General features: G+C 51.6%; 2 protein-coding genes across 2 annotated transcripts; one reads left to right on the forward strand and one right to left on the reverse strand.

Annotated features, from left to right (window-relative positions):
• Window positions 1-1925: 1925 nt before the first annotated feature.
• On the reverse strand, window positions 1926-25298 carry NOD2 (nucleotide binding oligomerization domain containing 2; the record flags this gene model as incomplete). The annotated part of the gene is made up of 11 exons (XM_082862403.1): window positions 1926-2062; window positions 3548-3631; window positions 6767-6850; window positions 8526-8609; window positions 9128-9211; window positions 11103-11186; window positions 13458-13541; window positions 13773-13856; window positions 17708-19523; window positions 22885-22990; window positions 24840-25298. The coding sequence occupies 11 exons, from the start codon at window positions 25296-25298 to the stop codon at window positions 1990-1992; spliced, it is 3042 nt and encodes a 1013-aa protein (XP_082718529.1). The 3' UTR covers window positions 1926-1989.
• Window positions 25299-38970: 13672 nt separating this feature from the next.
• SNX20 (sorting nexin 20) lies at window positions 38971-46231 on the forward strand. Its single transcript, XM_082862697.1, has 4 exons — window positions 38971-39013; window positions 42156-42294; window positions 43758-43909; window positions 45176-46231. The coding sequence occupies exons 2-4, from the start codon at window positions 42165-42167 to the stop codon at window positions 45842-45844; spliced, it is 951 nt and encodes a 316-aa protein (XP_082718823.1). The 5' UTR covers window positions 38971-39013; window positions 42156-42164; the 3' UTR covers window positions 45845-46231.
• The last annotated feature ends 20481 nt before the right edge of the window (window positions 46232-66712 follow it).

The raw sequence follows: 66712 nt of genomic DNA on the forward strand, positions 1-66712 counted from the left end.
AAAGAAAAAAGAAACAGACATAGAGACTTGTGGTTGCCAAGGGGGAGGGGTGGTGGGGCAGGGATGGAGTGGGAGGTTGGGGTGAGCAGACATAAGATCTATAGAATGGATAAGCAACAAGGTCCTACTGTACAGCACAAGGAACTATTTCAATATCCTGTGATAAACCATAATGCAAAAGAATATGTACATATATATGTAACTGAATCATTTTGCTATATAGCAGAAATTAACACAACATTGTAAATCAACTATGCATCAGTAAAATAAACTAAAACGAACAAACAAAGAGAACCCACACACATGCTCTCCCTGGGCAAGGGCCCAGGGAGATGTCACAACATTTAACCAACCAGACACACACGAAACCATTCAAGGAAGCAGATTTCACCTTGATGAGCGGCCACGTGAGTCCTTGCTAATTAAATGCAGCTAAGAATTATTTCGCCAAGGCCCACTCAGGAGGCTGCTTGCCGAGGAGAACTGTTCTCAAATCTTCTCCTGTTAGAGACTCCCGGAGCCACTTGGAGAGAATGGAGGGAGGCCCAGGGGTCCTTCTCGCATTTCTCACATTTGCCGCAGCCTAAAGTTCATGCTGGATTAGACTTTTCTAAACCAAAGCCAAATGTGTTTTGATTGCAAGCCTATTTCTAAAACCTGCTTGTGCCTTAAGCAATCAACTATCTGGTTGAAACATCATGTTTCCCCCCTTCAAGTAGAAAATTGTGCTTTAATATTTGATGATGTTCAGGAATATTTTTAAATGTTTGGTCTCAACAAAGATAGCTTCGGTGACTCCATAGTTTTCTCCTCTGTGATTATGTGCGGCATAAAATTCATGGCCCTATTTTTTTTATAAAAACATAAACTTGGGAGAAAGAAACCAAGTGGTTTATAAATATTAACCAGTTTTTCACAGATAACAGTGTTTAAAATAATAACACTTGCACAGCACCTGACAGTTTAGAAAAGCTTCAACATGCATCATTTTGAAAAATTCAGAATAAACATTTGCTTTATAAGGAAGGGCCGTTGATTTTGCCCTGTAAACTTTTGATCCGTAACTTTATATCCTAAAGCATTCTGGCACATATAAAACTGAACGGTCCCTTATGAATATATTTTGGAAGTCTGCTGTCAGAGTTCAGTTCACAGGCATCAGAGTGGGGCTGTTCAAACTTCTGGCCCAGATTAATTTTAAAAAGCTGCATTTGGATGGGGAGTGGTTTCCAAAGGTTTAACTGAAGAGTAATTGATTTCACTGGAAATAAAGGTCCAGGTGTGATACCAGCTGTAGTGTGGTCATATTTTTCTTGAAAATCTAGAAGGTCTTGAAGAACACATGGCTGTCATGTGTCCCCTCTCAAAAATGTCTTAAGTACCAGAAGGAGAGCAGGGTAAATTGAAGTCCTTCCCATCCAGGATGTGTGGGGCGTTGAGCGGAATGGGAGGGCGGGAGGAGGGCTGGGGTGTAACGGAAGGAGCAAAGATGAGAACGCCAGTATTCTGAATCCTCAACCACAGAGCAAGTGGCATGTACAGGGGTCCAGGATGAGTGGAGGAACCAGACACAGAGAACAACCTAATGGGTGACCATGAGTTGAAACACAGCAGAAAGTTGCTTCCTGAATACCCCTCCTCACGTGGAGCTCTCTGCACCAATAAGCACGCAGTGGCATCCGTGGCTCCTCTGACCTGTGTCAGGATAGCCCAAGACCAGCCCCATCATGTAGAGGGGGGCTGCCCCTCTTCTACATCCCAGGATTGAATCTTGGGAAGAACTTGACAGGAAAAATAGGCTTTGGGAAAGTCTGCTCTGCGGGGCACTGTTGCGCCTTCCTCTGCCAGGACAAAGGTGACCTATTGGGCTGGCCCTGGGCAGGACCAGGTTCCATCTGAGTGGACTGCTGTCAGATGTCATCCCGTTTCTGGGATCCAAACCCACAGCCTGCTCCCAAACAAACTGAGATGAACGTTGACCTGGAGACATCAAAGCAAGAGTCTGGTGTCCCTGTGGCTGAGCTTCTCAGTTTCCTCCGGAGAGAAAGTGTTTCCTCGGAGCCTGAAGGGGATAAAGCAAAGAGAGGTTTGAATAAGACCAGGACCAGAGCAGTGTTTTCAACCGGGAAGCTGCCGCTTTATGAACTCATGCCTGGATGGCCTGGCCCTCCGGCCCAGCTGCAGCTCTCCTGGGAGAGAAGTCTATGCAGGTTTTATCTTCTGTCAGCCAGGATGGTTCATGAATCACTGTGCACGATTTAACAAGCCTTCATGGCCCTGCAGAGTCCACACTGGGCCCAGCCAGCCCTGACTCCCAAGGCTGGCCATTCTTTTTAAGGCAACAGCAGAATCTGTCAAGAATGCAATGAGCAAATCCCAATGTCCTCCCAAGCTCTGCCAATAACACCAGAACCCTTAAAATATCAACCTGATGCTAGCTTGCTCCCCCCGGACACAGAATGTGACATTTCTCAGAACTGTGCAATGGTTTAAGAAAAAAATAAAGCCCACGCTCTACCCAGGACCCGAGGACCTCACAGGCTACAGGGATTACACAATCGCACAGAAAGGAAAAATCTCTCCATCGTAGGACAGATTTTTACAAGTCTTTATTTTTAACTTCATCATTTGATAGCTACAGTTGCTACTGCCTTGATGTGCTTTTTGAGGGAGGGACAAATCTGCATATGTAAAGCAGGGTTCACGAGCTTTCAGGAATGAGGCATGTAATATACAGCAGCCGAAGGGGCCTGGCCCAAGCCAATCGGCATGGTGGGTTTTCGGGTCAGCCTGAGCCGGTCTGCCCAGCTGAGTGGGGTCAGCCTGTCCTCTACTCTGCTTAACTACTGGCATTCTAAATGGAGTTCCAGAGTGGCCAGCTTTTTTTGAGAAACCCCTGAAAGATAGATTTTTATAGGGAATGTCCTCATTTTAAGATATTGGTTTCTAGCCCAGTGCCTGAAACATATATAGTGTCATTCACTCATAACATGTTAAATCAGGAGAAACCTTTCTACCTATAATCTGAGTGATAAATCTGTATTTATCCAGGGGGAAAGAAGAAGGAGAAATCTTTGAAGTTGTGACGCACTGCTCTTTTCAAATACATAAAGGAACATGGCTTTTCATTACGTATAAGACTTGGAAACACTGGCCAACAGCTCCCATCCTGTGTAACAGCCGCCCAGAACTGCAGAGGGTCTAATACAAGAGCATTGACCTGTGAAGGCAGATGGGATACCCAGGGAAGGCAAGGGCTGAGTTCTTTTCTCTGTTTCCCTCTTCAACCACACCCCAAATCCCACACAATTGCCTAGAACAGAGACATTCCTGAATAAACGCTCATGATTTAAAAATGAGAGAGTTGGTCCCAGCTTAGAAACATGATGACATCTTTCCCAGGGAACCAGACCCATCACATGCAGAATGGGACTAAATGTCAGGGTCATAAGGGATCTTAGAAATTCTCAAGTTTCTCTCTCCCTTCACCCCAATTTATAGATTGGAAAACTGAGGGAGGTTAAAGAGGCCTGCCCAGGGGCCTTACCAGACTTCCAGGATGGTGTCATTCTTTTCAAGGGCCTGCAGGAGGGCTTCTGCCCCAAGGGAGGTGATGCCGTTGTTAGACAGCCTGGAGAGGAAGATGGAGTGGTGAGCTCTGAGGATGCTTGCTTGTCTTCTTCAGCCTGTTTAATTAAAGGAGGCTTTGGGAGCCGGCCAGCCTCCTGAAGCCCACCTGCCCCCTCAGCATGTCCCTCTCCTGCCAGAGATTCCCAGTGAGCTCATCTGCAAAGGCTCAATGCCCAAAGTGAAATGCACCCCTCTCTCCTCCATTCACCAGATGAGTATTAAGTACCTGCTCCCTTAGGAAGGAGCATGGTGGTTAAGTACGTGCATTTTAGTGCCAGACTTCCTGGGTTCAAATCCACCTTACGCTACTCCCTTTTTGATCTCAAGCAGATGAGTCCCAATTTCCTCATCTGTAAAAAGGACCTAGAAGAGTACCCACCTCATGGAGTACAAGAATTAAACAAAGAATGGCATATTCTGAAGCACTGGGCACTGTACTTAACTGATAGAAAATAATCGATGAACAGTAATATTGTCATTTAAGAGCCTTGGGGGCACAAGGACACAGACTAAAGAAAATATGAGGTTGGAAATGGGGAGGGAAGATGGCATACAGTCAGGGACAGCAGGGGGAGAGCCAAGTGGTCCCCACACTGCTCTTTTGCTCACAGCTGGCCTTCTATAATCTCCACTACCTGGCTTCCCCCTCAACAATTTCAGGAACTTCCGAGAAGCTGACCCTAAGGCAGTGCTAAAAATAACAGCAGGCAATATTTTTAGAGCTCTTACTATGTGCCACGTCATAACCTACATCACCTGGGCTCACGCTCAGAACCCTATGTGGAGAGTTCAGTTTTTACCCCATTTATACTTGAGGCAACTGAGGCACAAATCCAAGCGGGAACGGCTGGTAATGGTGGAGTTGGGGCCCAAACCCCAGCTGTCAGGCTCCAGAGCCTGCAGTCTTAACCAAGGCCTGGCACAGACCACGTCTGGAAGAAGGATGTAAGCTTTGCTTTTCTTTTTTAAGATATGTGAGAAGCTTGATTTTTATGGGGAAACAGTGGAGGAGGATACAGTTCAGTGGTGCTGAATTATAAGACTCTCGACAAGAGCAGCGTGGGACATCGGCGGCTCCCACTGCCTGGCATCTGTGGGGTTCGAGTGGGGTAAGTCTATGACAATGAGGGAGGACAAATGCGCCTCATCCGCACACGGTGGATAATAAACCAGGTATTGCCAAGAGCCGCCCTGCGTGCAAAGCCTGGGATCCCAGCGCAGACAGACCCAAGCTTCACCAGGGCCTCCGAGCCCGAGCTTCATCCGTGTGACGAGTGGAAGTGTTTTCCCCAAACACTTGGCAACTTCCTAGCCCCTGTGAAGCAACACAAACAAGTGTTGCCAGAGTGGATGGCGGGTTGGCAGCAAAGCAGACGTTCTCCCGGCTGCAGCTGTCTGCTGGTCTCGGAAGGTGAGTGTTTTCCCCGGGCCACGCTTGCCAGGGCAGAGGCCAGTCTCCTCTAGCAAAAAGGGCCATCTGCTGGTGCCCTGACATACCTGGGAAATGAGACCTTTGGCACCATGGCTGGTGTGACGCCAGCCTCAGAGAGCACCGTTCCACAAGCCTGTGGTGACCACTGGCTGGGCCCCTGCTCATACCCGCCGTCCCTCTCCTTGTGGCATGGGTCCCTGACCACCGAGTGCGCCTCTAGTGGTCCCCTGATCACCTCCCCGGCAACACCACTGCTGCCCAGCCCTCCAGCTCTGGACCCGCAGGACCTCCATGAGCTGCCATCCCCTTTCACCAGCTTCCTCCACTGCCCTCAGCCTGATCCACTTTCCATCTCTCACCTGGAAGGGTGCCAGAGCCTCCTGGCTGGTCTCCCTGCTTCCATCTTACCCTCCTTCCACCTGTTCTGCACAAAGCAATAAGCACGATCTTTGGATGATATAAATCAGATCACATGACTGCCCTCATTAAAACCCTCCGAAGCCTTCTCAATGTCCTTGGAATAAACTCCCGAATCTTTCCCAGAGCTCTGAGGCTGCTGTGGCCAGCTCCTTCCCACTCCACCATCCACTACAGTCCACGCTCACAGGCCCTCCTTCTGTTCTCAAAACCACCAAGCTCGTTTCTGCCGCAGGGCCTTTGTACTTGCTGTTCTGCCCACCTGGATTGCACGTCCCTAAGACCTCAGCATGGCGGGAACCTTCTTGTTATTCAGGTTTCAACTGAGATGTCACCTTCTTAGAGAGGCCTTACCCAGCAGCAACTCCCCTACCCTCTCCAGTCACTCCCTGTCATCTCTCTCTGGAACTTTCTTGAGAGCACTTATTACTAACAGAAATGGTCTCATTTGTTTACTTGTTCATCATCTGTCTCTCCTGTTCAAATTTAAGAGCTATGTGAGCAGGGGCCTTTTTACCACTCTATCCTCAGTGCCTCAAACAGAGCCTGGCACGGACTGGGTGCTCCAGAAACATTTCTTGCATCAATACATAAATGGATGAACGCACACATGGGTAAAAACAAGCATGCCTGCCTGCATAACACACCAAGAGGAGCCACTGGGAATGACCATCAGAATTCTCCTGCCTGAGTCAGAGAGGACCCCTGGACGGGGGGGGGGAAGGGCCCAGCCTGTCAGTCACTATAGCGGATGCTGTGGGCAACCCACCCATATTGCCTCAGCTCTCACCTCTACTTCTGAGGGCTGCTTGCCGGGAAGACCCCCATTCTCTGCCTGAGGCCTTTCTGCTGACCCCAGGAGCATGGTCAGCCGTGTTCGGGGCAAGCCAGATGTGCCAGAAAACGAATATCCCCGCAAGCACACTTCAATATGTGAAGGACAGCAGCTGGTGGACAAACACCCCCGCTGCCTCGCGCCCACAGCATTGTACCCCACAGGTCCCCAGGGATAACCGGCTTGATAACACACCTTCTTTTGGTTACTGTCCCTCCCCGGCCTCATTTCACTACCCTCTCGCCAGTGTTTGCGGGGACTACCTCCCAAGTAAACAATGTACACTGGAACCCCTGCCTGGGATTGGGGGAACGCAGAAAAAACAGCAGTTTTCTACCGGGCCACCTCCTGTGAGTTAGCCAGGTTGGGAAGCCTCCCAGATCTCTGATTCAGAAACACCCCCTCCCAGGGCCAGTCATTACTGGCCCAGCTCCTGCTTACAGGTTCCTTACTTCAGGACTTTCAAACTTGAATTCTTCTCAAGTCCTTTCGCGAGACAGCACACACCTTCATCCTGGACATGGTTCTCCTCCAGGCTGGGAAGAACAAGGGAGAAAACCCAGTTGATATGGTAATGTTTATTATGGAAGATGATGCCAATAAAAATGAATGCATGTGCCCCCCCCCCAGTTAAGAATATCCAACATCTGAAAACCCACATTTACCAGTAAAGTAAGAACAGGCCAAGCAGGGTATGAGGGTTCTCAATTCCTGGGACATCTCTGGGAGAGAATTTGCCCCAGGGCTCCTTCACATAAGAAGTTCCCTCATGTCCCAGTGACTCAATACCCATTTTCCCTTTCTTTCTCATTAATGGAAGGCTAACGTCATTGGGAGCAGCCATGTGCTTGGTGGAGAAACTATGTTTCCTGCTCTCCACTGCAGCCAGGGTTGGCCAAGTGACATCCACATGGCCACCAACACATAAGGAGAAACCGACAGATGGGACCTCTGGGAATGTTCTTTGAAGGGGAGAGACCCAGCCTTTTGCCCTTCCTGGATATAGAGACTGAACCTGGACTACAGAAGGAGTGCTGTGGGTGCTGCAGCAGCCACCTTGTGACCATGAGGAAACCAACCATGAGGATGAAACCACACGCTAAGGATGTGAAGGATTAGAGAGATAGAGTCCAGACCCCTGCTGGCCTCATGTAGCTGCCATACCAGCCCTATGCTGCCTACCTCCAAACTGCATGTACATGAAAACATCAATCCTTTACAAGTGTAAGCCACTGTAAATAAAGGTATTCCATCACTTGCAGCCTAATGCAGTCATGACCGATACACTCACAGTAAGGCACTCCTCTAACAAGAAATTCCAATCAGGATATACTCAATGGTACAATGGCAGTGCTAGTGAGCCCTGGGCCCTGCTAGTGGGCCCTGCAAGGCCCATTGGCAATATTCATTTTGTGGCCATGCTCATAGGTTTCAGTGCCTTTATGCTTCCCGGAAAAATCAAACATTCAGCATTTTACCTCCCTGATATAATTTGGAACTGCCCAGAATATGTCAGAAGAAGGCTAGACAAGTGGCAGCTAAAGGATGGAAAGCTTGGAATCAGGATAAATATGATTCATGGTTCATCTTTTAACTTCCGCCAAACTCCACTCCACCTTGCAAGTGACCCTGACTTTAATATCCAGTGTCCTTAGGCACTCACATTCACCTCGAAAAGACAAAACAGCAGTCATTGGAGCAGCAGCAGCAGCGAGAGTAGTAGAAATACTGTCACTGCTACAATTTCACATTTATGGAGTGCTTACACACACTCCAGACACTGTACTAAGCTCCTCACAAGCATTACCTCATTTAATTCTCACAAAAGTGTTTTATAGTGGAAAGCATCCATACTCTCATTTTACAGGTAAGAAACTTAAGATTCAGAGATTGTTACTTAACTTGCCTAAGATCACAGCAGGCCTTGAAGGTCAGCTGGCTGGATTCCAGAGTCTGTTCTCTTAACCATTATGCCCCAGGGAGGCAGTAAACAAACCAACAAACCAATCAATATAATTAAATGAAAAGAATTAGCACCTATATGCCAGGCTCTATAAGCTTCATGTCACCCAGGACAAAGACAAACACAATCACCCAATCATTCAGTCATCCACCTTTGTCTTACACACACAATGGCTTCCACAGATGAGGCCAGAGAATGAAGAAAGGCTGATGTCTGCCTCTCTAGAGCAATGAATCTCCTAAACTCACCAGAGTTCTTCCAGGGCCATGTTCTTTTCCAACATCAATGCTAAGGCTTGAGCGCCCACACTGCCAATGTCGTTCCCCACCAGGCTGGATGTAATCAAGGAACAAAAATATGTCAGAGCAGGGAGGGATCTCGGAGATAAGATAACCCATGAAGTGCAAAATGCATGGCACACATTGCCCCATGTCCTAGTCTGCTCCGTGTCAGACATCACTAATTGATTACAGTGCCAGACATCACTAATTGATTACAGTGCTCTTTTTCATTAAGCCCAGAAGTAGCTTTAGAATCCTTCCCAACATAATGTACTGGGCAACCCCCACTAACAGACTGGAGTTGGCCCTTGAGCTAAAGTGTATCTGATCTAGCCCAAGACCTTCAGTGTACAGATAGGGAATCAAGACCCCCGAGAGGAGAAGTGACCCAAAGTCACCCAGAAAAACTCAAGTGTCCTGATTCCAAATCTAGTGGTTTTTCTTTATCATCCAATTATCTAATACAGGGGGCTAAAAATGAAGTTCAAAGGTCTCCAGAACTGGCCCAAGCGCCTCCCTCCTCCTATTGGCTCCCCCATGACACTTTCAGGACAAACACTGAGGCATACCTGAGCCACCTCAAGCTCCGGTGATCACCCAAGGCTTCAGCCAACGCCTGGGCTCCCCTGTCGCCCACCTGGTTGCCCCAGAGCCTGAAAAGTCCAACAGAGCCAACAGACAGTGTCAGTGAGAACCTGCCATGTGTTCTAGACAGGTGCCTTTCCTCTCTGTGGCCCCAATCAGAGGGGCAGGACCACCCGATCCCAGAAAGGTCTCAGGGGGACTCCTAGGTCCCAGCAAAGTGAACTTGCCTCCGTTTTTGGAGGGATGGCCAAACTTCACTCAGGTTTCTTTAGCTTCTTTAAATCAGGCTTACAAAATAGTGAGAGACCCACCCAGTGTACACCCTCAGGGACGAGGAACTCATTCTCAATGCCAATTCATGGTTGTGATATTTTTTTCCTGACATTAGATCAGACGTGCTTGTGCTAACTGCCACCCACGAGTCCCTAACTACCTCTGGGACCACCCAGAACAAGGCTAACTGTTCTTCCACAAGCCAGCTCTTCATTTCTTCCTCCTTCTTCACATCCCCAGGCCCTTCACGGCATCTAACTCCACCTTTTGGCTCATACACCTCAGACACACCCTAATTTGGACACACCCCTTTTCAAAGGTGAAGCCCCGGTCACACCTTGGGACCTGGCTATTTTACGTGTGGGAAGTTAGGCTGGACCTGTAGGTGCCCACGTGAGCAGAGACAGTGGCCCTGAGATGCTCACTGCACTTTCACTCATTAGGTGAATAGTTACTGAGCTCCGGCCCTGTGCCAGCACTGCTCTGTGCTCCGGGGATGTGACACTGTAATAGCAAAAACCCTGCAAACAACCTGAAGTGTGCATCGACATGCAACCAGCTAAACGCATCACGACATCCACCGGAATACTAAGGCAGCTGTTCTTTAAAAAATGAGATCATGTCACATGAGAAAAATGCCTACAAGAAAAACAAAATGCAAGCTACAGAACAGTTTGTATCATATGATAGTGTTTGGGATTTTAGCACAGGGCCAGGCCCAGACAGGTACCTTAATAAATAACGTGTTGAAAGATAAACATCCCCCGATGTGCAAGATGTGATCTCAAGCAGGAAGGAACTCGGTGGGGCCGTGGCCACCCTTTCCTAGACTCTGTGCTGCTACCAATGCATCCTGGAAAAGGTGCTGATGTCTCCAGCAACGCGGTCCCACTCGGGGCTCAAACCGAGCTGGAGGGCAACTTGCCTGCCTATAAAATGGGTTGGAACACCCAGCCCTAAGGTCATTCTCTCTTCCTACAGTCTTGGGTTCTAAAGCCCCCAGTTATTATCAAATGGATCCTAGTTTACACCAGGAGAAGATAGGACAGGAGAGGGTCTGCAGGGAACTGTACAGGTACAACACTGGAGGGTAACGCTCTGCCCAGCAAACAGAGGAAGCCCCACTCAGGGGCCCTGAGGTCTGCAGGACTGCCCTCCCTGCCTGCGTCTGACCCCTCTCCCCTCCCTGGCAGGCCTGATGACCCTACAGGTGGCAAGGGCTCTGCAGGACTTGGTGCAGCCCCTCCCATCCTGGGTTCAGTGTCCGAACTTCCCCACTTCCTTCTCTCTCCTTGGCTCTCACCCCAGGCCGCGCATCATCTGGGGAGCTTTTTAAAATTACTGATTCCTGGACCTTGTATCTGGATATTTCATTTAATTGGTCTGGGGCAGGCAGTGGCATTCTTCAGGAGCTCCCAAGTGGTTCCAACCTATAGACAAAGGTGAGAAGCACAGCCCTAGCACCCTCGAGGACTTCCTGCCACCGCTTATGGGCTCTGCCCTCCCCCAACCCTGACATCCTGAACTTCCTGTTTATTGAGCTCCAAGCAAGGCAGAGGCAGCCTAGGGCCACCCACGCTGTCCTTGCCTCGCCCTCCCCACTGCAGCCTGGGCGGCCTCTGGGGCCTTTTGGCTTCGCCTGCCCCTGAATCCTCACAAGCCCCTCCGCCCCAGAATCCCACCTACCCCAGGAACTGCAGGGAGGCATTGGCCCTGAGCCCCTGGGCCAGCACCTCGGCTCCCGCGGCTGTGATGTGGTTGTTCCCCAGCCTGGAAGGAAAAGACAGAGGAGGCTGAGAAAGAGAGCAGGATGGGAGGACCGTTAGTGCCCTGAGACTGGGGTCTGGTGGGGGAAGTGCGGCCTGGACAGAGAAACAGGGAAGAAAGCTTTGAGGACTTCTCTGCAGGATGCAGGAACCAGCCCTCCAGTTCCAGCTGGGCAGACGCAGTGCGTGCTGCTCACGCCGGGGGAACTCCCTCAAGGCTCCTGCGGACTTCATTTTCCACCAGCAAAGGGAAAGGAGTGGAAGGGCCTGTTTTGCAAAGCAATGGGACAGGTTTGAGCAGGAACCACAACAGGCAGCCGCCCAGGAAGGAGGCTTCCCCCAGGGAGCAAGGGTGACTCACTGTTCCACTCTCTCCTCGCTGGACCCTGCCTCCCCCCTGCAGCCTTCCCAGATTCATTGTGGCTGCCCGGTAGCCTCTACCTGTTTGGAAAGGGCCTGGAGCGGGCCAAGGTGGCTGAAAGAAAGAAAGGGATCCTGCTAAGCCTTCGGGCAGGGGTCAAGGAGGGGGTCTCAGCAAAATCCAGACACCTCAGAGAGTTTCAGGGAGGTTCCCAGAACTCTCACCCACAGCTCGAGGCTTCCTGGAATAATAATACAGTTTCATCTTTCAAAACACTTTCACACACTTTAAGCCACTCTGGCTGGCAACGATCCTGTAGGGCAGGTATTATTATTCCCTTCCGGAAGGGGTGTGGCAGCCTTTCAAACCTCTGAGCTTCCTGGGTAACGAAAGGCCCCAGCTGCCTTGCTGGGAAGTCCGACGTCCCCTCTGCACCAAGGCCTGTTTCCAACAGGCTGCTCCCAGCCAAGGACTGGAAGACCTGAGACTCCTCTGCTGGGCACACTGGCTGGAGGACTCCCCAACAGCCTTCTGTCCTCTCCCCGATCTGCACTTGGGTCTAAGATGCTTCCTCCCACCCCTCCTTCCTTCCCTCTCTCCCTCACTCAGGGTCAGACCTACACTGCAGTCGGCCAACTCTCCCAGCCTCCCCCAGCTTTCTTCCCCAATTTTCCCTTATAGGCATTTTCCCCAATAAATGTGTTGCACATCTAATCCCTCCTGGGAGCACTGGATGAACAGAATAAACGTGCTGAGAACTTACGTGATTTACCCACCATCTTTCAGGCACTAAGCTCCCTATAGAAAGCACTCACTATAGTGTGCCAGCTTTTGATGTATGTTAACTCGCTTAATCATCACAACAACCTATGAGGTAGCTATAACCATTATCTCCATTTTATAGAAGGGAAAACGAGACACAGCGATAGTGGGCTGACCCAAGGTCACACAGCTAATGAGAATTCAAATCTCAGGGATGCTGGACCCAAACCTTGGTTGGTCTGGCTCCAGAGCCCTGTGCTCTCAACTATGATGCTATATTGACCAAAAACACAGGTCTCAAGTTCTGGGTGCACCACCTTTCTGCTACCCTACAGCCCTCCCTGGAGGTTGGGCCAGCCCAGCTCTGGCCACAGCTGCTCTCGGGTTCCAGAGTTGGGAGGAGCAGGTGGTGGCAGCAAAAGAGAGTCCTTGGTACAGAATGACACCTCCGGTGTTGGTCTCAGCAGCCCTGCCTGAGACGGAGTCAACAATTTCAAAATGGCAGCTCCTATCCCTAAACCCAGCCCAGCAGGTAGAAAGAAGGGATGGAGGCAACTCCTCACTTTGTCTTCTTTTACTGCCTCATAAATCCAGGAGGCAAGAATATCCCAGAGAGAAAGAGAAGCCAGGCCAACCCAAGGACTAGCTGGAGGGGCGACACAACAGTGTCAGATGGGAGAGAGACTCCAGTTGAGGCCGAGAGGGCTGGGAGCAGCAGAAACGCAGACTTCCCAGACTGGAGCCCCCCAAGCAGTAAAAGGACCTTCTGAGAACTTTTTGGCAACTGGCTGCCTCGCTGTGGTGACGAGTGACGGCTGCATTCCGCCCCCTGCCAAGCACGTGCTCAATGTACATCAGGGAACTCGGACACCCCAGAGAGCTGGTGACACTCTTAGACACAGGGAAGAAAAAGGTCCTGGAAACCCTCTTCAGTCCTGGGAGATAAAGGTCAAAGGGCAGGAAGCCTCGGCGGAACTGGTCCAGAGTTTGCTGGGGCGGTCACAGCACTAGTGAAACCCTGCTCACAACGAGACACTGCCCCTGTATTCAGCGAGGAGATCACACGCCTCATTATGAGCCGAGACCAGACCAAACTGATTCAGTTGTGGGGATGAGAAACAGTCTCCAGGGGTAGGGAAGCCCCAGGCTCACCTCAAAGCCAAGAAATTCTGCTTGCATGCGAGGAGCTTGGCCATGGAGTGTGCACAGCCGTCGGTCAATTTGTTGTTGAAAAGACTGGAAAGTTCCGAGAGAGAAGAGACATGGAGATGAGATGAGGCACAGTGGACAGCGGCCACCCAAAGCCCGGGTAGCCGGGTCCCTCAAGACAGGAGTCCCCTGTGCCCTCCGGCCACGCAAACATCCCTGTCCCAGCCTGTCCCTTGCTCACAGCTGTTGCCCAGGCGGCATGGCCTGGAGTGAGGCTGGGGACACGGGGCCAAACGTCCACGGCCCAGCCTGACTTACGCTAACTTCTGCAGCTGCTCACAGCGAAGAGCATGTTCAGTGAGCTTGCAGATGCCTCGGTCTGAGACGTTGTTATCTCGCAAGCTGAAAAAAGACAAAATAAATAAATTTGAAAACAGAGCCGATGAGAGAGGGGAAAAAACGAACAAAAGCCCAAAAGAGACCTTTGCTCAAGCCAGAAGTGCCAGCACCTGTGCTTCTGGGAAACGCCGCAAGGAAAGAGCACCCCGGAAAAGTGGAGACTCCCCCACGCCTGGCCCGGGTGCTGACGTCACTCACTCTGTAGGGTGGGGGGCTTCGGAAGTGGGGACCCAGAGCCCACGCAAATAGGTAAATAGACAAAGAAATAAAACAGACTCTCGGGCCCCTCCCCTGGAGCTGGTGAGTCTGCAAGTGTGGGGAGGGGCTCAGGGACCTGTGTATTTTAATAACCGTGCCCATGATTCTGCATCTTCAGGCCAACTTGGGAGGCCCTGACTTAAAGGTTAACACCTCAAGCTCTCTGGAGTCCCTCAAAGGAAGTTCTGATCCTGGCAGCCACTTACTAGCTATTTGCTGGTCCCTTTATCTGTAGAAAAGGAAGGATGGTAATGCCGACCTCACTGGGCTCTTGGTGAGGATTTAAAGAGATAGCGCACATGAAGCCCTGTGCGCACCTGGCACATAGTAAAAGCTACCTGTAATATGATCACTGGCACGTGTGGAGCCCTTCCCAATAGTAACAATATTTAATCTTCCTTAACCTTTTTTTTTTGTTTTTGTTCATTTTTTTTTTCTTCTTTAATCTTTAATGAAGTAGGTACTATTCTGTCCACCAGGGAGAAGGAAACTGAGGCCCAGCAAGTGAAGCGCCTTCACTAAGGTTGCACAGCACCTAAAGGATTGCTGCCTAGGTTTTCTGGCTCCAAAGGCCACTCTAAACGATGCCGTTGTACAGCCTCTCCCTTCCGGCCTGCTCTGGGCTCTTAACGTCAGATTCATGCATTGGTGGATCACAAAATCAACCCAGAAGGTTTAGAGCAGCATTTTTAAATTGGAAAAAGAAGAGGAAGGAAAAAGAGAGCAGAGTGTATCACGGCTAATAAGTCATTTTGCGAAATTTCAACCTGGCGTGCCCGTGTGCTTTCTCACACCCTCTCTCGCTGTGGGTCACAGTCAGAAAACTTCGAAAGCCATCGCCCTAGAGTCAGAATCGGGGTCTAAGGAAACCTACACGCATTGGGGCACTTTGTGTATGGGGCTTCTCGAAGCCTGAGGGTTTCGGTTGGCATGGAAACAGCTTCAAGTGGGAGAGATGCAGCTTGGCACTGTGGGAGAGGAACCTCTCTCTCTCTTCCCCCCTTCCCGCCTGCCCTCCCTGTCTCTGACTCTTTCCCTCTGTCCCTCTGCCCCGCTTCCTCATTCACTATCTGTCTCTGTCTCTTTCTCTGTCACGCACAGGAAATGCCCACGCAGCCACCTCATGGTTTCTGCCCCTCCCCGGTAGCAATGGCGGTTTCAATACCAAGTGTGTGGGGGGTAAATCTCGGTGGAACTTGGTCAGGGACTTTCACTGTTAATGGAAAATCAGGCTGGTTCCCACAGAGCAGCAGTCTTCACAGTGTGGCCTCTGAACCGCTTGTAGCAGAATCACTGAGTTAAAAACCTAGATTCCAGGGCCCTCACCTCAGACCTACAGGATGGAAACCACTGGGAACAGGCCCAAGAATCTGCATTTCCACAAGTCCCGGTCTGAGCGTTAGAACCAGACCATCCTGGTCTTTCTCTGAAACTCGAGGCAGGGCCCCAGCCTCCACCCAACCCTTCCACACACCGTGGCAGTCACGTGGGCCTTCCCAGCCCAGGAGAAGGGGAGCCACTCATTCTAGGGATCCATCTATGAGGATTATCCAGACCAGAGGTTCTTGACCCCCTGGGGTTCAAGGACCCTTGGGAGAACTACTTTGGAGGTCCATTATCCAGAAAAACACACATTCATATTTCTATCAGAACAGCTCCCACAGACGGGTCTCGAAATTCCTGAGTGAATATATCATGATTCCTACTTCCTGGGGAACTAGGGTATTGTGCTGCCATCTTCCGTCTACCCGGCCAGATCCGCTCTCCCCCTTCTCTGCCTGGCTCTCGGTGGGGAGCTGATTCCAGTGGACTACATCTCAGATACCCTGCTCCAGCTCCCTGTGGGTTAAGGCGACAGTGGGGAGGACAGGAAGGCCAGGGTTTACCCCCAGCTCTCGCCCTTCCAGGCTGCTGCAGCCTCGGTCCTTCCAGACAGACCTCTGGGCTTGCTCCTCGCGGCCAAGAGCCACTCCTCCCATCCCCCACCCCTTCAGGTCTAAGAAGGCCAACAGCCCTGTCCCTACCCCATCCCCACTGTCAGCGGCCCCAGGACCCTGCACCGTCTCTACCTGCTCTTCCTAACTCCTGCCCAAGCTTTTGTAAGCTGTCCCTTTATTAAACTCTCCTCAAATCATCCAACTTAGCTTCCTCCCTATATACACATGTTTATCACATACATTAACTATGTACCATATACATATTAACTCTCTATGATATGTTATATATTACATTATTATTGCACTGTATTTACAAATCTATGACCACGGTCCTGATAACAAAGGCCACCACACAGTTTCTAGTAGAGATCCATGTGTTTGGCTCCGTGCAGAAAAAAAAGTCTCGCTGCTTTGGCCCAGAGAAGGTAGGTCACCCTAATAAAGTCAAGGAGAGGGTTTCTTCTTTGCTCAGGGTCAATCTAAAGTCACCTGGGGTAGACCAAAAGCCCTGGAGAGGCTGTGAGTCAATTTCAAGTTAAAGCTATAACTTCTGCATTCTCAGAGGTTTAAAGCAGGGAGCAGGAAGGCTGGAAGGGAAGCTGGGGAGCCTGCAGCATGCTGGCCACCTGACCTGGGCACACCCTCTGCCCTCATCCGGCCCAAGATGTGAAGAGAGGCCCACGGGGGCTGGGGCAGAAACATGGGAAAGCTCACACCTTCAGACAGGGGCTGAGAGCGGTAAGGGCCAGGCCCAAATCTCTGCACTACATAAGGAATAAAAAAGCAGGTGAAACTCTGTGGCCACATTCTATCTCTTGGGTCTCGAAATTTCCATCTCATTGGGATTTTAAAGACTCTCATGGGACTATGGGATTAACAGATGTACCCTACCATATATAAAATAGATAAACGACAAGGATTTACTGGATGCCACAGGGAACTATATTCAATATCTTGTAACAATCTATAATGGAAGAGAATAGAAAAAATATATAGACATAGACATATATATGTATAACTGAATCACTTTGCTGTACACCTGAAACTGATACACTATTGTAAATCAACTATATGTCAATTAAAAATAAATAAATAAATACATTTTAGAAGATAAAATAAAATCTCTCATGGGGTGCAAGTCGCCTTTGATTTGGAGGTGGTTCCTACACATATTACACCCAACTTTGCCTGTGACTTAAAGGTTGCCCTGGTGCCTCTGAAGCCCGTCCACACACAGGTTGCTTGTGGAGAGCAGAGACTGGTAACCAGAAAGATGTGATTTGTGAATCCTAGCTCTGCCATCTCCTATGTGACCCTGGACAAGTTACCTCATTTCTCGGAGCCTCTAATTGAGGACAATGGGGAAAATAATGTCCCTGCCTATAGCCCAGGGTGGTCATGGGGATTAAAGGAGGTATTTCTGGGAAGAGCGTAACACAGTGCCTGGCACGTGGACCATTTCATGAATTACGACTATCGCTATCATAAGTCGAAACTAAGGCCCAGACTGGGGAGGGGACTCGGCTGGGGTTGCACCAAAGGGGTCGCAGGGCCTGGGGCTGGGCCTGGATTCCTGGCTCCCAGCATGGGGCTCCCCTACCTGCACCCCGATGGTGGCATTCCCCCTGTGCCCAGCCAGCATCGCCCAGCAACACTCACTAAAGAGCCTTGCAGACGCCGAGGCAAGGCAGCAGCTGCTCCACACCCATGTCGCCCACAGAGTTGTGGTCCAGCTGCAGGGCCACAGGCTGCTGGAGGTGCCGCAGCACAAAGGCCAGGGCAGCACACTCGGCCGGGCCCACGCTGCAGAATGTCAGCTTGAGATGCCTGACGTCCAGCCTACGTACAGCCTCCCGCGCCAGCCGCTCCTCCTGCATCTCATACAGGCTCCGGATGAGCCAGATGAAGCTGGGCATGGCATGCACGCTCTTGGCCTCGCCCGGCACGGCTGGTGGGATGGAGCGAAAGTGCTTGCGGAGGCTGCGGGCCAGACACCACCGGGTGCAGGCCTGGCGCCAGAGCAGGGCCTTCTCAGACACCTGGCACTCGGCCAGCAGGCCCCGGTGCTCCTGGGACAACAGCCCCGCCAGGAAGGCCGCTGTGATCTGGAGGTTGTGCGGCTCGGCCCCCTGCAGCAAAGCGGCCACGCTGCCTTCTTTGCACCCGGAATCCCGCATGTGCAGTTTGGACAGCACCCCGGCCAGCGGCGAGCAGCCAGGCCCGTGACAGTTGAAGAGGTGTCTGAGCGAGGATGGCGGCGTGTCGGCACTGAGAGCGAGGTAGAATGCAGCAAAGAAGCACTGGAAAGTGATGTGCAGGAATTCCAGGGGGGCTGTACTCCCAGGCACGACCGTCTTGGCACGCACCAGGAAGCCAAGAGAAACCTCCTCACTGTCGACGTGTGCTGCCTGCAGCTGCCTGGGGGAAAACACGTAGCAGCACGTGCCCAAGCCCCACAGAGCCAGGCGGCCGAGGTGCAGGAGGGTGAGGAGACTGCCCCGAAGCAGGCCAGCTCCCAGCCCATGGGCAGCTGAGTCTGGCGGGGAGGCATGCAGCAGAAAGTGCTGCAGGATGAGCAGGTACATATCTGTGGTGGTCTTCGGGGACACCCCGCCCTGCAGCAACAGTTCCCGGTGGCATTTGGACACCATCCAGGAGAAGACGGGCAGGTGGCACAGACTGTGCAGGGCCGAGGTGGCTCTGAGGCAGCAGATGAGGCGCTCGGCCACCCCAGGCTCGCGATGGCGCTTCCTCAGGTACAGTTCGATGCCCTCTTCCGAGAAGCCCTTGAGGTTCAGCTCCGTGCGCACGTGCTTCCTGAGGCTCGCCGACACCGCATCCGGACGGCTGGTCAACACCTTGCGGGCATTCTTTAGCAGGTTGCCCTGCAGAAGGTTGAAGAGCAGACTCTGGACAGACGTGGGGGCGGTCGGACAGCAGTGACGGTCTCGATCCGTGAATCTGAACCTGAACTCGTCAAAGCCGTCGAAGGTTAAGAGGATGCGCTCGGGGTGGTCGAGGAGGACCTGGAAGATGTCCTGCTGGCCAAGGTCGGGCCAACAGCAGTGTTCAAAGAGCAGTGTCCACACCGACAGTGGTTTCGCCAGGCACTGCAGCTGCCGGCAGCTGAATGGGAAGACGAAGATAAATTCCTGGAAGGCCCTCCCTGAAGCCCAGAGCAGGTGCAGCTGCTGCAGAAGCGTGCTCTTGCCGCTGCCCGCCTCGCCCACCACCAGCAGAGTGTCCGCGTCTTCGTTGAGGTGGCCGCGGGTGCTGAAAAGCTCCTCCAGGCCCAGGGTGGCGGGACTCTGCTGCAGAGGCCCTGCCATGCCCGCCTCCGTCCGGATCTCTAGAACATTCTCTGTATATATTTCCTCCAGGCAAAGGCTCTCTGTCCCATCATAGGTGCTCAGGAAGCGAGACTGAGCCGATACCATGGTCCTCAGCTTGGACAGGTACCTCTTACAGGCGGCATCTGGAAGACAGAAGAAACAAATGAGGTGGCACCATGATGAAGATGGGACCTGACCAGAGGGTGGGCTGCCTGGGGGAATGGGATGTGGCACACGGGCGGTGCTCATCCTGGCTCTCCACTCACAAGCTAGGGACTTTGAGGTTGGTCACGTAACCTTCCCAAGACTCAGTTTTCTCCCCTGTGAGATGGGAGAAGCAGTGGTTCCTACCTTACAGGGATAGGGACCCATGTAAGAAACCATGGCCCAGTGACGATCATGCATGGCGGTTCTTTGTTCAGTGTCCCACACAAAGCGGTCAAAAGACATTGCCTAGCACCATTGTCATTACTGACATTGGAAAGAGCTGTAGAAGATTAGAAGGAGCACCAGGCTGGGGTCAGAAGACCCACATTCTGCTGCCGGTCCCACCATATTGGTTCAGGAGCTTTAGACAAGTCCCCTCACCACTCAGCCTCAGTTGTTCTTTCTAAAGGCAAACAAACTGGGCTTAGGAGCCCGGTTTCTGAAGTCAGATACACCTAAGTTTGAAATCCGGGGCCAGGGACTTCCCTGGTGGTCCAGTGGTAAAGAATCCGCCTTCCAATGCAGGGAACGTGGGTTCGATCCCTAGTCAGGGAACTAAGATTGCACATGCAGCAGGGCAACTAAGCCCGCGCCACAACTACTGAGCTCGCACACCTCAACCAGAGAGCCTGGTGCGGCAAACTACAGAGCCCACGCACTCTGGAGCCTGCGCGCCACAACTAGAGAGAGAAAGCCCACACGCCACAACTAGAGAGAAGGCCACGCGCCGCAACGAAAGATCCTGCATGCCACAACTAAGACCCGATGCAGCCAAAAATAAATAAATAAATCTAAAAAAAAAAGAAAGAAAGAAATCTGGGTCCACCATCAGCTTGGGCAAGCCTCTCATCCTTTCTGGCCTCAGTATTCTTATCTCTAAAATTGGAGACAATTCACACCTTGAAGGATTGTTTTAGAAAGAAATGAGATAAAATAGAGTTTAGAAGAATGTTGACATATGGTTAACTCTCACAAAATGGTGTTGATTATCATTATTATTACTGGGTATGATAGGCACAACAGTGGCCCACATCTTAATCCTCAGGATCTGTGAATGTTAAATTACTTGCAAAAGGGACTAGACAGATGTGGTTAAACTAAAGACCTTGAGATGGGAAGATGATCCTGGATTACATGGGGGGAGCTCGCACTGGATTGTGTCAGGGTCACTGGGATGCTCCAGGCAAGGACTTAGACAAGATTCCCCGATAAATATACACTTCCCCATCCTCCTCCTACAACCCTCTGCAATAAAAATTCTCATGTCTAGGATGTGTCCACAGAGCTGCTGTTTTTCCTTTATCATCCTAATACCAGCATGAGCAAAACACTCCCTGTGTCAGGGGTTAGTTCTTTTTATAGGAAATGGGGAAATTATGGTCCAGAATCCCAGGGCGGTGGGACCTCAGAGCATCACAGCCTCACTGCCCCCAACCAGGTACTGACCCATTTGCTCTCAGCTCAAAGACTAACAGGTAATTCTTACAGAGTGTTCTGAGCACACTGAAGCTGTACTTATGGTCGTCCAAGGGACACGCCTTGTGATTGTGCTTCCTGTTCTCTTCCCAAAGCTGATGATCGTCATTGCTTTTTTTTTTTTTTAAATATTTATTTATTTACTTACTTACTTACTTGTTTGTTTGGCTGTGCCAGGTCTTAGCTGTGGCAAGCGGGATCTTCGTTGCCACATGCAGGATCTTTAGTTGCAGCATGTGGGATCTTTTAGTTGCAGCATGCAGGCTCTTAGTTGCGGCACGTGACATCTAGTTCCCTGACCAGGGATCAAACCCAGGTCCCCTGCATTGGGAGTGTGGAGTCTTAACCACTGGACCACCAGGGAAGTCCCTGTCATTGCTCTTAATGCCATCTGGATAAACTAGGAGCACTGAACGGAGACCGAAATATACATATTTTCTCAATACTCTGATTTCCCATGCAGGTTTTCCAGCTGCTATCAAAATTCTCCAGGAAAAAAAATGTATCTCTCATTTTTTTTTTTTTTTTTTTTTCCAGTACGCGGGCCTCTCACTGCTGTGGCCTCTCCCTTTGCGGAGCACAGGCTCTGGACGCGCAGGCCCAGCGGCCATGGCTCACGGACCCAGCCGCTCCGCGGCATGTGGGATCTTCCCGGACCGGGGCACGAACCCGTGTTCCCCGCATCGGCAGGCGGACTCTCAACCACTGCGCCACCAGGGAAGCCCCTATATCTCTCATTTTAAAAACAAACACATGTCGGTCATCACTTTTGGGATCGTCACCCTGGGGAATCTGGCACCATGGCACGGTGTTACAATGCGTGAAGAGCCAGCTGTGCTTGATGATATCAACATTAAACATTAACCAGGGGTCAAGCCAGGTACCACGCTCTGGGCAGCATCCCGTCACAAACCGACGTCTGTGTTCTGTTCTCAGATGAGAGGGCGCACACCCAGGTGCCAAGCACAGGCTTCCGACATCCTTCCCACAAGCATGCTCACTGCCCAGAGGGCAGGGCCCAGGGTGATAAATCCATCTGTCAGCTCCAGGCGCAGTTCAGGGACCCTGGGTGCTGATGAGGCTTCCTGACGGCAATGTGGGAATAAGACACACCAGGCTTGCATCCTCTCTTTACAACCGACAAGCTCTTCTCCCAGGAAAAGAGGAAGTGTAGGTGCAGACGGCCTAAAACCAGATCCATCCTCCCCTACCTTGTCACTCAATCTCCCTGTCCCCGTTTCCACATCTGTAAAGTGGAAAAAACAACACCTACTTCTCAAGTTTGTTGCCAAGGACAGACATCGTAAATTAAGCACCTGGCAGGATGCCTAGGATGTTCGAGCTGGGCCATCCAAGCCTCTCCTATTCCTGAACTGGGTCGGTGACCATGTGAAATGAGAGATATCACATTATCTAAATCCATCTGGCTCCTGAGTTTCTGATGATGAGTAGCTAAACTGCAGAGATCAAGAGATACCAGCCATTAAAAAGTGTACCCGCATCTTTCCAATACAAGAGTATGGCTAGAAAGGAACAGCTGTATTAGCTCTCAGGACAAGGTACCTCCAGTGATCGCTCCGCAGCGCAGGAAGAAATAAAAGCAAGCCCTAATACTACACACATTAATCCAGTTAATCCTCCCAATAGCCCAGTGAGACAGTGGTGATGCTGCCCTTAAAATGAGGAAACTGAGTCTTAGGGGGGTTTGCACAGCCAGTAAGTGGGATTCTGACAAGTCTCATGCTGGAGTTTTTGCTCTTAAGCACGAATCTGAAAGTCTTTCTTTCCCTTTCTGATGAACTGAGAAGAACACATATATACCTTCAAAAGGCAGGGCCAACGGGACAGGTAATTCCTGAACACATTGTAGAAGGAAGGCAGCCAACCCATTCGCCTTCACTGTGGCAAGATCAAGGAGCCTTCTTGCCTGTGGGGAAAGCAAAAGTCATTATTTCTCCAGAAAGGCGGATGGAGAAGTGTGGGAAGGTTTCTACTGATTACGACAATACCATGGGCATCTCTCTCCCACCACAATAAAAGGCCAGAAAGACATCCCTAAACAAGATGCATTTAAAGAAGTCAATACAGTATCGGGTAGTGAAATGAACAGTTGAATATACACATCCAATCTGGTTCCCGCTCAGGACCCACTGAAAGAGTGAATAACCGAAAATAGGGGGAAAAAAAGAGCCATAACCCTATAAAGGACAGGAAAAACAATTCTGGAAGATGTAAATCACTTGGTTGAGAGGTGATTTCATTGAGTCTCTATAATCCCTCCAGGGCCAGCGTCAAGGAGCTAGTGCTCAGGGTACAACTGTAGGTTTCAGGTGCACTAGTGAGAGAGGACCAGAACATGTCTGCTCTATAAACACTTGAACATAAATACTACAAATACTTTAAACCAGCCTTGAACAGACTTATTCCATCAGTCTCAACCAGGCTTACCTAAACTCACGTGGACACCAAATACAGATTTTAAAAAATAGACAAAAACGGTAACTAGAAAGTCCCCCAACCCAACCCACCCTAACACTGCAATGTAATTCCAGTTCATTCATTCAATAATTCATTATTTCTTCAACAAGTATTTCTTGAGTGCCTACCACGTACAAGGCTCTCAACACAATAAGCTTTAAGACAGAGCCTGGCACGTAGTAGGCATCAAAATAGATTCTGGATGAATAAATTAATGGTGAATGAATTAGTCAAAGCACTGTGTCCAGCACTGGCCCTCTCATGAACTACTGTGAGCTTTTTTTTTTTTTTTTTTTTTAGCAGTATGCGGGTCTCTCACCGCTGTGGCCCCTCCCCTTGCGGAGCACAGGCTCCGGACGCACAGGCTCAGCAGCCATGGCTCACAGGCCCAGCCGCTCCGCAGCATGTGGGATCTTCCCGGATCGGGGCACGAACCCGCGTCCCCTACATCGGCAGGCGGACTCTCAACCACTGTGCCACCAGGGAAGCCCCTACTGTGGGCTTTTTCAAACCACTTTTCTGGGACTCAAATTTCCCAATCCATAAAGTGAGGTGTTAATGACTGTTCCATCTGCATCATGGGAGGCCTGAGGTTCACTATTTGGGGGAAAATAAAACAAAGAGTTTCAAAAATACCCAAAAGACACTCTTCTGTTCTTGTGGAATGTCACATTCAGAGGCAGTTATCCAAACTCCAAACGTCTATGATCTAATGCAATTTCCTATTAGAAATCCTACGTGGGCATTTAAACTATATTAGTACATAGTATGCTATATTCATTATTAAACACAGGTTTAATTTAATGAATTTTTATCATCTGTTGAGCTATTCATTTAAAGCAGACAGCATTAAAAGTGTACAAGTACAGAATATCACTGATAACAGAATTGACAGTAGCCAACGGTAACGTTAAGGAGCGCTTACTACGTGCTAGACACCGTGCTAAGAGTCACGTAGCTCACCTCATTGAATGCTCCCATCTGTGTTTCACAGATGAGGAATCCGAGACAGGAGAGATGAAGGATGGTGAGTTTCCATAGAGAAGCCTAAAGTCACAGGCTTTGAGCCTGCGTCGTCCTGACTCCAGAATCCAAGATGCTCGCCACCATATAACGCTGCCTCTCGTCAGAAGTGGCATGATACCAAAAATCCAGAGCAACTTTTTCCTGCTTGGCTCCCCTTAAAGGGGAAGCGCCACGACCCAGGTCTCCCCGCAGGGCCGACTTCACAAACCAGTCTCGGTAACTAAGCACGCTTTTCCTTTGAATTCTGATGAGCAAAGAGGGAAGAGCCTTACCCGCTGGGATGACGTGAAGATGGGCCGCCTGATTTCATCACATTCGTACCGGCTGATGAAACCCCGCGCCTGTGTCAGGTCCAGCACGCCCTCCACGTGGCCGTGGAGTCTCCTGACGATGGCTGGCCGGTGACTCTGCAGGTCACGGGCTGGGTGGGGTGAGTGGGGCTCCCAGCAGCCGGGAAGCTCGGGGGGCTGTCTGTCAGCCTGGGTCTCCCGCACAGCCGCAGTGAGTAGTTCACAGCCCCAAGCACCCTTATTCCAGACAGTGTCCAGGAGGCGCCTGGCCAAGTGGGAGACAGGCTGGCCCAAGAGGCTGAGTCCCTCGTAGTCCTCCCAGGAGAGGACTTCCCAGGAAAGCAGCCAGTCCAGAACGCTCTCAAAGCCCTCCAGGGACCCCGAGACCAGCAGCTCCACCAGCTGGCTCCTCTGTGCCTGGAAAGCGTCCTGCGCGTACATTTCACAATCTGTGGAGGAGAATGAGGTCCAGTGCAGGACTTCTCAGGAAGCAGGCAGGCGGCAGTGGAGAGGGCAAGTCAGCCCCACCCTGAGACCAAGACGGTCACAGTTCTACCCTCAGACATTACCAATGCAGCCTCCCCATTGTATAGATGTACAAACTGAGGCCCAGAGAAGGCAAGAAACTGGCTTGAGTTCCCACAGAGGGTTTGAAGCAGCCAGGAGTTAAATCAAGGCCCCTGGCTCCCACATCCATGCTTCATCCCTGCTTTACGAAGTTTTAAAAGGCTTGAGTTAATACTAGGAGCAATGTCTCCCAAGGGCTCAGGGAATCAATTCCCTTTGAGGCCATAGGAGAGGGCCCTTACGTGCTGGTTGGATTCAGGCTACCGCAGCTCTCTTTTCAACAATGGCTAACATTTATTAACCACATACAATGTGCCAAGCACTATTCTAAGTGCTTTCATTAACCCTCCCAACCACTGAAGTGGGTACTAGGATCAGCCCCATTATACAGGTGAAGAAACTGAGGCACAGAGAGGACTGAGTACAACTGAGGCTTGTACCAGGGTACAAGGTAGACGAGGTAGAGCTAGGATTTGAACCCAAGCAGTGCAACTCCAGAAGACGTGTCTTTAATTCCCTTATATTTGGGTTCCCCACAGGGGCCCAAGCCCAGGCCTGTGTAGGTAACCCACGGCTACCGCCAGGGACAGACCCAGAACATTGCTATAAAGATGCCAACCCAGGTGAAGCGAAACTCATGGTACAAACTAAGACGTTTCAAAGCTTATGGGTGTACTGACCCCAGTCCACTGCCCCCTCCCCAAATGCCCAGGCCCTTACCACCTCCCCACTCCCTTCCACCACACACTACGTGCCATCACCTCTGTCGATGGCTTGCTCTGGGCTCAGCCTTCAGACTCTGGGTCCTGGGAATCTGTGGGGAAGCGATCTCACGGAGCTTCAGGCCCTGGGAGTGTCCCCACGCGGCAGAGAAAATCTCTCAGCAGGGCCCCTTCTGCGACAGTCACAGAATCTAGGGCTGTGAGCTGGGGCAGTGCCCGCAGAAAATGAAAGTGAAAGGAGGTAGGCATGGAAAAAGAAGAGGAACGCCAGCTTCTTTCTACAAAAACGGGACATTCCAGGATACTCAAAGGAGCAGACGCCAAGGGGCTTGGAAAGTCTGTGTATTTCCTATTGGTTGTTTATGCGTCTAACTCCCATCTTGGCCCAAGCGGAAGCCTGGGTTTTACTCATCCTGGCATCACTAAGCTTGGCATGGGGCTGGGCCAAGGGGAAGTACAGTGGGAATGTCCATGAATCAAAAACCCACTGAGGGAAGGGGTGGGGCTGGAACTTCCTGCGCCTGTCCTCATATGCCATCCAAAGCAAGGGAAAGGAGAAATCACCAGCTCGGAATGCTGCCAACACTTAGGCTGGAAGCCTCGCGCTGGCCAAATGAGGAAACTGAGGCAGCGAGCTTACCCATGTGTCTGGCAGCTTGGGAGGGAGGGCATCCTCAGTGCAGAAGCCACCGTAAACCAGAAAGGAAAATAGTTCTCTCTGGCCAAGCAGGCCTCCTTCTTGAGCCCACTGCCAAGCAGAGGAGTCAAGAGGGGAGAGGTGGGGAGAGGGGAGAGGAGAGAACAGGACGGGGTAGGAAGAGCTCTGGGCTTGACCCTGGAGTGGTTCTTAGCCCCATCACCACCCCTGCCCAGGTCCTGGGGAAAAAGAACTACCACCCACCCCTCCGGAAACAGCCCAGAAATGGGGTCAGCACTCTCTTTCCAACCCAATGCCTGGAGGGCATGTGTGCAGCCAGAAATTAAAGAAGTTGAAGAGTTAAGATGAGATAGGACATTCCTTGCCCCTTTTACTCAGAGGATGCCTAAGGACAGACAGCTGTTCTCTCCTCAGCATCGGGAGAGCCTGGACCACCCTCCCCGCCCCGTCAAAGATCATTAGGCTTAGAGTAGGCATGGCCAAGTCATCTGCAGGCAGGCCTTGAGCAGGAAGGCAAGGCTGAGTGGCACAGGACTGGCAGAGCTAGATTTGCCCACAGATCCCACATCTCTCCCGGGGGAACCCCCGAAAAGATGGGCAGAAGCCAGAGGTGGCCAACCAGCTGTGAAGAGCTACACAATTCTCAGCAGTTCTGGCACAGAGCCTTCACCCTCCACCATTAGCTGCACTGGGAGACCCCACCAAGCCCAGTGATCTCTGACACACCCGCAGACGTGCCAGGCCACAAGTGGACAAGCTACAGGTAAGCAGGGGCCCTTCCCAAACACTCCGAGTCTGGGTCAGCAGATGGGTGCTTGACCACACATATCCAACTCGTGATGTCAGGGCACCTGGAGAAAGAGGGAGGCCCAAGCCAGAAGGTTTGCTGCTCTATCTCCCCTCCAGTAGCTGGGAAGTCCCAACTCTGTCCTGGCCTTCTTCCGGAAACCTCAGAGGTGGGAGAATCCCCAAGGGCCAATCTGGCCAGCACCCTGTCTCTAAGAAGGCATTGTTCTTTCCCATCTTAAACATCCAGGGCAGAGGACCTGGCCTGTTGCTGTCCTCACTAACCAGCACAGGAAGTTCCTCATTATGTTGAACCAAAGTTTTTCCTGCTTCAGTTTACATTGGGAATGGGAGAAAACAGATGTCCATTCATCACCTATCTCATAAAAACTGTCCCTAAAATCCTACCTCTTGCCCCTTTACTCCCTGCTCAGACTTCCCCTCTTCAGACTAAATCAGCCTCTCTCCGTTGCCTTTTCTTCTCTGCTTCAATTACTGCAACTTTGGAGTCATCGTAGCCTTTTCTCGAGGAAGGTGAGGCCTGTGCAAAGAAAAGGGCACTTCCTTGCTGAAACAGAGGGTCAAGCGGAAGGGGTAACCCACGTGGGCACCCCTTATCCCCAAGCCCGGGCCAAGCCCTGACATCTCCCTCCCTCCTGAGACACAGCCAGTCTGGTTCCTCTGGAGCCCTGAGCCAGTTGATTTCCTTAGGTGCTGAAATCTCAGCCCGCTGGGCCACTGCGGACAGAAGAGAGGGAGGCCCTGGAAGCTCAACCGAACTGTCCTGCTCTCAGCTGGGGCCACGCCCCTGCTGGGGCAGTGGACCCACCCCTCTCACTTCCTGTGGCATCCTCCATTCTTGCCCCCTTCACCGGGCTTCTCTCTGGGAGAGCAGTTCTCACCAGCACATACACGTACTATACTTTCTGCATCTGACCCCATTTCTCTGCCCCCTTCACAGCAGGACTCCTTAGCTGTCGTCTATACTGCTGTCCTGAAGTTCTCCCCTCCTGTCCCCTCCGATCGTGTCCCCTTTGGCCCTCAGCTACTTCTGTCATGGTCACCAGTGACTTCCAGGTTGCTGCATTCTCAGCCCTCACCTCGTTGGCTCTGCCAAAGGCATCTGTCATAATCACTCCCTCTTTCCTCCTTGAAGCACCTGCCCCATTGCCGTCCAGAACACCCCAACTCTCTGCTTTTTCCTCCCATCTCACTGGCCACTTTTTCTGTCTCCTTGGCTAGTTCCTAATGCTGGGAGCCCCAGAACTCTCTGGTGGGACCTCTTTTCTCTGTATCACTCTCCCTAAGTGAGCTTACCTGCTGTTATGGCTTTAAATACCAGCTTTATGGTGATGAAGCCCCAAATTTTATTTCCAGCTCCAACTTCCCCACTAAACTTTTTTTTTTTTTTTTTTTTTTGCGGTACACGGGCCTCTCACTGTTGTGGCCTCTCCCGTTGCGGAGCACAGGCTCCAGATGCGCAGGCTCAGACGCCATGGCTCACGGGCCCAGCCGCTCCGCGGCACGTGGGATCTTCCCAGACCGGGGCACGAACCCGCGTCCTCTGCATCGGCAGGCAGACTCTCAACCACTGCGCCACCAGGGAAGCCCCCCACTAAACTTTTGCAACTGCCTAATGGACATCTTCATGTGGATGCCCAATAGGCATCGCAAACTTCACAAACACAAAGCCAAACTCCAGATCTTCCCCCTAAACAGGTCCCATCTCAGCCGATGGCAGCTCTAAACTTCAAGATGCGCAGCCCCCAAACCTCCGAGTCACCTTTGACTCCACCTTTCTCTCACATCCCAAATTCTATCACCCCCTACCTTCTAAATATATCCCAAATCTGAAAATCTGATATTTTTTCATCACCTCTACGCCATGGGTAACAAGCCCCCATGGTCTCTACCCAGAATGACAGCAGTGGTCCCCTCACTGGTCCCCCCACCCTTCTGCCCTCACCTCCCTGCATTCTCTCTCCCGTTCACAGCCAGATGAACCTGCTAATCCCTAGGTAAGAGCAGGTGACGCCTCTTGTCAAAGACCTCCAGTGGCTCTCAGTGCGCTTAGAGTGAAAACCAAAGCCCTTGCAGTGGCCATCGAGACCCCATGCAATGGATCCCCACCTCCCCACCCCTATGTCTCTGCACTCATTTCCTACTAATCCTTCACTGGCTCCTCACCTATGCTGCTCCAGCCACGCTTGTTCCTAGAACAAGCCAGACCTGCTCCCACCTGTCATGCTTCTGCCCGAGGACCTTTGCACATGCTCTTCCCTCTGTGGGTGCACTGTCCTTTCCCCCAGTTATTCACATAGCTCCCTCCTCGCCTCCTTCAAGGCTTTGCTCAGTGGTCACCATCTCAGAGAGGCCCTCCCTGACTAAGCTATATAAAACCACAATACCCCCAGACCAATACCTCATCCCCTTTGCCTGTTTTATTAGTCTCCATAGCACTTCTTACCACCTGACATACCTTGTATTTACTTATTGGACTGCTGTCCAACTCCTTTCTAGAAAACCAACCCCATGAGGGCAGGGAATTTTGTCTGCTTTTTTCATTGCTATATCCCCAGTGTCTCATGCAGGGCACTGATCAAGACTGTGTGAATGAATAAAAGAATGATTTACTCTGCATGGTTCCAGGAGGCAGAAGTGGAGCCAAGGGGTGGAATCTGCAAGCCACAGATTTTGACTAAATGAAGCCAGAGCTGCAGGACACTGAACAGCGCTTCATAAGGAATGAGCTTCCCATCACTGAGCGTATGCAACAGAGGGATCCTGCACTGGGTGGGAGGTCAGTAGGCTAGATGGTGTCCCTTCCTGCCTCAGATCTCAGAGTGCCAATTGGCTAAGGGGATCTGAGTAACCAAGAAACTTAGGGGGAGAGTGATTGGGACAGGAGAGCAGAAGCAACCGGAATGTCACTCGGGTCTTCACCAAGGGGTCGGGAGACGGGTGACATGGCAGGCTTCTCCCCTCTATGGAACAAGGACCCTGTGGCCAGGGAACAGCCCATGGGGAGATGGAGCCCACCAAAGGGAGGAGACTAAGAGCTCCAAAAGAGAGAGAGAAGCAAGAGCAAACTCAGGACCAAGGGTCCAGCTGTGGGAGGCCTCCCTGGAGGGGATGGAGGGAGGCTTTTGAGTTTGCTGCAAAGCAAGTAGGACCGGATGGCTGTTCCTCAACATTAGGAGAGAAGGAGAGGATGAACAGCACAAAGGATGTGATGCCGGCAGGCCCTGGTGTGGGGGTCTGGGCAGGGGTGGGATGCAGAATGGGCAGGGGTCTCCACACCCACCACGGGGGAGGAGGAGGAGGTAGGAGACCCCCATGAGAGTTACAAGACCACAGGCAGGGTTAGAGATCATCCAGGCGCTCTCATATATACCCACCCATCCACAAGCAAGGTGAAAACGGGGAAACTGAGGGAGAGAGGAGGGGACTGAACAGAGAGTAGCTCCCGCTCAGACCTGAAGCCTGGCCTCCTCATTCCCAGGCCGGCCCGGTGCCTCGAAACTTCAACCTGCATGTTCTGCCCCCACAAACCCCTCGATCCCCAAATCACGGTCTCTCTCCAGACCTCAGAGGCTCCTGGGGCAGAAGTTCTGCCCACTCTCCCAAACCCCCTCATCGTTTGTAGTCACAGACCACCAGTAGGCTCCCCAACCTCGAAACACCCCCCTTTCCTTCCAGACCCCGGGACTCCCGAAGGGGAAACCGAGGCAGCCCCATCCTAAGGCTGGCGGCCTGGACCGCTCGGAAGTCAGGTGTCCCAGTCCCGGGAGCGGGACCCTCGGCACCTGCAGCCCCGGCGTGGGGTTCAGGACCACTCACCCCCGGCCCCCCGATTCCTCCCCGCAGCTCGAGTCTTGACTCCCCGGCTCAGCTCCAGCCTGGGCTGCGCGGGCGCTAGGCCCCGGCCCCGCCCCCGACGTGCCCCGCCCCCACTGCCCACCCTCTGCCTGGCAGCCCCGCCCCTCCCGAGAGAGCCAGCCGGACCGTGGGCGGCGGAGCACGCAGGGCAGAGGCAGGCTGGACGGCCTGTGCCGCGTGACCCGGGCCAAGTATGTCATCCTTCCTGAGCCACCTTTCAACCAGAGGGAATCGAAGAGCCTCTCAGGACAAGTCCCCCATCCAACACACACACACACACACACACACACACACACACACACACACACACACACACACACACACACACACACACACACACACACACACACGGAGGTATCCTGTGAATTGAAAAGCTAGGAAAGCTGTTGGGGTCAGTATTACCCAACGCACCCTTTGTGGGTCAGGAAGTTCATAGTCATCTAAAGCCTTACTCTTGTGAAGTCCCAGGACGGAGTTCTCTGGAGTGTGGTTCCGTGTTAGGTAACAGTGGACAGGGCATTTAAACTTCCTCTTTCTACATTTTTCTTTCCATTCTTCTAAGTTGAGGCAAGCCATCTCAGTTTAGTACTAATAGGGCTTGAACTCCTCTCTAACGCTGCCTAGTCTACTTGGCTCTGTGACATTATCTAACTAGAATTCACCAGCACTGTTTTGTTTACGTTAGATTTATTTTATTTTATGATTTCTTATTCCTGGCAAGTGATTGCTAGTTTTTCATTGAAGGTATTAATATAAACATTCCTTTTAAAACACTTGTAATTGGAGGCTTCCCTGGTGGCACAGTGGTTAAGAATCCACCTGCCAATGCAGGGGACACGGGTTCGAGCCCTGGTCCGGAAAGATCCCACATGCCGCGGAGCAACTAAGCCCATGCGCCACAACTACTGAGCCTGCGTGCTGCAACTACCAAAGCCCATGTGCCTAGAGCCCATGCTCCGCAACAAGAGAAGCCACCGCAATGATAAGCCTGCATACCGCAACGAAGAGTAGCCCCCGCTCGCCACAACTAGAGAAAGCCTGCATGCGGCAGCGAAGACCCAACACACCCAAAAATAAATAAATAAAATAAAAATAAATTTAAAAAAAAATTTGTACTTGGAAAATTTTAAATGTAAAGTCAATTTCAAGGAAAAAAACTGACATTGACGTAGTGCTTTACAGATACTAACTCATTTAATCCTACCTACAGGATATTGACTATCTTTACCCTAATTTGTAGAGGAAGAAACTGAGGCACAGAAAAGTTAATTACTTTATCCAAGTCATGACAGCGGAGCCGAGATTTGCCCCCCAGATGTCTGACATCAAAGTTCATGCTCAAAACCACTACCCCACACTGCCTCCAGGTAAATACCTGCACTGCTGGTGCACATTTGGTTGAGGCTGGGAAATGCTGGGTTAGAAGCACTGAATCTAACCCCAAGAAAATCATTCCAGATGGTGTACAGATCCGTCTGCAAGGATGTTCACCACCATCTTATCTATAACAGCAAAAAGCTGGAAGCCTTCTGAATGCCCAGTAAGAGCAGATTACTTAAGAAAAGTAACAGAGCAACTGAACCTGGACAACTTACCCGATTCATCTTCTCTTATACTCCACACTCAACCTGGGAGCGAATTTGTCAACCTGAGCTTCAAAACATATTCAGAATCAGCCACTTCTTACCATAGCCACTATTACTACTTGGGTCCAAATCACTGTCATCTCTCACCTGGCAAGAGCACCCAGCCATTCCCCATGATTCTAACTAGTCTCTCTTCAACCTCACACTGCGCAGCAGTCTCCACGCTGGTCCCCTGCTCCAAGCAGCCCACCCACCCATCAGTGTCCAAACCCTTCTCCAACCAGGCCCAAATGATGCACCAGTGTCCTTATAGCTCTTGGTCCCCCCACCTCTGTGCTTTGCTCACTCTGGGCCTCAGTGGGAGGCAACAGGTTGAATAGCATAGACTTTGGACTCCAACGAACTTGGATTTGAATCCCAGATCTCTATGCCTTTGGGCCAGTTATTTAACCTTGGCCTCAGTTTCCCTAACAGCTAAGTGGTGCTGACAATTCACTTAGATCTTGTCGTGAGGAGTACAAACATAGAGCTCGGCACAGAGTAAGCCCTAAACTCTGTATAATATGAATGTTATTTATTGAGCACTTACTATATGCCAGGCACTGTACTCTCATCCATCACACGATCCTCTTTATGGAATAGGTACTATTCTTTGTCCCCACTCTTTTGAGATGAAGGGACAGGTTCCAAGAGGTAAATAATTTTCCTAAGATGACTCAGCTACAGGATGGTGGAGCTGGTAATCAAGCCCACATCTTTCTTTCACTCCTTTTGTTGGGACTTACCTATCCTTCAATGCCCACCTGCCTCCAGGTAGCTTTCCACTGTCCCCACGGAACTCTCCAGTCCTCTGAGCTACCAAGGAGCAGCCTGCCTGTGCTCCTGTTTGCTCTCAGCCTACATGGTGTTCTGTTTCAGCTCATGCGTCCATCCTGTTTTCTCACCAGACTGTGAGTCCTTGAGGGCTTGAAACATCCCTTCGCCGGATCCCTTTGCCGGATCTCCACCTCTGGCCCAGTGCCTGGCCCAAGTTTGTTGAGTGACTTATTAAAAGAGAGACAATGCATGAGGGAAAGGCACAGCAGAGAAGGCATCTTTTTACTGAGCTGCCTCAAACCTGGGGAACTCAATGCACCTGGGGCCTTCGGACGGCCTCTGGTCTTACCCATCCCCATCTCAAGACCAGACCCACATTTTGTCCCCTGCCCCCACCTCCAGCCCTAACCAACTCCAAGCTCATCAGTGAGTCAGGCGGGTTTTGCTGCAGATCAGACACCCAACAAATCCAGCTCCCCTGATGGGTGGGCCTCCTCTTCTGCAGACTCCTTACTGTGTCTCCTCTCTTCTTCCCCTCCCCCATATGGTTTCTAGAATCACCTTCAGTTTCTCAAACCCTTCCCTTCTAGCCCCAAGCTTAAAAATTCCACTTCAGCAAAACAGAATATTCCACCAGCTGAACTTACTGTCTTTGAAAAACAGTTTCTCAATCCTCCGTCATTAGTTCACTCACAGCCAACTCGCATCACCCTTCTTTTCAGATTAGAAAAAGGCGACCCCTTTACCTGAGGGAACGCAGGAGCCAGCTTGGAAAAGCAGAGTGAGGGCTGGATTTCAGCCCCACTCCTGCCCTCTTGAGGCGCTCTGGGCAGGGCACAAACCTTCAAACTATGTGCGATGGCCCTAAACTCCCAGGCAAACTCATCAAAGACTTTTTTTTTTTTTTTTTTTTTTTTGTGGTACGCGGGCCTCTCACCGCTGTGGCCTCTCCCATTGCGGAGCACAGGCTCCAGATGCGCAGGCTCAGCGGCCATGGCTCACGGCCCCAGCCGCTCCTCGGCATGTGGGATCTTCCCAGACCGGGGCACGAACCCGTGTCCCCTGCATTGGCAGGCGGACTCTCAACCACTGCACCACCAGGGAAGCCCAAAGCCTTTTACCTAAGCAAACAGATCTCCCAGGAACACAAGATGTTTGTGTCCTGCTGATAATTAAAGTTAGATTTTCTCCACATTTTAGCCATGAATTCTTACACAGATCAAAAGGACTGACAGAGCTTGTGTGAGGCCCAGGAAGGGCTGAGGTGTCTCCCCAGCCTGCAGTATAGAAATAGAAACCCACACTCCAGTCCCACCCCACCCCCGGCCCACCCGTCGCTCTGCTATGTCTCAGTATAACCACATCGGTGCCCCACAGCGCACTCTGTCTGTGGCCCTAATTTTAAAACCCTGCAGTGTTAAGAACTTTTGAGATTTTTTTAAAAGCTAATGTTTGTATATCCAGCTATGGAAAAACAAGATTGACGTGACCAGGTTTTGCATCACCTACTTACGAACAAACACTTTACCAGTTTGGGTTTTCTTTGCCAGACACGTGGAGGCGCGCCTGTGATCAAGCAATTCTTACTGAATTTCTCAAAAGTGGCGTTTCGGTGTTGGAGTCCCAAGCTTGTCAGACACCCAGAGCAGCAGTGAGTGGTAGTTTGCCGTATTGTTATCTGCCCAGTGGGGAATGCTTTGGTGCCGGGAGGATGCTTAACTTAATCTCATGTCGCAATTAAGGAAACTGACATTCAGAGAGGACAGTGGCCTGCCCAGGTCGCACAGTGAGTCAGGGCGGATCTGGAGTCCCAGCCCGATCTCCACTTCTCTGCGTTCGCGCACTCATTCATTCATTCCCACAATTACCGAGCACCCACTAGGTGGCAGGCGCTGCGGTGGGTACTGGGGACAGAACGCTGCCACAGACCGAGTCCCCGTGATCGAGGCGTCCCAGATGGGCACTAAACAAGTAAACAAACAAGCGAAACAACGATAGTTCTTGACGGGGGGTCAAGGAGGGCTGCACAAAGTAGAGACAATCGAGCTGCACCCTGAGGATGAGAGAGAAAAGAGGCTGTCATGGAAGGAACCGAGAGCAGGACATTGACGGCTGAAGGAATTGCAAGCGCAAAGGCTGTGAAGCACATTTGAGGAACAGAAAGTAGTCCGGATGGCTGGTGTGTGGTAAGTGATGCTGGGAGGGGTGCGAATGAGGTTAAGAAGGGAGCAACCACCGGATTATGGAGGCCTCAGCGGGGGGATGTGGGGGGGCTGGGTTTACTCGGAATGCGGGTGGAGGCCAATGAAGGGTCCAAGCAGGGTGAATTCTAGGGAAGACACCTAGACTCTGGCATGCCAGCACTTCCCTTCCTGAGTCCCCAAGGCCCCTTGGTGTCCCCTTTGGCTTCAGTAGTGCAGTGCAGGGATGCCCATTCCTGTCCCCCCCCCCCCACCATGACAGCGGGACCCTGCTTGTCTTTGTAGACATATAGAGGTCCTCTGCCACCTCGAGCCCTGTCCTGCAGAGAAAAGCCAACACCCGGCAGGTGGCCAAGTGTGGCCTCTCCTGGTTACTCTGGTCCAGCTAGGTCCTTCCTATGCAGGCCAGACGCTCCTGCGCGTCTGGGGGTTTCCAAAAAGCATCTCCCACCCTGAGAAGAGGAAGCAGTGGCTTCTACACACTCTTCCCCATGGTTGCTGGCTGGGGGTGAGAGGCACGCAGGGCTGCAGAGAAGGGCTCAGAGTCAACACTGGCATCTCGCAGGTTCCAGGCCCAGGAAAGGACTCAGAGAGGAGGAGAGACGGAGTTCTAGCCTCCCTCTATACAGAGCCTGCATCTCCACGCCACACCAGGTGTTCTATGGGGCAGTGCAAGGTGGAGGTGAACGAGATACGGCCCCTGTACCCCAGGGGTCACCAGCTAGCAGGCCAGAGGCACACTACTGATGCCCCTTCCGCTGAGCTAAACAGACCCTGACATGTGTGGATACTCTTTTTATAACAGTGATGGCGCTGCAAAGCAGTGGGATTGGACGGCCATTTCAATAACTAAGGCCAGTAGGTGAACATGTGGGGAAAAAACATGGACCTCCTACCTCACACCATACACAAAAATCTACTTACTCTAAGGGCATTATACTGCCGCAAGTAAGAAAGGCAAACTAGAAAGGTTTGAAGAAAAACAAGAATTGCCCGCCCTTGTACAGTGCTTACGAGATACCGGCATCGTCCTAAGTGCTTTGAGCATCTTAACTCATCTTAAGCTTCACAGTGGCCTGTGAACTTGCTGCAGAAAGAACGATAAAGGAGTAATGTCCATGGTCTTACAGTATGACACCAGCTATGAAAGAAAAGATTGATACAGTTGAATGCTTTAAAGTTAGCAACTTCTATTTATCCAAAGACCCCATTATAATAGAGTACGCAAACCATAGGATGGGAAAGATATTATTGAGAAGCACATATACCCACATGAATACATGAAGAACACCTATAAACCATGAAGAAAATAAGCCAATCAAACAAAGGAGCAATGGACTTGAACCAAAAAGGATCCTTCACCATAAAGGATATAAGGATGGCAAATAAGCCCACGAAAAGATGCTCAACATCACCAGTCATTAGGGAAATGCAACTAAAAACCATGACGAGATACCACTACACACCCACTGGAATGGCTGAAACAAAAAATATTGACCATATCAAGTGTAGGTGAGGATGCAGAACGTCTAGAGCCTTCATACACTGCTGGTGGGATTGCAAAACGATGCAACCACTCAGGAAAAGTGTCTGGCATGATTAGTACAGTTGAAGCTATTCATACTCTGAGACCTAGTCATTTCGCTCCAGATAAATATGTGCATTGGATGAATGTGTAAGAATATTCCCAGCAGCACTGATCATGATGGCCCAAACTAGCAACAACCCAAAGGGGCACCAGTAGACAAAAAAAAAAGGTAAGTACTGATATATTCAAGTAATGTAGCAATACAGCAGTAAAAAGGAAAAAGCTTTAGCGACACACAAAGACTGATGAATCTTATTCACATAAATGCGGAATGAAAGAAGCAAAGCACCAAAGCATACAAAGAGTATGTGTGGCTCAATTAATATAAAACTCAAAAATGAATCAAATGAAACTATTGTTTTGGGGTCTGTTAGTAGGTGATAAATTACAAAGAAAAGAAAGGGGGCTTCCCTGGTGACGCAGTGGTTGAGAGTCCGCCTGCCGATGCGGGGGACGCGGGTTTGTGCCCCGGTCTGGGAGGATCCCACATGCCGCGGAGCGGCTGGGCCCGTGAGCCATGGCCGCTGAGCCTGCGCGTCTGGAGCCTGTGCTCCACAATGGGAGAGGCCACAACAGTGAGAGGCCCACGTACCGCAAAAAAAAAAAAAAAAAAAGGAAAAAGAAAGAAAAGCAAGGAATTATTCCCCATCAAAATCAGGACTGGGGAGGGGAGGAATCATAGCTGGGGAGAGATACATGGTAGACTTCTTGGGGGCGGGGGGAACTGGAGAGGTTTAATTTTTTGTCTTGTTCCAGCCTCCTGCACTCCAGGCCACAATATGGTTGGCTACAAATCATGTAACTGCCCAGAGGTTTGGCTTCCCTGGTACTTTCCGGCATGTGGGATGCAGCTTCTGCCAGAGAAAGGCACTCTGAGTCTGCCCGCCCCCAATCCGGCCCTGGCTCTGCATCCCACCAGCTCTCTGCTCCAAGCCTCAGTTTCCCCATCTGTCCTTAGAGCAGGATGGCCCCCATCATGCCTAGCTCAGTAGGGTAGGATAATGCACATCAAAGAGCTTTGGGAACTAAGGTCCGAAATGCCAGAGATTGTCAAGGACCCTGAGGGTCAGACAGGCTGATGTGGGAACTGAGATCCAGGCCCGCCCTGCCATGCTAGGTCCTGCCCAGCAGGGCGGCCTCAGACTGTTAGTTGAGTTCACTAGCATCTTTCATCAGCCAATGGGCTGGGGCAACCAGGAGCGGGTCACACAGCTTATTTCCTGTTTTCATACAGGGAACTTAGCAAAGTGGCAGCCACTGGCCTGCTCGCCCAGAGCTTGGAACAGAGAGCTGAAGGGGGCCATGTGACATCCCTCCTGGACCCCTGGATACGCACAGGACCAGAGACCTCAGGTCAGTGTCTGACCCCAAGCTCAGTGGGCCTCTGCCCACCTGTGGCCTGAGCCCCCGCCTCCTGTAACCATCCCTCGGTACCTCTTGGGGGCAGGGTGGTAGGGAGAAGGGTTGGTGACAGATACGCAGGACTCCCCTCAGCGCATTGGGGCAGAGCAGGGAGCAGCTCCTCGACCCTCCATCTCATCAATGCCTTTTGAAGTACCAGATGCTTCTCCAACCTCTCTTGAGCCTGGGGAATAATCTACCAAACCTGTGTTTCTCAAAAAGTGGTACCAGGGAAAGCCTGTATCAGCACAGCCCTCGGGACTGGTGCAAAATGCAGAATCCAGGGCTCACCGCAGGACCTGCTAGATGGGACTCTCTGATGTTGGGAGCAGGAAGTCTGCCCCTCGGCACCTCCACCTCCACCCCCGCCCCTGAGGAAGTTCTGATATATGCTTACATTTGGGAGTGTGCCCATCCAGTGTCTAGGATCTTCTGTCTCCTAGGTTGGACCAGGGTGCTTTACTCTGCTGGAGTTTCACCCCTGATGGAATGTCCCCTCCTGCCCCCTCAGAGAGGTAGCATGGGCTCCGAAGGGGGCCCTGTGTGCCCATCAGAAGAAGCCTGGACATGGCAGGCATCCCTTAGAGGGAGAAGTGATGCTCAGGGCACCTGGGAAGGAAGGAGCAAGGGCGACTGCTCCCGGAGCTGGATGGTGGAGGGGCTGGGTAGCTGCTGTCCGCTGGGCCAAGGAAAGGCCCTCAAGCCGGGAGTACCAACACTTGTCATATTTTGTTGTAAAGCCTAGAAATCTTTGCTCTGTGGGGTGTAGAGATGGGAGGGAAGGGCCCACGGAACACCATGTACAGCTGTCCCCAAAGAGCTCTTGGAGTCACAGGATTGCTTTCCCCATTTCACAGATGGGGAAACTGAGGACTAGAGACTCGATGCACCAGTGACAACTTTCTCTCCGCCGCTTTCCAGTTTCAGCCGATCCCATGAAAGAAAGCCTAAGGGAGCTGGCTTTGGCCGCTGAACTTGATATTTATTCTAAGCTCTGGGTCCATGCTCAGCTTTGCCAGGTCTTTCCTGGGATACCCAGCCAAGGCCATCACTCCTGGGGTCTCATGGGGTCTCTGGGCAAACAGCACCCTGCTTCTGACCTGGCACCAGCTGCCTGATCAAGACAGCAGAGCTGGAAGGGCTGGGACCACTGAGGCCAATTCTACTCGCCATCACCCATTTTACAGATGAGCTAACTGAAGCAGGTATATAGGAGTGCCCACAGGAATCACTGAGCCCCCAAGAGTCCTGGCTACCCAAAGTCCGTTGGATAAGAGTGTGTGGACCACTTGCTGTCTTGCCTGGGCACCTACCAGAATATAGGGAACCTGTTCCTAGCCATCCATCATCTAGGACAGGGTTGGTGGCCACACCTCTCAGGTGGGGAAAGCGAGGACTGGAGATATCAAATAACTTGCCTACGGACCCACAGTTGGTCAGGACGGAAGACCTGACTCCTCAAGGGGAGAAAGCTATAGGGTACTCAAGCGTGTGCAGCCCTGGTCCAGCCATGCCCTGCTCTGTGCCTCAGTTTCCCATCTATATAGGATGAGGCTGGACAGAGGGTCCCTGAGAGCCCCCCACTGGACACCAGCACAGAGCCCCCTGGAGGATGCCCCAGGGTTCCTTTCACCTGACACAGCAAGAGCACGTTAAGAAGGAGGTCAGGTCACTTGCACCCTTCTTATTTTGAATTTCTGTGCCTAAATGGTGCCCCAGCTACTCGCTCCATCTGAGCTGATGTTTTGTTTTGGTTTTTTTTGCGGTGTGCGGGCCTCTCACTGCTGTGGCCTCTCCCGTTGCGGAGCACAGGCTCCGGACGCACAGGCCCAGTGGCCATGGCTCACGGGCGCAGCCGCTCCGCTGAATGTGGGATCCTCCCGGACCGGGGCACGAACCCGCGTCCCCTACACTGGCAGGCGGACTCCCAACCACTGCGCCACCAGGGAAGCCCCTGAGCTGATGTTTTAATTGGCCCTTTTCCTAATTTGTCTCAGACATTTTAACTTGTATTCCAACTCACATCTTCATTCAGCCATTTATTTCTCAAATATTTCCTAGAGCATCTATCACGGGTCAGGTACTAATAAAAGGGACTAATACGGTATCTGGTGGGTGCGCAGCCCTGATCTGGTGCCTGACTTAACACTCACACCAGCTTCGTGAAGGTTATTGTGCCCCTTTTGCAGGAAACTGAGGCTCAGAGAAGTTAAATAACTTCCAGGCACCGGCTCATCTTGTTCACTTACCTCGGTCACAGACAGAGTTATGCATAAAATGAACCCCAGGACTCCCGCTGCCCACCCTCCCCTGAGTTCCAGGGAGACGATTCTGAAGCCAGAGCAGCCTGCGTTGGTGCCCCGCCCACCATTTACCAGCTCTCGATCCTGGGCAGCTCAAAGTCTCAGTTCTTTTACCATAAAATGGAGACAAAAACCTCCTACCACGCACAGCTTCAGATGAAGTGAGAGGGTGGGTGCTGCGTGCAGGATGTGTAGCGTGCACACCACAGGCACTGGCTTGGCTGGCTGGTCACGCTCACGAGCCACGTGACCTCGGGCTAAACCTCAGCTGCCTTATCTGTTATTGGAGTCCCGATAGATGATCGTGGGTGTGACATCAGATAGTGGCTGTGAAGAGCCTGCGTGCATGTGAAGTGGGTATAACAAGTTGTTAGTAAATGTTTGCTTCAAGATGAAGGGAGAGAAAAGGGAAGGATACATTCCAGCCTCCTTGCTTTGGACGCTGAGATTTTGTTTACACGTGTAATATGAAATGAAATATTGGTGTTTCTGGACAAGCCAGCAGCTCTCTCTCAAGTCATCATTAAGCTACTACCTTTGCTTAAAGTCACCTCATTTAAAATTCAGAGCAACTCGATAATATAAGGATGTTAACTCTGAGAGAAGGTTGTGCTCAGCCTGGGAGTGACCAGTCCAGCAAAGGGCCAGGCCCAGGTTTCACATCTGGCAGTCGGGAGGATGGCTAGGTGGGCAGTGGAGGGCTCAGCAGTGGGGACTGTGGAACCCACCAGGACCCACCAGGAACCCCAACACAAGTGGGCACTCACTGTTCTCTCTTGTTTTCCTGGCAGCCTTGGAGCATGGCAAGTCCCAGGCACGCCAGGAGCCCTGGATGGACAACACCCATAGCCCAGTGCACGGCAGGGACTAAGCCGAAAGCATCAGCCCCTGGCGCAGACCTCCCACGTCCAGGACCTGAAGAGCACTTAGGTGGGCTTGAGGCTTGGGGCTTGGTCGGGGGATAGAGGTTTGAAGACATTTGAAATACAAATGTGCATACTTCAGTGGATGCCGTGAGAAACAGGGCAGCTCACTTAACTTGTGTTATCCCGAAGTAGGCACTGAGACAGGGATTCGGTGCAAGTGGTTTATCCAGGAGACAAGGCCAGGAGGTATGGCAGGGGAGTGGGAAACCGAGGAAAGGAAGGGCAGGAAACCAGTACGGGATGTCGATGAAAAGATTACCACTGTGGGCAACTCGGGCTCTGTCCCAATGGGGGTTGTCTGGGAGACCGTATGGATCACACCTTAGAGCTGTCCCATCCCGGCGGCGAGGAGGCCAGCCTGCTATCCCCTGGTCCCATCCTCCACTGGCAGAGGTACTCTCCACAACGTGCTGCAATGGCCCAAGAAAGCCCTCACGGGGAGAGTCCCAGGTGCTTCCGACAGAAGCCAGTGGGATGTTCCACAACAGTCAATGCCAGTGAGGGGGCATGGCCGGGCACTGACAGTGTCTGCTATAGCGCCAGCTCCTGGAGCAAACGTCTGCCATGTGCATGCAACCCTTCAAGATGTGCTGGCTGACCGCCTGCTCTGCTCCTGGCCCTATGCAGGCACTGGGGAAGCAGGAACAGTCAAACACCGTGCTGGCCTTCAAGTTTAGTAAGGAAACACATCTGTAGAAAATAATGTAAGATGCCATGGAAAAGGCACAGGGACAAGGTGGGAGGCTCTCATTCTAACACCAAAGGGCAGTTGAAATGATATATGGGTTGGGTCTCGAAGGACACATTGGAGAAGGGCTCCTGGGACACATGTCCCTTGAAATAAAATGTACAGTGGTTTGTGCATTTGGGGAGAGGAAGGATTCTAAGCTCTCCCAAGATTCTCAGAATGGCCTAGGGCTCAAGTGAGGTTTAAGAAACACTTACTTTTTGAGGCAGGGAAAGAGGATGGCATTGGAGGCAGAAGAAGTGGTATGTGCAAGAAAAAGCAGGGAGTGTGGGAAATGAGAGGAGAGAGGAAGGGCCGGCCGAGCTGAACCTGGAGCCCAGCATCCTCAGAGCTCCCCCATCATCCGCTGGTGTGCACTCAGTCGACAGTAGGGAGGGTGGAAACCCACCAGCCACATCCCTGCTCTTCCGGAGCATGGGGTTTCGCAACAGGCAGAAGTGGACGACGTACCACAAACACACTGCATTTCGCAACCAAGAAGCCTCTTGGGGACACTGGGCTCTTCCAGGTTGCCCATGGCGAGATGGATTCAGCCAGGTTGGGTGTAGGGGTCTGACTGATGCCCGACTGGGCCTATCCAGGGTGGAATGGAGGAGAGGGATAATCACAGCGTTTCCAGATTCCCACGGCTCATCCCAGACAGACCCAGCCATCTCCCCAAGTCCTTGCCCCCAAAGCACACTGACCTGTGCTAGTCCTTAAGAGTGTGGTCCTTCCAGATGCCCATGACAGCCAAAGCTCCAACTCCAGCATGACCACGCGGGAGCTGCAGGAGTACTGGCGGACCCAGAAACGCTGCTGGAAGCACGTCAAACTGCTCTTCGAGATCGCTTCCGCCCGCATCGAGGAAGGGAGAGTCTCCAAGTTCGTGGTAAGCGGAGACCAAAAAGTGATGGCGCGCCTTCACGGCCTCCTTCCCGGCCCTGGGCAAGGCTGGTTGCACCTCAGTCTCCCTGACCAGGAAATGGATTGACACACTTTAACTCACAGAAGTCTTCTGGCAAAAAAATGGTCCAAAAGTGAGATTTCACGCTCAGCACCGTGACGACTGGAGAGTCAAGGTGCCTAGGCCTAAGAAGCAAACTGCCCAGTTTAATCCCATGTTACCCGGTATTATCATCTGTGTCCCTTCTTCATTGTTTTTGATATCCTCATATCATTTTTATTATGTACCTCAGTTTTTCTTTAAAGTGGATCACTTTTTAAAAACACTGAATAGACTTATTTCAAAGGGAAATACCTTAAATGGAAAACCAGTTATCACACGGCATAAGAAAAGGTCATTATAAAAGTAAATACAAGGAAAGCTCAGGGCTGTTATTAAATTCTAGCTGGTTACCATGGCTGGCGGAAAGCTGGGCTTGGGGCTGTTTTTCTTTGGAATGGAATTTCAGCCTATGTTGGGGGAGAGGTTAATGACTATGGAAGAGCCACACAGCCTTTCTTTGCCCCCCACCATTCCCCAAATGGGAGTGGAGTAATAATAATAGCTGACCCCGAGTGCTGACTGCACGTCATGGTTTCAGTGCATTGATTCATTTAATCCTCACCCAGTGAGGCAGGCTACTATCCTCATTCTCTGGATGAGAAAACGGAGGCTCAGAGAGGTTAAAGTACCTACCTAAAACCACACAGCTAGACCGTGGTGGGCTGGAATTATAACCCAGGCAGTCTGCGCCCTTAATCAGCATTCTCTTGAAAGAGAAGAGAAGAGAATAGTTTTCTTACTTATAACATCACTGCCAGTATATCACCTAAAACCATCTCCCAGGAGTTCCACACCTGGAAAACACAGATCTTATTAATCCAAGCCTCCCAGTTCAGGAAGCTGAGGCCCAGTTTTGACCACTAAAACCGAGAACGCCCCAGGCCCCCCGCACGGCAGGTTCCTGTGTGCCCTTTCTGCCCCAGGATGCCTCCACGTCGCTGTGTTCGTTATTCCCCGGTTGACTCTTGTCACGATCCGCGGTTACAGCTCAGCAAAGGCTAATGGCAATTTAAAACAGAATTGCAGAAAACCAGCCCCCATTTCCAGGGTACGCTTTAAGGTCATCGTTATTTTATTTCCCGGGCTCTCTCTGTCAGTTCAAACCCTCCGTGACAGTGTAGTCAAAGGCCCTCTCTCCTTGCACCGCAGATGTACCAAATCGTCGTCATCCAGACGGGGAGTTTTGACAGCGACAAAGCCATCCTGGAACGGCGTTATTCAGACTTCGAGATGCTCCAGAAGAAACTCCTAAAGACCTTCCGGGAAGAGATCGAAGATGTCGTCTTCCCCAAAAAGCACCTGATGGGGAACTTCACCCCGGAGATGATCTCCGAGCGCAAGCTGGCCCTCAAAGAGTACCTAGGTCTGCTCTACGCCATCCGCTGCGTGCGTCGCTCGCGCGAGTTCATCGACTTCCTCACGCGGCCCGAGCTGAAGGAGGCCTTCGGCTGCCTGCGCGCGGGGCAGTACACCAAGGCGCTAGACATCCTGGTGCGCACGGTGCCGCTACAGGAGAAGCTGACGTCCCACTGCCCCGTGATGGTGGTGCCGTCCCTGTGCGCCATGCTGGTGTGCCACCGCGACCTGGAGTGCCCCGCCGAGGCCTTTGCCGCCGGGGAGAGGGCTCTGCAGTGCCTGCAGGCCCGGGAGGGCCACCGTTACTACGCCCCGCTGCTGGACGCCATGGCCTGCCTGGCCTACGAGCTGGGCAAGGACTTTGTGTCCCTGCAGAAGAGACTGGAGGAGAACCAGCTCCGGAAGCCCGCCCCCCGGGGCTTCACCCTGAAGGAACTCACCGTCCAAGAGTATCTGTACTGAGCCACTCCCCGGAGAAGCTGGAGAACTGGGGATCACCATGGCTCGTGGGCTTTTGGGGGTTGATTCTGAGTGGAAAGAGCCACTTTGGGCTCTAGCTTGTGGGATGACTTTGAACAAGCCCCTCCTCTGGTCCTCCGTCTCCCCATCTATGTTGAGCGGAGATGCTTCCGGGCATCCTTGGAAGCCTCTACTTGTGTCCTGTGTCCCCTTGATGCCAGGCCCACTTCGTCTCAAAACCACAAACCCAGCCGCCAAAACACTAGAGAGTCATATCAACCTTACTGAGGTTTCTGTAGGTAGCTGGAGGAGAGGTTTAAACTGCACATCACAGACAAAGCTTGATCCATTTCCTCAGAGACATCTCTCTTTAGCTGCCCTGAGGCTTTCCTCTTTGTTCCTCCCCCTCAACCTTGCTGGTAAATATTCCCACCTATCACCCTAAGTATTCTAGCTCTTCCCTGGTGGGCCCAACTCAGCAAGACAAAAGGTCACCTACTGCTCCTCAAAGCCAGCTTTGTCCCCAGGATGAGCCATACGTCATCCTTTGAAGGGTGAGAGGATCCTGGGCTAGAACCAGCAATCATTGCCTGAGGTTGGTTTCCATTTGTAAGGCAACTGTCCCTTGAATGGCCTTTCTGGATTACGTAGACATAGCCCTGACAGGAGGTGGGACCTCTGGGTAGAAGAGATTGAATGCTCGACGCCTCCCCATCTGAAGGACAATGGATTGGGATGCCCTTAACCGAAGTCTGCTGTCAGGCCCCCCAGGTGAAGTGGATTCTGGACCAGTGACCTGGGTTCAGCGCAGGGCAGGAGTTGATGGTACAGGCTGGTTTGGACCCCATATGCCTATCAGGCTAGTAGTCCCTGAAGATCTAAACCATGTGGCTGAGGTTATTATCAGGGTGAGGCTGTAACTTGGGATCCTTAACCTGGGGCACCACACTGGCCTGAACCAAGATCTAGCTCAGCAAAGAGCAGTGGGCAAGCGTTCACTGAACTACACCAAGCGTATTCAACAGAAACACCACGTGGCAACACCTGGAGTGGCCCAAACAGGCTCCTTCCTGGAGGTTAGACACAGACTGACACCTTCAGAAAAAGAAAGTTTTCAAGTATCTCAATTTATTCCAGGAGAAGGACACTTTATGTGGGAGAGATTGGATTTCTTGGAAATCTGGGCAGGTGGATAATTAAAGTGTTAAATGGAAAAATAAAAAGAGCTGCAATTCTTTTGTAATAGTAAAGAAGATCATATTGATTTTACAAGTCCTTTCATCAAATATAAAATGCTGCTGTCAACTGTTAGACGCACCAAATATTCACTAAGAAAGAAAAAAAATGCCCAACATGGGGAGTTTAGTAGGCGTTTCCAGCAAAAAGCTGGGAGACAAAAGAGTTAGCTCCCAATGTAACGGTCCACATAGAATAAACCTGCCTTGTAGAAAGGGACAGTGAGGAAAGGCATGAACCAAATTTGACACTGAGTGGAGAGTGCAGACTCTAGAACTGGAACTGCAGACTGGTACTCACCCAGGTTTGGGGTCTAAACACACACAGTGTGGTCCCAAATCCTCAAGCTGAGAAGTCATGGTAAAGAGGTTTCAGATGCAGGTGTTTCAGGTACCTTGCACCACAGATGCAAATTCTGAAGGAAGTGAACATAGATCCAGGCCAATAGAGAGGAAGATGCCATTGACTTCAGAGGTGCTAAAGCGTAGGGGGTGGAGGGTGACTGTGCATCTGAAAATCACATATATATGGTGTACATGTGTGTGGTGTCGAGACAGAGGAAAAAACCTTACGCGAGGTAAAAGGGAACTAAGAAATCATATGGGGGAGTTTCCCATCAGTACCCTTAAAGAAGGGCTGGGTACCACAGAGTAAGGAAATGGACTTACTCTGGCTTCTGAAAAGGGCCCACCCACAAAGCACAGCTTCAGGCCTCCCACGTTGTCTCCTCCTGGTGATGCTAGATGCTGCCCTCCCAGTTCTTTTGATGGCCTTGGCCTGTGGGTCCACTGGTGTTTCTTCAGGCCACGCACAGTGTGTCTTCATCCACTCCGGGTGTCCAACGGCCTCTCCTCCTGACATCTCCCTTTGCCGCAGAAGTCTGAGACCCGCTCATTTCTTGGGTTCCTGGAACAAGTCCTTGAATTCCTCAACCCCTCCTCCAGGAAGCTTTCCTTGTGGCCCAATGTGACCCCACCAGGGTACCGCACTTCCCTGTTTGCCTGGACCCTCTCCCACCCGACAGTATTGCTAAGTCTTTCTTTCCAGGGAACTCTGGAGTGGTGGTAGCTGGGATTGGACCCTTTTCTCCTGACTTCTCAAAAGTTGAGCCCACAGGAAAGGTGAGAGGCACTTGCCCTCAATGCTCAGGGTGGAGCCCCGGACCAGAAGCATCTGTGTCACCTGGAGCTTATGAGACAGGCAGAATCTCAGGCTCCACCCTAGACCTTCTGAACCAGAATCTGCATGTTAACAAGATTCCCTCACCCACCTTCTCCTTCCTGCCCCACGAAGGTGATTCCTCTGTACGCAGGTTAAAATTTGAGAAGCCCCATGTTGAACTGACTTGACGGTGGCCTTGAGGAAAGCCATCCACAGAGCCTGGGCAGTCTGCCATCTGGGTTCCTCCCTGCCCCACCTCCTCCCAGCCCAGGCCCTCGCCGGTACACATCCTCCAGCCCAGGGCCCGAGCAGCTCTTGGTGGGAGCACCGTGCCAGCCACACCCACACCCGGGAACCTGCTCTGGGCACTTGGCCCCGGAGCCTGAGGGGGGCCGGTTCACATGAAGGTCTGCTCCAGCAGCCTCTGGCTCCTGCTGGATGTGACACAGAGCCAAAGGTCTCCCTTTGGACGGGATTTGTCATCCTTATGAGACCCCATGCCTGGGATGCTGGCAGGTCTCTTACCCCCAAGCCAGGATGGGGAAACGGTTACTACCAGGGGCTCCCCAGCATTTTTGGAGCCCTACTGTGTGTCTAGGGCTTCTCTGATTACTGGCGGTCCAGCTCCGCCCAAGAGATATTCTTATCCCACTTAACAGACAAGGACACAGACACCCTGAGAGGTTAAGTGACTTACCCAAGGTCACACAGCCAACAACAGGTAAAGCAGGAAATTAAGTGCAGGCCTGTGTCACCCCCAGCCTGTGCTCTCCTCCGTGAGCACCACATTGGAGGACTGAGAGGAGAAGGTTGCAGATATGTCCCTGGGGATATGTCCCTTCAAGAGACTTTCACTCCTCTCTGCTTACAGGTGGGGAAACTGAGACCTGGAGAAGGGGCTCTCTCCAGGTCACATGGTGAAACAGGGGCAGCTCTAGGACTGGGGTGTCCACGTCAAAGTGATACGGTATGGCAGGCTGGGCAGACAGAATAATCCCGGATTGGGATTCCAAGAGGCCACGGGGGGTCACTCAGCTGGACCTGGGGGGCACAGGATCAGTACTGAGGCCTGAGCCAGGACGGCTAGGCTGCTAGCCAGGAGGCTCTGTTCAGGGTGGGCTCCAGCCCCATTGCCTACATTCCCTTAGCTCAGCAATGGTCTCCTAGCTGTAACTCTGCTTTGGAGCAGCAAATTCAGCTCCAGTTCCACTTGCTGGGGACAGGAAGCTCCCACCGTGTCCCCAGCCAGACCCTCCTGGGCTCCTCCAGAGCTTCCTGTCCTCCCGCAGCTGCCTTCCCAGAATCCTCCCTGGGGGGCCCAACAGCGCTGCCATCTGTTCTAGCATCCACCAGCCATCTTTATTCTAGCAGTCTCCTTTTACGCATGTAAATGTATTTGAAAAAGAAACTTCCTATTACAACCCTCCATGGAAAATCAGATTCACCTGCTATAATGAGAAGCTATAAAAATATATAATATAAAATATAATATAATATAAAAGCTATAAAAATAAGCACAGTGAAACCTCTCGCTGTTATTACACCTCTGTGGCCTTTGTCTGAGACAGGCCTTGAGTCTAAGGCTGCCAGATGTCCTCTGTTAAAAGAGACAGAGACAAGCCTTGGAGACCTGTCAGCACCACGTTGAGACTGCTCTCTGATTTACTCAGAAGGAATGGAAAATACCGCAAAGGGAAATCAGCTTCTGACCGCACGGCCTGGATCATGCGAAGTTCTCTGTGCGTTGTCCCAGACTAGTTGGGGCCTTGCTCCCTCTCCTGGGCCCCGTGGCCCCGATCCCCGTCCCAGGCCCTGTATCAGGCCTGCTTGATCAGTCGTGGGACTGGTTTCGGCTTTGGCTGACATCCTTGGCTTTCCTCACCCCACCTGGGAGGTGGCACCCAGGCTCCAGCTCTGGGCTTCACACCCTGACATCAGGTAAGACCCACAAATGGAGGGAGAGTTATGATTCGGTCAAAGCCAGAACCTGCAGTGTGTCCTCTACTTGGTGTCGCTGTGTCCCCTGGTAAGAGCCGAAATAATACCCCTCCCTGGAAGAGGCCCTGCACAAGCCCCACCGGCCCAGTCAGCAGAATATGCCCCTCACCAGCCTTACCCATACACCATGCACATTCTCCTCTCTCAGTAAACAACGACTCCTACTCTATGCCAGACCCTGTGAAGAGCTGGGGACGCAGCGGTGAACAGGACAGATTGGGTCCCTGTCCTCATGGAGCTGAAACATCAGAAGGGAGACACTTGCAGAGCAAACTGAAGCTGGGACAGAATGGTGTCCCTCAGACAGATGGTCAGGGAGGGCTTCTCGGAGGAGGAGGTGTTTAAGGGAGCCATAGGGGAGGCTGAGGAGGCAGCCACCGCAGCGTGGGGAGGGAAGAATTTTAAGCAGCGGGAAAGCGGAAGCACAGCTCTGAGGCAGGAACCTCCTCTGTCCCCAAGGAGCATCAGCCCAGGCCCGGGAGCAGGAAAGGGGCAGGTAGGCCCTGGACATCCCTTGCCCTGGCTGTGCCTGCTGAGAGGAAGGGTTCCAGGTGCTGACAGAAAGCTGCCTGGCAAGCCCATCTGTGCCGTGGCCCATCTCCAGCAACTGGCTCGTTGCAACATGAATGAGCTGGGAGCTCGTGTTCAGGGCACTCGGATCCTTTGGGTTTACGAGTGACAGAAACCCAGGGTAATCGGACAAAGAGAAATTTATTCTCTGAAAAGCCCAGGAATAGATTAGCTTCAAGTTGGAGCCCAAAACTCAAACCATGACCTCTACATCTGCTTTCTTTCTCACTTTCACTTTCTCTCTAAATTTCTCTTTCCTTGGTCTAGCCTTCTCTCTCAACAAGCACTCCTCCTGGTGACAAGATGGCTGTAGCAGCGCCAGGCTCATATGCTCCTTCTCTGCAACCCCACAGGAGCCCCCTGCAGGGCTCCTGTGAAGGCCGGGTCTGTAGGATGCGTAGGAATCGCCCACCCACATGCCCTTTCCTGAGGAGCCCAGGCAGGGCAGACCACAATGAACTCCCCCCGCCTTCACCAGAAATCGGTCACCACATGTTGTTTTGTAATCGGCTTTTAAATTTTTTTTTACTAGACTTAATTTTTTTTAGCGCAGTCTTAGTTTCCACAGCAAGATGGAGTGGAAGGTACAGGTAGTTCTCATACCCCCTGCCCCCACACATGCATCGCCTTCCCACCAGAGTGGCGCATTTGTCACAGCTGATGAACCTACGGTGACATATCATTGGCACTCAGAGTCCACAGTTTACATTAGCGTTCACCCTTGGTATTGTACATTCTATGAGTTTGGACAAATGTATTCACCATTATAATATACTGAGTGTGATAAAGTATGATTAGAGAAGGATTAAATTTTTTCTGTATACCATGAGCATTTTCCTGGAATATATAATATTTTCCCATGCTATTTTTAGTAACACTGATTTCTAACGTATGTGCCACCGCTGGCTTAACTGTCTTGTAAGGTTCCAAGTTTCCTAAGTGCAGGCACCACTGCAGCCAACGCCTTGATCCAGTGTCTTTTTCGTACTTGTGCTCTCTGAAGGCAATTTCTAGCAGTGGTATTTCTGAATCATAAACACTGTTAGTGATTTTGATAATATTAATTTCTCTCTCTCCTTAGAGTCTGTACTAACCCACCCCTCCAGCAGCTAAGTGTGAGAGATGCCATTTCCCTGAACCTTCCATAACACTGGAGGCTAGCATTTTTAAACTATTTTCAATGTGATACTGAGAAGTGGTTTCCACGGTTTAGTGTGCATTTCCTCCTTTCTGGTGAGTATGAGCATTTTTCTTAGGCTTCCTGGTCGTTTTTATGGTGCTGAAAGTTGTTTCTTTTCCCCTTTCCATCAGCCACTTCTGGAAGGAGGCGGGACCTGGAGAGGATCTATTCCGCAATTTTTAAAAAAATGGCCAGCAGATGGCGCTGCCGCATTGGCGGCACCGAAAGCTTCGCGGGCTGCGCTGGCGAAACGGCATTTAAACAAACAGGAGGGAAATTGAGCGTTTCTTTCAACAGAGAAAAACAAGACTTTGAAAAACCGTTGGAAGGGGTTTGAAAATGCTGAAAAGAAAGAGCTTTGCTGGGAAAGTGCTGATGCTTCGCTGCTTCTTCACTGCACTTCCCACCGCTCATGTTGTTTGGGGTACCCGGGCGACCCCCACTTGCGGTTCAGGACGTCACTTCTCGATTTCTTCTCCCTCATCCTCTTCCCCCAGCTCACACACCCAGAGGGGCGGAAGGAAGCCTCATCGCCGCCGCCCCTCCACCTCCTCGATCAGCAGGAGGCAGTGAAACCGCGACTCCTAACAGAATGGGCCGCATGAAAATAGCAGCAGCGCGCAGAGCCTCCAGGAGCAGGACCGCACCCACTGTGGCCCGACGTTTGGTCCGCTGGCTTCTGAGGGAGAGGGCTGGACTAAGCCTCCCTCCATATGGGAGGAGGGTCCTTCTCCAATATAGGGGTGGGGGCGTGGGCACCCACAAAAGCCCTGCCACGTGACTTTCCAGGAGGGAGGCCTTGGGTGTCACCCTCTCCCCAGATCCCACCTCCGATCTCTTGAGGACCTAGATGGTGCTGGGGGCTTCCCATCCATCTGCCTGCGGAACTGGAGGAGAGGGAGGGGCAGCATTACGTGACTTCTTTTTACCATTTAAATACCTGGGCCCCCCGGTCTCGAGAAGGTTGGTAAAGCGTGGGTCGAATGAGTAAGTAAATGGAAGGAAGGAAGAGGGGAGAGAGTGAGAGGATAAAGAAAAGTCTACCATGCTTGTTAGAGTGTAAATTGGTACAACTCTGGGGAAAACCATCTGGCGCCATCTACTGAAGCTGAACATAAACAGCTCTCTGAGGACCCACAATTCCACTCTTAGGAATATACCCCATAGATAGAGAGACACCATCTTCACCAAAAGACATGAGCTAGAATTTCAGGGCAGGACTACTCCCCAAAATATTCCCCGGCTAGAAACAACCCAAATCTCCATCAACAGTCAAACAGATAAGTAGATGGTGGTACATTCATGTGTTGGAATATTATACAGCCACGAAAACAAACTGCACTTATACACAAGGACGTGGATGAATGTCACAAACAAGACTGAGTGAATGAAGTCAGACACAAAGGAATGTAGCCTGTGTGATTCCATTGAACGATGTTCAAGAGGAGAAACTAAACGATAGAGGTTAGGGATGCTTACTGAGATGGCAAAACTCCCAGAAGGAAAAAAAAAAAAAGCAGAAAGCGTTGCTATGAAAGTTGAGAGAGTGGCTACTACTTCTGAGGGACAAAGGGTCAGTGGATAGGAGGCAGCGGAGAGCATCTCGGCAGTATGGGAATTTCTATTCTTCGTCCTGGGCGATGGTTACAAGAGTATTTGCTCTAATAATTTGCTAAGCTGTACCGTTGCATTATGCACTTTCTGAAAGAATGAATGGATGTAGCCAATATGAGATCAATATTTAGTGTGCACCAAGTAATGCAGCACTCAAGGCTGGAATTTGAACCCAAGGCTTCTGCCCCTAGCCTGTGCTGCCTTGTAGCACTAAACCAATGGGGAGGGGCTGGGAGTCAGGAGATGTGATTACCTGAACTTCAGGCCTCAGGCTAGTGAACGATGCAGACCAAGATACTTCACACCCACCCAGCAACTGTGGGGCTCGGACTCCAAATCCACACTTTCCTTAACCCCCAGGAACAAATCACGAAAGGTAGACATTCAGGAATAATCCTTACAGATGCCTCATTTAAATAAAGTGTGTGGTGAATTGCAGGGATGACGCCAGTTCTCTATGCCTCCCTGTCACCATGCCATTTGCCCCGTGACACTGCAGTTCCTCCACTACAGAGGCAGCGTCAATTTCCCTACTCCTTGAGTCCTGGTTGTTCTGGACACTTTCTTTGGCCTACATGATGTGGCAGAAGGGACAGTGTACCAGTTCCAAGCCTTGGCCTGAAGAGACCTTCTGTGTTTTGCTTGCACTCTTGAGCTTCTGCCATCGGCATGAGAAGAACATGCCCATGGTCTCCTACCAGAGGATGAGAGACTCGTAGAGCAGAACCAAGAGTAGCTGGCAGAGAGCCGACTGCCAGACATGAGGGAGAACTCAATCAAGATCAGCCACCTCTCAACCATGGGATTCGTGAACCCAAATAATGAATTGTTTTAAGCTACTGAATTTGGGGGGCTGTTTGTTATGTAGAAATAGCTAACTGATACATTGCCTGTAGACAACTGTGGAGTCCAGGAACTTGTTGGAAGAGGTTCCAGAAAGGAGATGCCCAGGATGGGGGGTGATCAATGCCGGTCTGCCCAACACCCCCGCCTTCGCTGGATTCCCTTTGAGGCTCCGAGCAGCCTCCATGTCAACATTACCAGTGGGGCTACTGATGCCTGCCTACAGAGAATCTATCACACCAGGCCCTTGGTTCAGCCCTTTACACACTTATCTCACATAACCCTTACAATAGCCCTATGAGGTAGGCACTATTACCATCCCCATTTGACAGATAAGGAGACTGAGGACAAGAGGTTAGATGAGCAGCCCAAGGGACCATGGCTTGTAAGAACTAGAGCTGGGATCTGACCTCAGAGCCTGTGTCATCCTGCCTGTCCATCCCAGCCAGCTCCCCCAGGAGCATCTTCCCCAACTGCAGGACGCCAAGTCCCTAGACTCTCAAAAGAAGGTCACCCTCCCCCCCGTTTGCCTTCTCCTCTTCCTCGGGGCCACCGGGTCCCCAGCATGAAGACTGTGCTGAGCAGAAATCCTGTCCTAGCAGAAGATGGTTCCTGTAGATAAACAAGAGGCCGGTTTACAGGAAACAATCAGTGGAAAGGATGCTTTGCAACAACTTCTAAACAGGATGAAGTGTGTTGGAACAGAGTTTGTCATTCTGATGGGGAATCTTGGAATATTGGGGTTGGAGGGAATTCCAGAGCTAATCCAGTCCAAGTTTCAGACATTTTTTAAGCCACAGAGTCTTCTTCAAATGAAACGTGATATAGAAACTGAACACAGAAGAAAGACCAAAGCCAAGCTTTTCAGGCTGGGAGGTCTGGGAGCTCTACCTTAGGCCCATCGGTGGCACCCCTGGGGCTTCGTGGAGCACTATTTGAGAACCACTGTGGTGGCCCCGTCGGGTCACTTTGCTGATGAGAAATGTCCTCAAGGTCACAGAGCACTAGAGTAGAAGAACCAAGACTTGAACTCAGATCTGCTGCCTCCCACCCCTGGGCTTGCTCTTCTGTTCCAAGTGTTCAGGAATAAAAACACTCATTCCAAAAGGAAGGCATACACCTGAGTTTTTTTTTTAACATCCATTTTTCAAAATGGTGCACTGGGCATCTCACCTTAGTCATTGGATAGAATCGCTCAGTCAGCACATTTCAGGAAAACTTTTTTTTTCATTGCTTTGTCATATTTAGCTTGGGGTCCACTGGGACCCTGGACCCTTTTTCCCGGGATCACCTGCCTTGATTATTCTCCCCTCATCTCACTGCACAGCCCTTGTTTAGCCAGCTCCCTAGGGAGCAGCTACCCCTAGAGCAGCTTTTCCCTGCTGCTTTTGCAACCTCTTCTACTTTCTGGGGTGATGGTCAGGATGCAGGTGTCTGCAGATGTGAGAAGGTGCTCCAGAGCACCCCCCAGGTCCAGGAGGAGCCAGAGAGGCCAGGGAGGGAGCTGGGCAGCGTGCACGGGGCGTCTCTGGGTTTTGCCTGCTTGGCTCTTTCTGGAAACAGCATCTAGTCATTCTCTTTTGGGAGCCACCCCTCCCTGATTCCCAGCCATGTAGTTTGGGGAGAAAGTTGTATTCGTTTCCTAGGAATTCTGTAACAGATCACCACAAACTGGGTGCTTAAAACAACAGAAATTAATTGTCTCACAGTTCTGGAGGGCAGAAGTCTGAAATCAAGGTGTCAGCAGGGCCGTGCTCCCTCCGAGGTTCTGGCGAAGAACCCGCTTCACGCCTCCTGGCTTCTGGTGGCTTCTGGCAATCCTTGCCATGCCTTGGTTTGTGGGTACATCACTCCAGTCTTCGCCTGCATCTTCACATGACCTTCCTCTGTATGTGTCTGTGTCCACATTTCCCTCTTCTTATAAGGACACCAGTCATCGGATTAGGGCTCCTCCCAAGCCAGTATGGCCTCCTCTTAATTTGGTCACATCCACAAAGACCCTATTTCCAAATAAGATCACATTCGCAGGTACCAGGTGTTACGAGGTCCATCTTCTCCCCTCCTTTACACACCTGGCCCATCTGGTTCCTCGTCCCATTTCTGCCCTTCCCCCTCCACCGCGTGGGCCCCCTTGATCCTCAGAAACACCAGCATCTTTCCTGTGTCGGGCCCTTGCTCCTGCTGGCCCACCAGCTTGGGGTGCTCTTCCCACGGCTCTTCAGGGCACCCTCCCTGGGGACCCGCCACTCTCTTGCCTCCTCCCATTTATCTCTTTAACAGCTCGCATCCCCAGGAAAAATCCTCTTGGGGTCAGCTCATTGCCCCTCTTCCCCTTGAGTATGAGTCCCTTTGGGGCCCAGCTCACCAGGCCCCTGCCCTTGGTACCTAGAAGGGTGTCTGGCTGAGCCAGCATCATGGGCGTGTGACCTCTGCAGTCCCATGGGACCCCACGCCTACAAGGGTCACACGCTTGATTTAATGTTCTGCTGTCACGGACCTGAAAATCTTAATACTTTTTGAAAAAAGGTCCCACATTTTCATTTTGCACCGGCCTGGTAAATTACGCAACCTGTTCTGGTGTCCGGCAGAGAGAAAGCACTCCATAAATAATTATCGAATGACGCCGCAGCACCCCTTGCGGGGAGGCAGACACTATGCCCTGCAGATCTCCTTCTGGGGGGCTGGGCCAGGACCCTACCCAAGCTTAAGCAGAGAAGCAGAAAGGGGAAGACTGCTGGGATGGGCAAGGTAGGAAGTGGGGAAGGAGGCAAGGCCAACCTGAATCCCATGCCTCTGTCCCTGGGTCCCTGAAGACACCTCAGAAAGAGCAGCAGCAGAGCGCTGGTGCCAGGAGGGGCTATAGGGCTGCGGAGCTGGGTGGGGGGGAAGGGAGAGACAGGCTGCAGGAAACTTCCTGCTGTCCCCCGCTCAAGAACTAACACAATGAACTCACTCACTCTGCGGGGCACACCTGGACGGCCAGGTGCACACCTGGAGCACGGGGAGGGCCCTCTGGCTCATCCAGACCAGTCTCTCCCAGAGTGGAGGTGTGGCCAGCCCAGTGACCCCATCCTTTAAACCACCTGCACCCCAGAGTCACACATCAATCCCCTTTCTCTTCCTCTAATTATGGCCAGGAGAAAGCCCCCCTGACACTTCCCCAACTCTTGCCCATCTCTGCTTTTAACAAAGAGATGGCTGGGCTTCCCTGGTGGCACAGTGGTTGAGAGTCCGCCTGACGATGCAGGGGACACAGGTTCGTGCCCCGGTCCGGGAAGATCCCACATGCCGCGGAGCAGCTGGTCCCGTGAGCCATGGCCGCTGAGCCTGCGTGTCCGGAGCCTGTGCTCCGCAACGGGAGAGGCCACAGCAGTGAGAGGCCCGTGTACCCCCCCCAAAAAAACAAAGAGGTGGCTGCTCTCCTCTTGTTGCTTCCGGTGGACAAGACTGTCTGGCTAGAACTTCTGACGTTGTGTTTCACTGTATTTATTTTTATGGTTATTTTTTTTATTATGGACCTGATACTGTCTCATTTTTCCCCCATTTATGTTGGTGACATAACTGTTCCTTATTAAATAAAATGCATTTAAGTTAGGAAAAGGGAATCTTTGTGAATAATGGCCAGGTGATGGTGGATGTGGCAGAAACTGGCATATTTGGCACATGCCATACGGCAGCGGGTCCCGAGAAAAAGGAGGAGGGCGTTCTGAATTCTGGTCCGGGCCCTGGTACAGAATGGACACGGAGGCTCAGACTGGGGACAGGACGTGTCTGGAGTCCCACGCAGGCTAGTGGTGAGGCCAGTTCTCTGGGCCCCCTGCCCAGTTCTCCCCTCCAGCTGACCAGTCAGCCTCACAGGTCTGTGATTCATGATGAATCCAAGGCTGGGCTGCCGCCTTCCTCCCAGAAACTCCCTTCCACCAAGTCCCTTGGGGATGCCCCTATCCCCGCAACCTCAGGGTTCCTGGCCCATTTAATAACCCAAGCTGTGGGCGAATCCTCCTTAACAACCCTCAGACAAGCAAGACTGGAAATCACGTTTCTGCTTTGAAAACTGTCACCGACTGCCTTTCCCACCTTACGCTCAGCAAATCTTCACAGGCGGTGTTTTAAATACTCTTTCTCCTTTTGCTGTGATCAAAGCACTTGCTTGTTCCCCTGATAGGTGACAAAAGATGTCAGAGAGACTAATGAGAGAATGTGGTGGCTGCCCGCTTCCTTTCTCTTGGGGGAAGAAGGCTTGCAGGGCGTCTGGGGCTGGGTGGCCTTTAGGATTTGGGGGGTGAGTGCAGGGAGAAGGGTAGAGGCTACAGGCAGGGATGGAGGAGGGGACCTCGGGCAGGCTGATCATTTCCCAGCATGCATTTCCCCTTCTCCTGGACAGAGCATCCTAATTTCGCTTTAGGATAACTACCCTTCCTCCACCCTCAACTGTTTCAGGAGCTGTTGGCTCCAGCCTCGGCCATGGGCTGTGTGCGGGACTTAGACCTTGTATTCTCCTGGCCCTGGCACTTGGTATTGTGGTGGGCGTATCAGCCAATCAGAACGGTGCAGAAGCGATCTTGGGGCTCCAACTGGATTGACTACTGGGAGAGAAGAAGCTCTTCCGGCTGGACTTGGTGGGACAGTGATGTAAGCCTGGAGCTGCTAGGAAGTTTGCCCAAGAGGGACTAAGCAAATGGAGCCCCCAAGTGGAGGGAGAAGTGGACGGACACTGAGTCCTGATGATCTTAAGTTCCTGGATCAAACTGTACCTGAATACAAAGGCAATAAACTCCCTTTTTGCTTAAGTTGTTGACGTTTTTCTTTCATTCTGACAACAGATGGCCATTTCATGATCATCTCTTATCATCTGAACGTGTATCTTCAAGCACTTCACTCCCTATAGTGAGGCTACACATCCCTATGCCCAAGGATATAAATCCAGTTTCTTCCATTCTCTACATTTCCAGACACAATTTCAGCCCCTTCCAGGCTCATCACACGCCAACACTGGAAGACTCTCGGTTAGCAGGCACAAGTCCAGATGTGGAAACTGGGACTCACTCAGGTAGGATACCACATGGAGAGTTCCTGGGATGGGTCACACCTCTGGGGTTGTCTCTGCCTGGGTATCTTCCCACCCAAGAGATAGCCCAGAGGAATGGATCAAAGCCTAGAGACTCCTGCAACTCACGCTCCTTGAACATGACAGTCCCATTTTCCAGGTTCAGGGACCGAGGCAGCCAGGGCCAGGAACATCTGACACTCCTACTCTCATCTCTTCATCTTGACACACACTCAGCACTTAACCCTCCAGCTTGCAGCTAGGAGAGAGGGAGAATAAGCGCTGACGTTGACTGTGATCCTGGATTCAGCCATGCCCAAAGGCCCTAGATCTACCTCTTGGATCTTTCAAAGGCCAATAAATCCTTTTTAGGCTAAACCAGGTTAAGTTGGGATTTGGTCACTTGTAACCAAAAGAGTCCTGATTATATAGCTGCCTTCAAATATTTGAGAGGCTGTGTGTCATGGGACCAAGGGAACAGCTATATCCAGCCAGCCCCAGAGGTCAGGAGGAAGACCTGTCACAGGAAGCTCACCTTTCATGGGCCTCCCTAGTTATCTAGGTGGAGTAGAGCCCCTGGAAGCAGTGGGAGGGAAGGCTGGCAGTGTGGGGACATGATGGAGACCAGGATGCATAGGAAACCACAAATGCCAGGGCAAGGTGCCCCTGAGAGAGGGGCTGGTCTTCCAAGAACTGGGGCCATAGATGCCCCAGACCAATGGTTCTCAAAGTGTCGTCTCCAGACCAGCAGCATCATCATCACCTGGGAATAACAAATGCAAATCCTCAGGCCCCGCCTCAGACCTACTAAATCAGAAACTGGGTTTGAGGCCAGCAATCTGTGTTTTAAAAAGACTTCCAGGGGGTTCTCATGCTGAACAAAGCTTGGGCACCACTGGTTTAGACATTTCAATAAATTAAATGTGCTCAGTGAAGAGAGTAAATTATTTACTATTGAAAAGAGACGCGGGGAGCCCAGAGCCCAGCTATTGAGTTTTCCTGTTCCCAAGCGTCTCAGGGACACTTAGCAGTTATAGATACCAGTACAGTGGCTCCATGCCTCTCCTACAGGCTTGCACCAAGCAAGGTGGCAAGGCAAGGGATGGCCACCACCTCCAAACCCCTCCAAGCCCATTTGCCTCAGCCTCCTCCTGGGGACCCTCCTCCACTGAAGAAACCCCGGGAAGCATCCTGCCAGGCCCAGCATATGGAGAGGAGGGCACGGCCCAGAGGGTGTGAGCACTGGGCCATGGTTGACCAGATGACCCATAGCCAGACCAGCTAGGAGCAGATGCCAGCCAGATCCCTGACCACAGCCCTCGCTCTGTCCCCAACTCCTTTTCAGTAACTCCACCTCATATTAGTTAGGATAAGCCTGGGTTATCCTGGCAGTAACACACTGACCTGACCTCTCAGTGGCTTTGTACATCGCATATTACTTTCTTCCTCTTGCAAAGTCCAGAGCAAGTCAGGTGACTTTCAAGGATGGTTTTCCTCCTGCAACGTCATCTTAGCAAACCAGACTGCTTTGCTCTTGCAGCTCTGCCATCTCAATACAAGGCTCTAGGGGCAGGGAGGACTGGGGGGATGGGCACAGCTCTTAAATCCTTCCACCCAGGTCACTTCCACTGGCAATCCATCAACAAGGACCAGCCTGTGGCCCCAGGTAGCTGCGAGGGGGCTGGGACACAGGGGGGAAGCTCTCAGACACCCCCAGCTGTGGTCCACTCTGCCACCTCCCTGGAATCACTCATTTCGTCACCAAACACCTATTGAGGAATGACTTAGAACCTGCCCCCTGCACAGCATGGGGTCCACCACAATGAATGGGACAGACTTGGTCCCAGTCCTTAAGGAGCTCACGGGGGGTGGGGTGGGAAGATCAAGCAGACCCTCATCGAAGTCTCCCAGGACCCCATTTCTGTGCCCCCTTTGTTACAGCATCACCTTCCGTCCTGACATTAGTCAGCTTTCATCCCTTGACTGAGCCTCGGTTTTCTCATCTGTATAATGGGGATAATAAGAGAGTAACAGAAGTCATCCAATTACAATGAGAAACGTAAGTCACAGACTGGGGAAGCCTCACAGCCCTGGGCGGTGGAGCCGGGATCCAGACACCGTCAGTCTGATTCTACGGTTCAAGCCTCTTCAGTGGCTCTGGTCTCTTCAGACCTTCCTGGGTGAATGGCCCCTGCAGAGTTTCCCTCAAGCTTTTAAACTTTCTATAAGGAGGGGATTTGACAGCCCAGCCTCCCGGCCAAAGCCAAGGTTGGCCATGCCTGGCCTCGAGCCAACGTGGTTCCCCAAAGATAACTTGAGACAACCCAGCCTGACTTCCGAGGCATCCCTGAAACCGGCTGCTGGCTCAGGTCACTCCAGAAGGGCCATAGCAGCTCTCCCACCCACTGGGCCATGGACAAGTTCAGCTCCAAGCCCCTCACCCCCACTGCCCTTTCTCCAGACTTAGATGCGATTGAAAAGCTTACCACGGGACCAGCAAGGCCACCACTGCCACCATTAGAAACCTGATCCCCAGTTGCTGATTAAAACCAGGAGGGGGTTTTAATCAGCCGCGGCCATATGCTATTTAACTGAAGATGAAAGTACGAATGATAAGCATCATCTCGGAAAGGATGTCGTTAAAGGAAGAGCAGAGCAGCAAGTGGCATCTTTTATCATTACAGCAGCCCCTCGCCAAGCTCTCGTTAGGGGCTTTGAGGACCATCTGGGCCCTATCTTCATTATGCAGCGCTTACAGTGTCATTGTGTTTGACGACGACTCCCGAGCCCACACCACACTAAACTTCTAAATATACAATTAATGCCCATTAATTATAGTTTTCAAACCAGCAAAATGATCCTTCATTAACTTAATCGCCTCTTCTATTTTATCAGGAAATTGTATTCTCTCTTCTCATAATCCCCGCATCTGAAGCCACCCGTTGGCGGCGGCACGTGACGCTTGGCCCACTGTTTGTGGGACAGCCTGCCTGCCTGTCCCTGGCCATCTCAACACCCCCGGGCCCGCCCTCCACCGTGAGACGGGAAGCTACCGCGGGCCTCCAGAGCATTCCTACAGGTTGTCCGAGCAGGCGTGGGGTCCAGAGAATGGTGGTGGAAGTGAGGCTGGGGCAGCTGCCACCCCCCGGCACCTGGTCAAGCTGGACCCCAGGTCGGATCGAACCGGATTTAAATCAGTGTGTGTGGGGTGGCGGGGTGGGGGGCGATGTGGAGAGGAAACTGGGGTCACCACCTTCTGAACCACTGTGTGTTGTCCTCATCCTCACTGCCGGCAGCCGTGGAGCCCCCCTTCCCAGTCACACTAGCCAGCCACTTATGGTATTATTAACCCCATTGCATGAGTGGGAAAACTGAGGCTCACAAAGGGGAAATGATTTCCTCAAGACTGCAGAGCAAGTCGGCAGCCAGTTGGCTGGGACTCAGACGCTGGTTGTCTAACCCCCCAGGAGCGGCCTCACCCTATTTGCAGGCAGGAGAGCTGGCACGACTGTCCAGCAGCTTTCCCTCCCCATCACCCCCTTAGCGTGGAGGGTGCTCTCCTGCCCCATTGCCTTTGGCTCAGCCCTGTGACCTGCTTTGGCCAATGGGATGGGAGCAGATGTGATGCCCACCACAGCATCTGCATCTTGGATGGTCAAGAGATGCTCAGGGAAAAAAAAGGGAGGCGGAAGGGCAAGGAAGAGAGAGAGAGAATATCACAGAACACAAGCTTTGCAACCTGATTGGGTCAAATGCCCTAGAGAAATTGTATAACCTCATAGCCTTACCTTTTCCATCTGTAAAATGGACATGATAGAAAACCTACCTTGTAAAGTGAGGATTAAATGGACAGTGCTTTACCTCCAGTGGGATTTGGATACCGTGGCACCTCAGAGAGCCTAGAGGAAGTGGCTGCTTCCTCACCCCAACTCCGTGGGTCCCCGAGCCCATCTAGATTCTGTTAAAGCCCTATTACAGTGTTCTATACATTTAAAGGATCTCTACGGTTCCTTGCCTCTGCTCCAACTTTGTTTCCACAGTCTGCTTTTAAGCCCTATCACCGCATCTCTTGTATGCCTTAGTTTACAGACAAGCAGTTGTGATGTGGGGGGAGCGTGGATGGCTCAGGAGGGGCACATGGCTCAGCCTTGGTGTCAAGGGGGGCACCTTGGTGTCAAGGGGGGCACCAGGAGCCAGGTCTCGAAGAGGGAGTGGGGCAGATGCACCACAGACCCAAGGCCACCTACAACTTCAGCTGCAACTCTGAGGAACAGCCCAGCAAGCACAGACTCCCGTTGCCCCGGCAGGCTCGCCTCCCTGCAAATTCCTGGGGCCCCCTCCAGTCCCCCGGGAGTCTGCTTGCAAGCACACAGCCTGGAATTGAGGAGGCATCACCCTGAGACACAGTCTGGAACCAGCGAACACATGCTCCAGCCTTTCGTCCTGCAGGTGGACACGCCGGGAGCACTCCGTACATCTCCCAGAGGTCCACCACCTCCACAGTAAAGTTTTGAGGTAGGATGATGAGTTCCTTCAGGGGCATGTATCTGGAACTCCTTGTCAACAGCCTAGAGACGGCCATCAAGGCCGTGGCAGTGGATGAGAACCCCGAAAGTGAGTCCATGGAGGAGACACGGAGGCCAAAACTGAGATTGAAGCAATGCCACTATTTTTAAAACTTTTTATTTGAAATACTTACAGATTCTGCAAAGATAGTACAGAGAGGTCCCATGTACCCAGTTTCAATGCTGCAATTTTTAAAGGAGGATTAGGCAAAGCTGACTGCTAAAAGCAGCTCAGAGAGGCGGGAACAAATCCAAAAGGGCTTGATGGCAGGGAAGCAATTTCACTTAGGATTCAGTTTGATTACAAGGGAGAGCTGTTTAAACAAGTGAGAAGTTGATTTCTTCCTCATTTAATAGTCTAAATGTAGATTCCAGGTCTGGAATAAAAGCCCTGGTCCTCGAAACCCTTAAGGACACAGGCTTCTGCCAGCCACTCCACCATCTCTGGGGTGCTCTACTTGTCCTCATGGTCCGAAATGGTGGCTAGAATTACAGTCATCACACCTGCTTTCCAGGCAGCAGAATGGAAGAAGGAACGGAGAATAAAAGGGATGATAGGAATAAACGAGGCAGCTCTTAAGGCAGATTTCCAGGAACTGCCACATAAAACCGACTAGAATTTAGTCACAAAGTTTAGTGACAAAATAGTCTGAAAACTGTCATCTTTATTCTTGAACTCAAAACCAGAGATCCTATTACCAAGAACAAAGGGAGAATGGGTACAGGGGAGCAACCAGCATCCTGGGCACAGAACCCAAGGGTGGAGGGTATTCTGAAATGAAGGATATGGTCACCATCGTGAAACACAGCCAAGAAGTCAAGAAAGGTAGCCACTGTAATTCCCACTGGATTTAGGACGAAAAAATCAGTGGCAGCTTGGTGGGGAGAATTATAATTGTCCATCTGACCCCAGAGCTCTTGATCCTGAGCGCTTTACTTTTTCCAGAGTTGGCTTTTTCATATGGATGGGGCAGAAAGACAGAGGTGATGGAGTAGAGGGTATTGGACAGAGAGTGGTGGAAATCCAGACCACAGCCTATGGGAGAGGAAGCAGGAAGTGAAGATGAGGGAGTGAAAGGGAGCTAGTCAGGAAGAACCGAAAGGGAACCAGTGTGAGAAGGACAGGAGTAAGGACAGAGGGAGGTAGCAGTTTTTGTGGCTTCCAGGGTGGGGTACTTCTGGGTCCACAGTGGGACTCAGGAGTGGGTAGCTTAAGACAAGAAAAAAAAGGAGGTTGTTTCCGGGAGGGGGTTGGTTTACAAAGTTTAGAGATTGGATCTAGGTGAGTGCTGAAATCCCCTAAGATGCTGGCTGGATGTCAGGTAAAGGCAGATGCCGAGCTCCCGTAGCGAAGACCCAGGCACCTTCCACACCACCCCTCCAAGTCTTTAACGTCCTCATCGTGACATGGCCCCAAACCTTGAACGTCTGCCCTTGGATTCCCAGGAACATGTTCAAAGCCCTCACCTTTTCCTTTGAGGGCCTCCTTGATCACCTAGCAGTGATTAAGATGCTGTCAGCAACAGAAACCCTAAGGAACAGACAATGCCAGTGCCTGGCCCTGAGTCCCCCGCGTGAAGCGTTTCTGTGTCTGCTCGTCCGCTCCCCAGCTGCCAGCGCCTGTGATGGAAGGCTCGTCTGGCCCCCGGAGCTCCCCCTGCCTGTGGTGGGAGCAGCTCTCAACTAAAGACTGGTGGGAATGGGTGGATAAATAGCCCAGCTTCCTGGCTCTGAGGGTAGGTAACTCTGATGGGCGTTTCACATGGGTTCCCAGCAGGATCAAGCTCTAGGTATCTTTCCTGCCCTGTCCCCTTCCTCACTCCCCTACCAGCACTTCCCAGGATTGCCTCAAAATAAACAACTTGCTCTCAAATCCACATCTCACGATCTTCTCCTGAGAAAAGCCCAACAACTGAAGTGCAGATGCTGAGTACCACCAGTTACTGTACAAGTAGGAGCTCAACGACATCCTCTCGGGCCTGGGCTCTCCCCGCGCCTGTTCCGTGGTCCTCAGGCTGGTGGCCAGACGGCTGTCATCATGACGCCTTACAGGCCCCTCAAGAGACTTTCCTTCAGGTCTCATTGGCCAGAACAGGGTCACGTGACCTCTCCTGAACCCATCACTGGCAAAGGGGATGATGGCTTTACGAAGACTGGCCGAGACCAGCAATGCGATTAATAGAAAAGGCCTCCTACATCTGTGAATTTGTTGAAGAAGAAGGAGAAGGAGGAAGAGGAGGAGTGGGAGGGGGGGCAGTAGAGAGAGAAGAAAAGAAGATCAGAAAAAAGAGGAAAAAGAACTCAAATGTATAATGTCAAAAGAACAACTTTACAAGGTCAAAAATTCATATTTGGTAATGTTCTAATTATTAGAACCAAAATGTAGTTTAAAAAAACGACTGGCAGGCTTCCCTGGTGGCACAGTGGTTGAGAGTCCGCCTGCCCATGCAGGGGACACGGGTTCGTGCCCCGGTCCGGGAGGATCTCACATGCCGCAGAGCGGCTGGGCCCGTGAGCCATGGCCGCTGAGCCTGTGCGTCCGGAGCCTGTGCTCCGCAACGGGAGAGGCCACGACAGTGAGAGGCCCGCGTACCGCAAAAAAAAAAAAAAAAAAAAAGACTGGCTTAGACTAATCACCTAGGGGCAGAAAGGATATT

The sequence above is a fragment of the Leucopleurus acutus genome, assembly GCF_964270905.1.
Source record: "Leucopleurus acutus genome assembly, chromosome: 20".
Lineage (NCBI taxonomy): Eukaryota > Metazoa > Chordata > Mammalia > Artiodactyla > Delphinidae > Leucopleurus > Leucopleurus acutus.

What these genes read in the sequence shown, in the direction of transcription:
- SNX20 (XM_082862697.1), top strand. Translation starts at nt 42,165, where the DNA reads ATGGCAAGTCCCAGGCACGCCAGGAGCCCTGGATGGACAACACCCATA. An exon ending in AGGACCTGAAGAGCACTTAG is followed by an intron (nt 42,295 to 43,757) that starts GTGGGCTTGAGG and finishes TGGTCCTTCCAG; the next exon opens with ATGCCCATGACAGCCAAAGC. An exon ending in GGAGAGTCTCCAAGTTCGTG is followed by an intron (nt 43,910 to 45,175) that starts GTAAGCGGAGAC and finishes CTTGCACCGCAG; the next exon opens with ATGTACCAAATCGTCGTCAT.